The sequence below is a fragment of the Canis lupus genome, chromosome 23, assembly GCF_048164855.1.
Source record: "Canis lupus baileyi chromosome 23, mCanLup2.hap1, whole genome shotgun sequence".
In the NCBI taxonomy this organism is placed as follows: Eukaryota; Metazoa; Chordata; class Mammalia; order Carnivora; family Canidae; genus Canis; species Canis lupus.
Genome location: NC_132860.1, coordinates 45398169 through 45470257, shown reverse-complemented (window position 1 = coordinate 45470257; position 72089 = coordinate 45398169). Strand labels below are relative to the sequence as shown.

The following is a 72089-nucleotide window of genomic DNA, read 5'->3' as shown; positions in this document are numbered from 1 at the left end:
CCCTACAGATTCAGCTGAAAATCTACTAGGATTAATAAATGAATTCAGTAAGGTTACAGGATAGAAAATCAATGCACAGATATTCACTGCATTTCTATACATTAATGAAGCAGCAGAAAGAGAAGTTAAGAAGACAATCCCAGTTTCAATTGCATCAAAAAGAATAAAATACCTAGGAATAAACTTAACCGAGTAAGTAAAAGACCTGTACTTTGAAAGCTACAAAGCATTGATGAAAGAAATTGAAGGTGACACAAAGAAATGGAAAGATATTCCATGCTCATTGATTGGAAGAACAAATATTGTTAAAATGTCCATACTACCCAAAGCAATCTACAGATGTAATGTAATACCTATCAAATACTGATAGCATTTTCCCCAGAACTAGAACAAACAATCCTAAAATTTGTATACAACTGCAAAAGATCTCGAACAGCCAAAGCAATCTTGAAACAGAACAAAGCTGGAAGTATCACAATTCCATATTTCACTTTATATTACAAGCTGTAGTAATCAAAACAGTATGGCACTCGCCCAGAAAAAAAATATACCCATGGATCAATAGAACAGAATAGAAAGCCCAGAAACAAGCCCACTATTATATGGTCAATTAATCTTTGACAAAGGAGGCAAGAATATGCAATAGAATATGCAATGAGAAAAAGATAGCCTCTCCGACAAATGGTGCTGGCAAAACTGGACAGCCAGGCAAAAGAATGAAACTGGACCACTTTCTTACCCCATACACAAAAATAGACTCAAAATGGACTAAGGACCTAAATGTGAGACTTGGAAACTTAAGAATCCTAGGAGGGAGCACAGGCAGTAATTTCTATGACATAAGCTGATATAACAAGTGCTGCTGAGTTAGGTGGAAAGATTGAAACCCTTACAAAATAGTTCACTGCTATGAGAAACATTACAGAGGATCCTCATAAAATTAAAAATAGAACTATCACATGATCTATCGATCCCACCTGTGGGTATTTATCCAAAAGAATTGAAATCAGGGTTGGGGTGCCTGGGTGGGTCCGTTAGTCAAGCGACTGCTTTCAGCTCAGGCCATGATCCCAGGATCCTGGAATCGAGCCTCAAATTGGACTCTCCATTCAGTGGTGAGTCTGCTTCTCCCTCTCCCTCTCCCTCTGTGAGCTCTCTTGCTGTCTCTCAAATAACTAAATAAAATCTTAAAAAAAAAAAAAAAGAATTGAAATCAGGGTCTTGAAGAGATCATTAGCTCTCCTATGTTCAGTGCAACCCTATTTACTAATACAGTATAGAAAAAAATCTAAATGTCCATCAACAGGTGAATAGATTCCTTTTTTAATTTTATTTACTTATTTATTTATGATAGTCACACACACACAGAGAGAGAGAGAGAGAGAGAGAGAGAGGCAGAGACACAGGCAGAGGGAGAAGCAGGCTCCATGCACCGGGAGCCCGATGTGGGATTCGATCCCGGGTCTCCAGGATCGCGCCCTGGGCCAAAGGCAGGCGCCAAACCGCTGCGCCACCCAGAGATCCCAATAGGTGAATAGATTTTGTAAAATGTAATACACACACACACACAGTGGAATACTATTCAGTCCTCTTAAGAAAGAAAATTCGGCCACATAAGCCAATCGGGTGAACCTTGAGGAAATTATGTTATTTAAAATGATCACAGAAAGACAAATATAGCATGGTTTTGCTTGCATGAGGGATCAAAATAATCCCATTTACAGAGTCAAAGAATGGAATGGTGTTTGCTGGGCTTTGGTGGAAGGGATAAGGGGAGTTTCTAATCAATGGGTGTGAAGTTTCAATTAAGCAAGCTAGGGAGCTGCTGTACAACATTGCACCCATAGTAAAAAATAGTGCATTGTACACTTAAGGATTTGTTGCGAGCAGGGCTCATCTTAAGCATTCTTACCACAACAAAAGTAAAAGAAAATAAGTTTCTGCCTTAAAGTGCAAACGACCATCCTTCAGGGCAAAATGCTCTGCTGCCAGGCTGTACAGTTCTGGATGGCGGGGACAGCTCTGGTAACTCTGCACCTCCAGCATCTGGCTCCGTGGTGGACAGAACCAAGACGCTCGGTCATGTCTGTTGAACAAAACCTAACCGGGAGAGTAAATTGCTGGCTTATTGCAATATCTCTGTTACGTGTCGAGTTGATGATGATGGGGTAGGGCAAATGTCACCAGCTGTGTTTCTGAGAGAGGAAGGGACGCCGGCGTGGCACATCTGGGGGGGTGGTGAGGGGGGCTGGGGAGAGGGGATGAAGTTCACAGAAAACACAAGCATGGGGGTCTTTATTTTCACCAATGCTTAGCTTTTCGAGGCATCCCAATTTTTTGGGATGCTTTTCATGTCCTTAGGCTTCTTCCCTCTCAATGTCTTACCTCTTTATACTTCTTTTCTTTTTTTGTGTGTCGTTTTGAAAATGCAAAAATTGCAAAGAACTAGCCAACACTTTAAACCTTTTATCAAGAAGGGTCCTGATAGGAAATAGATAGCAAAGGAGTGAGCAAGGTGTGGGAAAACCACAGGCGATGGTGCTGTACCCCAAGTCTCAGGAGCCTTAGCATCTGTAGGGGGCAAGTGTTAGGAGCTGTCAAGAACTTGACAGGGTCAGGCTCACCTGAACGGAGCCTGCATTTCCACAGAGCCAGAGGGGGCTTGGGCAAATAAATACCCAGAGTCCGGCTCCTCTCTCCGTCCCGCCATCCCTGCCCAGTTCCCAACTGGGCGAACTCAGTGGGAGCAGCAGAGCAGGGGCAGCAGAGTAGAGAGACCAGCCTCCAAGGCCACAGTCAGTGCAGGGGAGGAAGTGTGCTTCTGGAAGGCAACAGAAAATGACCAGCATAACCCTTCCCAGGAGTTAAGACATGGTAAAATCTTGTTAGTGTTACTTCTCACTGCAAAATGAAGAAATAGAACTCTCCAGATAGTTAGAAGCCTCCTTGCTTCACTGAACATCCCACCCCCCTGCCCTCATCAGAGATAGCCAATGTCAAGAATTTGGTGGATGCCTCAGGTGTCCACATTTTGGTTTTGTTTATATATATATATATATATATATATATATATATATATATAGCCAGCTGGCATTCTTTTGGCATTTTAAGGTTTGTATAAATGCTTTCATGCTATGCATGTAATTCTGTGATTCACTTTTTTCTTTTTTTAAAGATGTTTTAAATTTATTTATTCATGAGAGACAGAGAGGCATAGACACAGGCAGAGGGAGAAGCAGGCTCCCCGCAGGGATCCTAATGTGGGACTCGATCCCAGGACCCCAGGATCATGCCCTGAGCCGAAGGCAGATGCCCAACCACTGAGTGGCCCAGGTGCCCTCACTTTTTTCATCCAATGGTGTGTTTTGAGGATATTTGCATGTAGTAAATGTCAATGTATTTCGTTCATCTTGGTTGCTGAATAGCGCCCCACTCTGTCTGTTGTCCTGCTGATGGATACTTACGTTCTTTTCCATACTCACGGTGCTGCCGTGAGCAACCATGCTCCCTGGCTCATAGGATTTGAACACTCTCACCTCTACTCAAATTGCCAAATTACTCTCCATGATGCTTGCACTAATTTATATTTCCTCCAGCAACATATAAGAGTTACTATTTCTCATCAACTCATCAACTCATCAACTCTGTGTTTCAGATTTTAATGTTTCCCACCAGAATGAGATTGAAACAGTCTGTTACTCTTGTTTTAGTTGGCATTTTCCGGAGCACTCTTGAAGGCAAGCATCTCTTCCAGACACTTACTGGCCATTTGGGTTTCCCCTTCTGTGAATTGCCTATCTATATCCTTTGCCTACATTGTGTTGAATTGTTTCTCTGTTCCTTTATGATGTGTGAGCCCGTATGTTTATTGTGAAGGCTGAATTTTTGCATAATGTGTGATTTGTATCCCAACTCTCCCAGCTCAGCATGGGCTTTTATAAATATCTGAATCAGCCTAACAGGTACAATCCTCCCCAAAGAAAATGAAAAGACCAACCAAAGGCAAGCCTGTATCTGCTCACTTAGGGGATTTTCCCCCCAAGTGCTGGAGATGAACAGGAGAGCGTATAAAACGCCAAGGGCTGCATTAAGTTAAGGCTTGTCTTTTCTTCTCCTTGGAGCTCCTGTCCCCCTGTCCCCTGGCTCCAGACAGATTGCGTCATGAGATGGAATCTCTGTTTTTGGCTTTGGCTGTTCTGACTTGACAGCACACTGCATGATGAATCGACGCTGTCAGGGAGGCAGATATGCAGAGCATTTTAAGCCACTGAAGTATGTGAACTAAATCCCCCAACTCAGCTCTCAGGAACTGCCTGAGGACAGGATTTTTTTCTGCAAACATAAGCTCTGATGACAACTTTTACTCAACAGAGTGCTGCTCCTTGTTTTAGAAAATGTTTTCACGGGCAGCATCACGTTTTGTGCAAGGACACGGCAACACAGGCTTTTATCTGGGGAGAGGGGTGGGAGGCCTCCTCCACCTGCCAGTTGTTCACCTGTGCAAACTGTCTGGTGTTCCTACCCTGTGGCCCAGTCACTCACTGACCGGGGCTGTGGGTACACCTCTATGGACTAGACAACTAACCTTCTAGCTCCTTCCAGACTGGGCTCTGGAATCATCCTGACCCCATTTCTCTGCACCTCCCCTGTCTCTTCCCTTTGCTCATTACTTGGCATTGTCTGCTCCCAGGTCTCTCCCCACCAATACCGCTTTAAGCTCCGCTTCAGCACCACTGACATTTTGCACCAGATGCATTTTTGATGGGAGAAGGACTGTCTTGCACGTCACAGGATGTCTAACAGCATCCCTGGCCTCTGTGGCCTACATGCTGTTATCTCTCACACACACATGCACACGTACATACAACATGCACCAGTTATGACACCCAAAAGTGTCTCTGGAAGTTGCCAGATGTCCCCTGGACAGCAAAAGTGCCCCAGTCGAGAAGCCTTGCTATAAAGTCTTCCAGGGCAGCACGGGTGTTTTCCTCATCTCTGAATTCCCAGTGCCAAGGACATGCCTGGCACTGTAAACCATGCAGAACTTTGCTTGGAGGGAGGAGGACAGGCCTCCTGTTTGGATTTTGAAGGCCAAAAAAGAATATTCTGTCAGCACTCTCCTCTAGAACTTCTGTGATGGTGGAAATGTTTTATGTCTCCCTTTGCAACATAGTAGCCACTGCCACACATGACATATGTGCCCGAGGAACTGGATTTTTAAATTCCATTTAGTTTTAAATTCTTTTACACTTAAATGTCAAAGGCTGTAGGGGCCGGAGGCTGCCATATTGAGTAGGATGGCTCTAAGCACTGACTAGCCCACCCATGGAAGCACTACTCCCCCCTGAAAGCCAGTGTGGGTTTGGATCATTTCCCAGATACGCAGAAACATATTTACACTTCCAGTTGATCTGACCATTAGCCAAGTCTGAAGCAGTATAGAATGGAATAAAAATGAGTATTACCGTGCCTCACTGTCCAGGATGATAGGAGAGGCTGGTCCCAGCCCTTGTAAAGCAACCAGGGATACCAGGGCCTAAAGGCAGGTGCTGGTGAAATTCTCAGACCTGCCCAATTTGAGAGCAGCCCATCCATCTACCTATCCTTCCATGTATTTCTCCAAAGAACACATACCAAGAGCCTACTGTGTACTCTCACTGAGATTAAAAAAAAAATACATGCAAAAGAGCCAGAGAGACCAATATGTAACCAACTAGCTGCAATACTTTGCAAGGAGAGCGAGGATGGAGTTCTGTGCGTGGTAGAACGAGGGCAGAGAGAGAAGAGCCTGCAAGAGCCTGAGATGGGTAAAGAAAGTTTGTCAGGGGAGCTGGTGTTGAGTCTTACAGTTTGAGAGAGAGTTAGCAGAGTCTGTTTCCTAAACTCATCCGAACAGCCACCACAAATGAAATCACCTGGAGGCTTGTTAAAAAATAAATTCTCAAGCTTCTTCCCCAGAAATTCCTGCAGAGAGCTTAGAGTTTGCACTTTTAGCAAGCACCTCAAGCAAATCTAGGGAACAGGTGTTAGGAAGATGGGTCCAGTAATTTCCCAGTGCGGATAGGAATGATGTCAGGCCTTGAGGATGTCCCTAATGTCTGACATGTAGCCATATATCATGACTGCAATATAGTAGATGGCAGGAATTTGAAAAAGGACATATATTTTTTTAACATCAGAACTAATTATAAAAGTGGGAAAGTAAAGAAAAATAAAAGAACAAAAGCAAAAGTGAAAGCCACCCACAGTCCCACCATCCAGACTTAATCATTATCTGCTATTTGTTACAGTTTTTGTGATATTTGATCCATTTTTGAAAAACAAAAGGAAGTTATTTAAGATTTTATTTATTTATTCATGAGAGACACACAGAGAAAGGCAGAGACACAGGCAGAGGGAGAAGCAGGCTCCCCGCGGGGAGCCCGATCCAAGACTTGATCCCAGGACCCCGGGATCGTGACCTGAGCCAAAGGCAGACCGTCAAACCCTGAGCCACCCAGGGTCCCCAAATGGAAGTTTAGATCCTTGTTATTGAGCATCTGTATCGATAGCCTCAACAACACTCCCAACCTCATAGATGCAACCGTCTTAAACTCTGCATGTAATGTTCCATCTCCACTTTCCCCTTTTACTCTGTGGGCATGCATCATGCTTGCACACAGGCAAATATATGCTATGTTATATGTATTTTAAAATGTGTCCATGAATGGCATTGCACACACCTCATTCGTGTTTCACTCAACATTATTTCTGAGAGCGATTCGTGGAGACCTGCAAGACCTACCTAGCAGCCCCCCATCTTTTACCTTGGTATTCTATAGTGTGACCACTGTATATTTTACTTGTTCCCTTCCTGTGCACACACACACCAGAGACTCTCCACAGTGCACACCTGGAGGACAACAGCTGATTTGTAGAGTATGAACCTTCCATTATGAGCGTACCAGTTCACACTCTAGCAACATTTACTTCCCCACATTCCCACCAACAGTTAAAGCAGACTTTCACTTTTTTTTTCCGAATGTACGAATGTAAAATTAAATCTCGTTTTAATTTCCCTGATTATCGGTGAACTTGAGCATCAGCTCATATATGCATTAGCATTTGGTTCCCCTGACTGTATTTGGATTGCCTGTTCCTTTTTTTGCCCACTTTACTATTGGGCCTCCTTTTCTTTTTTCTCTGGTTTTGTCTTGTTTTTTAATCAACCTGATAGCGTTTTTTGGGGTTTGTTATGTTTTGTTTTGTTTACATATTTTAGAGAATAATCTTTCCTATTTTCTATGTTACAAGTCCACTGTGCTAGCCTGCTGCTTCTTTTGTAGCATGACTATTCTCATTTGTCATTCAGAATATGACATTTTGACATAGTCAAAACGATCATTCTTTTCTTGTATAATTTATACTGTTTTGTATATTGCTTAAGAAGTTTTTCCTACCCTATTATCCTAAAAATATTCTTTGTATTTTCTTCTAGTTGTTATAAATTTTTATAGTTTTTAATGTGTAGGTCTTTAATCTACATGAAATTCCCCTCCACTTTTTTTCTGCATAAGATAGTTTTAATTTTCTCTGTGCAGGAAGTCCAGCTGCCCAAGACCTTTTATTGAAGTCATTCATCCTTTTATCTCTGATCTATAATGTCAGCTCCATTAAATGACAACATCTGTATATGCGATGACCTGTTTTGGAATTCCTAATCTGTTCAATTGATCTTTTATCTATGGATCAGCCAAAGCCACACTGTTGTACTTATTATTTCATAATAGAACTCTGATGCTGGGGATCCCTGGGTGGCTCAACGGTTTAGCGCCTGCCTTCGGCCCAGGGTGTGATCCTGGAGTCCCGGGATCAAGTCCCACATCAGGTTCCCTGCATGGAGCCTGCTTCTCCCTCTGCCTGTGTCTCTGCCTCTCTCTCTGTCTCTCATGAATAAATAAAAAAATCTTAAAAAAAAAAAAACAACAAAACTCTGATGCCTAGTAAGATAAGCATTCCCTGCTTGTTACCCTTTTTCAGAATTGCATTGGATATTTCTGCACTTTTTTCTGCCACGTGGATTTTAAAATAATTTTATAATAATTTATAGAAAACCATATTAGGGATTTTATTGGAATTGCACTAGCATTATAGATGTATCTGGGGGAAGATGACCACCTTTACCACACTGAATCTTCCTATTCATGAGACAGTTTTTTTTTAAGACCTTATGTATATCTTCAATATAGTTTTTGAAAATTTCTCAGCAAAAATTTTAATTTTTCTGTTATATTGACTCTTGGGCATCAAATTACTTCTATTGCTAGATTAAATTTGTTTCAATTTCTTTGTGTAAATATTATCTTGCAGGAATACTATTTGCTTTAGGGGGTTCCTGGGTGGCTTAGTTGGTTAAGCATCCAACTCTGGATTTTGACTCAGGTCATGATAGGAGCCATGTTGCACTTAGAGACTTCTTGTGATTCTCTCCCTCACCCTCCCTCTTTGCTTCTCCCTCTCCCACCTCACTTGCACTCACTCTCTCTCAAAATAATAATGATAATAATAATAATAATAATAATAATAATAATAATAAACAACTTCCCTGGTCAAAACAAAGAAAAATCTGTTTAAAAAAGGAACGCTATTTGTTTTTGAAGGCAGGTTTATATGATCTATCTTGTTGAATAATTTTATTAGTTCTGTAGGAGTTCTTCGATTTTCTAAATAAACAATCATACCATGAACAAATGATGATAATTTGTCTCTTTTTCTCTTTTTTCTCTTTTTAGATTTTATTTATTTATTCATGAGAGACACGGAGAGAGAAAGGCAGAGACACAGGCAGAAAGAGAAGCAGGCTCCATGGAGGGAGCTGGACGTGGGACTCGATCCCAGGACTCCAGGATCACACCCTGGGCTGAAGGGGGCGCTAAACTGATGAGCCTCCCAGGCTGCCCTTGTCTCTTCTTTTTTGATCCATGTTTCTCCACTGCATTATTCGTTAGAAATTCTACCACAGTATTGACAATAACTATTATCGGGGTGGTAGTGGCTATCTTTGTCTTGCTCTTGATTTTTATAGAAAAGCCTCTAACATTTATTTTGGGATCTTTGATAAAATGTATTATGATACAATAGAGATTTTTGTTAGCAGCTTTTTTTTTTAAGTCCAGTATGTTCAAGTTCCCTTCTATTTATACTTTAGGAATTGTCTTAGTAAATCACAGATGAGTTGTAAATTTTCCTGAGTGCTTGGTCTGAACCTATTACAGGGATCATGCGGATTGCCTTTTTAAATCTGCTCCTTGGTGAATGACATTGGTAAATTGTCTTGTGTTAAAGCTTCTATGCATTCCTTGGATAAACCTTGGTCTTATTTTGAAAACATATTCCTTTATGCTCCCAAACTAGATGTGTTAATCTTTTACTTGGAGATTTTACATCTATGTCTATAAGTGAGGTTGGCATGTAATTTTCTGTTTTATACTGTCTTTAACTAGTTTTGGAGTCAAATTACATTGTCTCCTAAAATAAATTGAATGGCGTTTTCTCTTTGTCTTCTCTCTGGAGCAGTTTGTATAAGATAGGAATTATTTTTTCCTTATGACTATAGTAATAGCTGTAAATCCTCTGGCTCTGTTTTCTTTTTAGGGAGGATATTTTTTACTACAGATGCAATCTTATAATTTTGTTATTCCCATATTAGCAGTAGGTAACACACAGTGCCAGGCCCCTGTTCTAATCTATGCATTTCAACAACTAATTTTTATTTAATCAACACAGCAGCCTTATAACCTAGGTGCAATTATTATTCCCGTTTTACTTATGAGCAAATTGAAGCAAAAAGGGATTAGGTAGCGTGCTCAAGCTGACATAGTAATGGCAGAGCCAAAATCAAACACAGGCAGTCTGGCTGTGGAATCTGTGCTCGTAACCACTACAGTAGAGTAAATTTCTCTGTTTCTTTTTTTGGGTAAATTGTGTTAACTTACATATTCCTAGAAAATTTTACCTGTCTTTCAAAATTTCATGATTACTGGTATAAGGGTGTTATAATATTCACACGATATTTTTAAATCTCTACTGTACTTTTTAAAAAGATTTACTTCCTTACTGAAAGAGAGAGTGTGCGCATGCATGCTCACCAGGGGGGAGGGGCAGAAGGAGAGGAAGAGCAATTCTCAAGCAGACCCCCAGCTGAGTACAGAGCCTGAGGAGGGGCTTGATGCCACCACGCTGAGATCATGACCTGAGCTGAAATCAAGTGTTGGCTGCTTAACCAACTGACCCACCTAAGCAGGCTTCTACTGTACATTTTTTATTCCTAATATTATTTTATTACACGGTCTCCAATAAGTGAAACTGTATCCTTACATATACTATATAAAGATTAATTGTATTTTTGAGTGTATATGTACCATTCTTAGCTGATGTTTCTGTTTACCCTGTTCTTTTTTTCTTTACTCTTCCTCTTCTCTTTACTTACCCTTTATTGAGTTGATAGTATCATTTATGCTCTTTTCTTCCCTTCTACCAATTCAGAGTAATGGAGTATTTATCCTTTGAGAAAATACTCACATACATTTTAACCTTATCTTGTAATGAAATGCAAAGTTACTATGTCTGACCTCCTCCCTAACAAGATAAGGAAGGACCTGTGCACATGTTAGCTTCCTCTAAAGGCTCTAATCCTGCTTGTTGTCTATGTTGACTTCCAACATTTTCTTAACAGGAGCAAGGAACATACTTTGTTAAAAGAGCCAATGCTAATTTAGATTTCCTACATATTTTGCTGATTTCTTTGGTCCTCTTTTCTTTGTTCAACAGGTTTGTTTTCTGTCTTACTGAAGCACAAGCACATTCTTTAGTAGTTCTTTCAGCAAGGGTCTGTGGGCAGTAAACACTATATTTGAATTTTTAAATTTATCACTCATAGAGGACAAAATAAAGATGAAATCAGAGATGGAGACAAACCATAAAAGACTTTCTTTTTTAAAGGATTTATTTATTTATTTATTTATGAGAGACACAGAGAGAGATTGAGGCAGAGACACAGGCAGAGGGAGAAGCAGGCTCCATGCAGGGAGCCTGATGTGGAACTCGATTCCTGGACCCCAGGATCACACCCTGAGCCAAAGGCAGATGCTCAACCACTGAGCCACTCAGGCATCCCTAGAGACTCTTAATCATAGGAAAAAAAAACAAGGTGGAGGCAGGGGAGGGGCATGGTGGGACAGCATAACTGGATGATGGACACTAAGGAGGGCACATGATGTATAAGATTGATGTATCACTGATCTCTACCTCTGAAACCAATAATATGTTATATATATGTTAATATATATGTTATATATAACATAATATATGTTAATATATATGTTAATTAATTGAATTTAAATACAATTTAAAAATGTTTTTAATTTATTGCTCATTCTCCAAAAACAAACCATTTAGCTGTGCAGAGTTCTAGCTGCATTATTCTTTTCTCTCAAAATGTTAAAGATATTCTATTTTTTCTCACCAATTCTTACAATAGGAAGCTTACAGGCAGTGTACTTATTTCTTTGCAGGCAGTCTGCAATTTCTTCCTTGATCTTTTAAGATTTTCCTTTTATTGTTGATATTCTGCAGTTTCATTACAACGTGTTAGGTATGAAATTTCTTATTCATCCTACCTGTGGTTTTTCATTTCACTGTAAGAATGTATGTTTCAATTTGGAGTACTCTTGGGGATTCGCTCTTTGAAAGTTGCCTCTACCTCCTGCTTCGTTCCCTGTATTGCCTGCGTCTGGACCTTCCACCAAATGTGTGGTGGGGTGTTTCATGGTACGTTGTCTCTACGTATTGCATTCTAAGTGATTCCCCCCCCCCAAAAAAGTGATTTCCCAAAGGCTGATGTCCAATTTCTAAATTCTGTGTTCATGTATTTTTAGTCTCGACAAATCTATTGAGATTTTTATTTCAATGATTCTATTTTTTTTTTTCATTTATAGGATTTCTACTTGGTTCTTTCTCAAATCCAACAATTATTTTCCAGAATTGTTTGGGAAAAAAAAGGGGGGTTAGTATTTACTTTACACTACAATAAAATCTGGATGGCTTTAGAGTTAAATGAAAGAAAATCAAAACAAAAAAAAATCCTCAAATCTCTAGATGGGGATAGATTCTCTAGGTTTCAAATCCCAGATCTGCTTTCATAATCTTAAAAAAAATAGTGATAATTTGAATATATAAACTTTAAGTATCTGTAGCTAAAGAAGCTGCATAAGCAAAATTTAAAATCAGATAGTAAATTGGGAACATAGCTACAAAGTATGGCAAAGTATTACTTACTACCTTTAGAAAATAAAATACGGGCAGCTCAGGTGGCTCAGCAGTTTAGCGCCATCTTCAGCCCAGGGCCTGATCCTGGAGTCCCCAGATTGAGTCTCACGTCAGGCTCCTTGCATGGAGCCTGCTTCTCCCTCTGCCTGTGTCTCTGCTTCTCTCTCTCTCTCTCTCTGTCTCTGTCTCTCTCTCTTTCATGAATAAATAAACAAAATCCTTAAAAAAAAAAGAAAAGAAAATACTCCTAGAAGTTGATAAGAAAAACATAAACAAAAATACAAATGGCAAAGAAACATTTTCAAATTGTCTTCTTTTATTAATAATTAATAAATAATAATAAAATAAATCCTCTGACATCTACTATATTTTTTTTAAGATTTCATTTATTTATTAATTTATTTATTTATTTATTTAAAAGAGAGAGAGGGAGGAGGAGCAGAAGGAGAGGGACAAGCAGACTCCATGCTGAGCACAGAGCCCAATGTGGGGATCCCAGGACCCTGAGATCATGAAATCAAAGTCGGCCGCTTAACCAACTGAACCACCCAGGCACTACTACCATATTAACTTTTTAAAGACTTATTTATTTATTTTAGAGGGAGAGAGAGAGAGCATCTCAAGCAGACTCTCCACTGAGCACACAGCCCAATGCAGGGCTTGATCTCAGGACCATGAGATCATGACCTGAGCTGAAATCAAGAGTCTGATGAATTTGATGCTCAACCAAATGAGCCACCCAGGCGCCCCTGACATCTACCATATTAAAATAGTTTTCTTTTAATAAGAATGTACAAAGCTTACTAACTAGGGTGCCGCTGTGAGAGCATAGAATTTGACAGTTTTGAAAAACATTTAATAAATATACTAAGCAACTTACAAGTATTCTCTCCTTTTTAAGTTTTCTAACTTTTTGAATTACTAATTTCACTTTAAGGAATCTAACTCAAGGCACCAATCCCAAATACTGGGGAGAAAAAACTTTATGCTGTCTTCTAAAAAAGAAATTAGAAACAACCTAGAGGTACAATAAGGAGGGAACCAAGTTAACTGTTACATCTGTACAAGAAAATCTGTTCAATCCTTAAGATTTACATTGTAGTAATCAGAACAGTATGGTATTGGCACAAAAATAGACATATAGGTCAGTGGAACAAAACAGAAAGCCCAGAAACAAACCCACAATTATATGTTTAAATAATCTTTGGTAAAGGAAGCAAGAATGTACACTGGGGAAAGGACAGTCTGTTCAAAAATTGTGCTGGCAAAACTGAACAGCTACATGCAAGAGAATGAAACTTGACCACTTTCTCCCACCATATATGAAATTAACTCAAATGGATAAAGGGCCTACATGTAAGATCTGGAACCATAAAAATCCTAGAACAGAGTACAGGCAGTAATGTCTCTCATATTGGCCATTGCAACATTTTTCTAGATATGTTTCTCAAGGCAAGGGAAACAAAAGCAAAAATAAACTCCTGGGACTACATCAAAATAAAAAGCTTCTGCACAGGGGCACCTGGGTGGCTCAGTGGTTGAGCTTCTGACTTTGGCTCAGCTAGTGATTCCCGGGTCCTGGGATCAAGTCCTGTATTGGGCTCTCTACAGGGAGCCTGCTTCTCCCTCTGCTTGTGTCTCTGCTCTCTCTCTGTGTCTCTCATATTTAAATAGATAAAAATCTTAAAAAAAAGAAAAAGCTTCTGCACAGCAAATAACAACAAAACTAAAAGACAATCTACAGAATAGGAGAAGATATTTGCAAATGATATATTCAATAAAGGGTTTGTATCCAAAATATATAAAGAACTCAACCTCCAAAAAACAAATAATCCAATTAAAATTTGGGCAAAAGACACAGCCAGACATTTCTGCAAAGAAGACATCCAGATGGCCAACAGACACATGAAAAGATGCTTAACATCGCTAAGTTTTGAAAATCAAAACCACATGAGATATTACCTCACATCTGTCAGAATGGCTAAAATCAAAAACTTAAGAAACAACAAGAACTGGCAAGGATGTGGAGAAAAAGGAACCCTTGTACATTGTTGGTAGGAATGCAAACCGGTGCAGCCACTGGGGAAGGCAATATGGAAGTTCCTCAAAAAATTAAAAATAGAACTAGCCTATGGTCCAGTAATTGCACTACTGGGTATTTACCCAAAGAATATGAAAACACTAATTCAAAATGATATATGCATTCCTATGTTCACTGCAGCATGAAGATAGCCAACCTGTGGAAGCAACCCAAGTGTCCATCAGTAGATGAATGAATAAAGAAGATGTGGTATATCTATACAACAGAATATTACTCAGCCATAAAAAGAATGAATGAAATCTTGCCACTTGCAGCGACATGGATGGATCTAGAGAGTATAATGCTAAGCAAAATAAGTCAGGTAGGAAAAGACAAATACCACATGATTTCACTCATATGTGAAATTTAAGAAATAAAACAACAAACAAAGGGTGGAAAAGTCAAACCAAGAAGTGGACTCTTGATTATAGACAACAGATGGTTTCCAGGGGAGAGATGGGCGGGGGGATGGGTGAAACAGGAGAAGGGGATTAAGAGTGCACTTCTTATGATGAGCACTGAGTAATGCATATAACTGTTGCATCACTATATTGTACACCTGAAATTAATATAACACTGTACGTTAACTATACTGGAATTAAAATTTTAAAAAAAGACTCGTGCTATGAAAATATTTTAATAAAATATGGAAATACTCATGCCATATCTTATGTGAAAAATGAAGCATAGAAAACTATGAATATAGTTAAGGTGCTAAATAAAAAGTACGTATCAGTGTTGACGATATATACTTCTGGGGGTAGTAGTTGCACTAATGTGGTTGTTTTTCCACTTCATTATACTTTTTTGTACCTTCCAAATATTCCAAAATGTACATCTACTATTTTTCTGATTTTCAAATCAAAGATTAAGAAAACTTTTTCAATAAAGTGGAAGGAACTTGACCCAGCTATAAGTTCTTCAATTGTGCTTGGTCTCTTGCCGTTTGAAGTAAGTCCTTACCTCATCTTTCTAGGAGGCGCTGTTAAATTATTCCTGGCCAGTGGACACTGGATCAAATTGAAAGTGAAGAGTATAGGTTAATCTGAGCAACAAAACTCAAACATTTGACAACAGTTCTCAAGAGCACTTGACATTTCATGTCTGGGACCTTTAAGTGTGTTACAAAGGTTTAAGACTAAGTTGTCCCATGGAAAATTGCCAACTCAAAGTCCAATGTGGAAAATTGCTAACTCAAAGTCCAATATGGAAAATTGCTAACTCAAAGTCCAATATTTAAAAGGATGGAAAAGCCTCAAACTATGGGGTGGTTCTCAGAAAGCCCTGGTTTGGTCTAAGAGGAATACTCTAGTGGAGACTGCCCAATAGTGGATTTTTATGCTGGGCCGAAGTGGTCCAAATCTAGAACCTCTGTTGAGTCGAGTCAGCAGCTAGGAGCAGCCCAGGAGATCATGCCTCAACATGAAAATTGTGGGGACGTCTGGATGGCTCAGTGTTTGAACGGCTGCTTTTGGCTTGAGGCATGGTCCCAGGGTCCTAGGATCGAGGTCTCCCATCAGTCTCCCCACGGGGAGCCTTCTTCTCCCTCTGTCTATGTCTCTGCCTCTCTCTGTGTGTCTCTCATGAATAAATAAAGAAAATCTTTAATTTAAAAAAACACACATGAAAATTGTGGTGGATCCTGTCAGCTAGCCTAGGAACATCTGAGTGGTTGCCTTGTAAATGGGTGCCTTGTAAATGTATTTAAAGTATACTCTCTTCAAAAGTCTCCTCACCTCCAAAATAAAAACAAAACCAAAGAACTTTCTCCATACAACAGCAAGTGGTAGACTTGCTTATATCTAGAAAAAATATTAGGCTTTTCCTTAAACAAGATTGTAGATGAATTCAGAACCTAGCAGTTACTAGCACATTATATGTGCCCCTTAGTATTTGTCGACTAAATTCTTACTTTTTTTTCAGTATAGTTGACATACAACGTTATGTCATTTCCAGGTGTCCAACATAGCAATTTGACAAGTTTATCCATTATGCTATGTTTACCGAAAGTGTAATTACCATGTCTGTCCTGTCATATCACTATCACGGTGTCACTGACTGCCTTCCTTTTGCTCTTTCCATTACTAGAGGACTGTATCTTCCTCTCCCCTTCACCCATTGTGCCCACACCCCCTCCTCCCCATCTTTTTATTCTCTGAATTTATAGTTCTGATTGTCTTTTTTCATTAATTCCTTTTTTAAAATTCCATTTGTATGTGGAATCATATGGTATTTGTCTTTCTCAGCCTGACTTATTTCACTTAGCATAATACCCTCTAGCTCCACCCACGTTGTCTCAAATGGCGCGATCTCATCCTTTTTTATAGCTGTGTGATATTCCATTGTGTATATATACCACATTTTCCTTATCCATTCATCTACTCATGGACACTTACGCTGTTTCCATGGCTATTGTAAATAATACTATAATAAACATAGCAGTGCAATAGTTTGCATTACTGTTTTCATTTTCCCTGGGTAGATATTCAACAGTCGAATTAGAAATGGCATTTCTAGGATTCTTTTCCTCTCATGAGGTATAATAATAAAGCTGTTCTTTATTGAAGCCAGATACTTTAGATTTGGTATTTATAATCCTTATAAAAACCCTGCAGTGTGGACATTGTTAGATGTCTTTACAAGTAGATACACTGAGGCCCAGAGAGGTTAAGTAACTTGACCAGGATCATACAGCTAGTAAGTGGTGGTTCTGGGATTCCAACCCAGTACTGCTCCAAACCAGGAGTCTTCAACCCTGGCTAACCAGCAGAATCACCAGCAGGAATTGAAAATAGATGACCCGGCTTCGTGTCAGACTGATTAAATCATTATTTCTGGAGGTGGATCTAGACATTTGTATTTTTTTTTAAAAAAGCTTTTAAATGTGGAAAGTTCGGCAACTTCCCTGACTCGGGCCACCTCTCTTGAGTCATGGAACCTTGCCCGGAAGCGCTCCCCATTAAAGCACTCTCGAACCTAAAAAATAAATAAATAAATGTGGAAAGTTCTATTGTTTCCAAGGTTGAGCACCACTGACCTATACCAACCCCTTCTCTTAGTACCTATTGGGTAACTGAGTTTCAGAGAGGGGAGATTATCACATTCCACAGCTAAAAATGTTGGAACCAGAGCACAAATGAAGATTTTCCTAATCCCACATTGTCCTCTGGGAGATTACTTGACTATCCCTCCAGGATCTCTTGCACCGTTGGGCAAGGGTGTGTGTGTGTGGGGGGGGGGGGGGGGGGCAGGGAACAGGCTCTGCCCATATGACAATTCTTGTGTGCCCCCTGGTGGGCTAAAGTGGTAAGGGGCCACGGTGTTGGGCAGTATGTCATAGGTAAGAGTAAGCAGCTCCGCAGGCCTCTATATTGCTAATCCAAGTGCTGCATGTTGATTTATACAAGGCAGCGGCTAGGTTGGTGGCACTCTACAGCATTATCGCACTTGGAAGGGAGAAAACAACATCAAGCACATAACCACTCTGGACTGGAACGCCTTGGTATAATGCCAACCTTAAGTCATATGAGACACTTCCTCACCTAAGAACTCAGGGAGAAATTTTGAAAATCTTACAGTACATGAAATTGAGGCAGTGTCTTATAGTTCATCTCGCAGATTTTGGAGTCAAACACACCTGAGGACAAATTCTAGCTCTACAATTTATTGACCTTATGAAAAACTTTGGTGAGCCACATGGCATCTTGAATCCTCAGTTTTATCGCCTGTAAAATGGTCATGATGGCACCTGATACAATTGTTGCGGAGATTAAGAGTCTACGTAAAGTGCTCGGCTCCGTGCCCACACTGTCCTAACCTCCAACCCTGAGCCCCACAAATGGTTATTATCATTATTCCTGAAACTGAACCGTTAGATGTCTTTTTATCAGGCCTGGGAAAAACTTGCAAAGAAACAGTGTTCTCAGGGCTACCTTATGGGACCTCACACCTCCAGAGAGCACCTGTGGCTCCCTGCGCCCCCCTTCATGTGGCCTTCCAGATGATCCTTCCCCTTCAAAGTATTTTTTACACAGAATCCTGTTCTTATTCCTAGGGGCATTCTTACATGAAAAGGACGAGAAGAGGAGAGGAAGCCAGCAAAGGAGACAGGGAATGAGGGACTGATACAGTTGAAGAGACAGTCTTTATCCTAGAGGCCACTCTAGTGTCTCGGATGGAGGAAATGGCCAACTGGGTCAAATGCTAGGATCCATCAGGAAGGCAAGGCCCAAGAACCCACAATCCAGTTTAGCAAAGCAGAGGTCATTGGTGACCTCAACAAAAGCAATTTTGATATAGTGGCTGGTGGCGAAATTCTGATTGGAGTAAGGAATTTGATAAATCAGGCATAAACTAGTTTTCTGAGTTTTTCTATAAAGAGGAGCAAAGAAATGGGGTGGTCACTGCAGGAGGAAGTAGTTCTGTTTTTAAGATGGGAGAACTAACAGGCTATGTGTCACGATGCTGGGAATGACCCGGTGTGAGGGAAGAAGGTATGCAGCCAGAGGGAGAGGAGAGAATGCACAGAGCAGCCCCCTTCCTGGGTCAGCGGGAATGGGACTTGGTACCCGAAGGAGCACAGACCCGGTCCCCGGGTGGGGAGAGGGGCAGGGGCCTGTGCACGCTCTCGCTCTCTTTTTGTGAAATCTCTTTTCTCAGTGCAGTGGGAAGCAAGGTCATTAATGAGAGCACTTGCTTTGAAGTGAAATAAAGTACCAACAAGAGAGCAAGTGGTATGTTCTGACTTAGAAATATCACTCAGAGTGGTGGTGGTGTGGGCAGCAGGGAAGTCTACTAAAAACCAAGCAGGAGGTTTGCATGTAACTTCGACCGAAATTCAAATAACGCTAAATGCAATATGCGATGCTCTGAATTTTCTTTATTTTCTAATAACTATTTAAACCACTCTACAAAACTTTCTATGACATTATTTAACAAAACTCTGCAAAATTTTGGGTGGGAATGAGACCCTATTTCCCTACATCAAAAACATCATGCAGACACTTACTTTCTTAGAGGATATTTAGCTTTGTGGAATTACTTACAGATGATGGTACCTTTTAATTCCATTTAACAGCATGAGAATTTACTCCCAGCATAGAACTCTTTAAAATATAACAATATACATTTCTTTTGAACCATTTCAGATGAAATTGTGCTGGGTGTTTTTCCAAAAGTTAAAACTAAGCTCCATCTCCATTCCCCAATCACAGACTTGCACACCTCTGGCAGGTTTGGACAAAATATACCAGCTACTCCTCAGACTGCTCATCTAGGGATGCCCATGGTTCACACCATCACAGGTAGAAGAGAGAGTTGGATAATTCCAAACTTGGTTCTTTGTGAATGCTCTGGGCCACCAGAAAGGTCAGCTTGTGCGCATACTGACAGGGGGCTGGGATACTGATTAGGCCCTGCAGAGAAAAAATATTGATAGCAGTTAAGAGATCAACTTGTGGGACACTTGCGTGGCTCAGTGGTTTAGCATGTGCCTTAGGCTCAGGGTGTGATGCTGGGGTCCTGGGACTGAGTTCCCACATCAGGCTCCCTCCAGGGAGCCTGCTTCTCCTTCTGCCTATATCTCTGCTTCTCTCTCTCTGTGTGTCATGCACGATTAAATAAACAAAATCTTTAAAAAAAAAAAAGGTTAACTTGTTCTTCAAAGCATTTTATGTTCCTTTATCCTCTGCTAATTCCATACACTGTAGAATGCATTTGTGAGTAAACAACAACTAAACTCACACAACAAAGGGCAACAGCACTCATGGGGAGCACAGACTCATGGAGCAAGCTAGGGTGGAGGGCCCTCTGGCTTTGTGGAGCTGGGAGCCCTCACACTTAGCCTTGATCTAAATTTCCTGTGACTTGGGGCTCCAAGGGGCTCAGGGCAAACCTTGGCCTTGGACCTTGAGAGCAGCCCTTGGCTTTGTGCACAGGAACACAGGACAGACATGTCTGGTTACATCCCTACCAGACACAGTGTCTGAGTTGGCGGCAACCTCCTCAACTGTAACTTGGAAATAACAATACCCTGATTTGCATAAGATAATGCACAGAATAAAGTCCTCTAGACACTATAAATATTGTTATAAATTAGTAATAATAATCATAATGTTAAGAGTCATTGCTACTTGGTTGCTATGGCATTCATTCATTCCTCCTTTGTGAAGTCAGGCATCATGCTGGGTGTAGGGATACAAAAGTGAATGGAGTGGCAGTCCCCGGGTGGTCACTCACCGGCCAGTTGTAGTACAGATGGCACAGTTTGAACGTAAGTCTCTGCATGTGATCGGGCTTCAAGCCATTGTCATCGTAGATGACATTATAGTGGGTGGGACTGACGGTTCCCCGGCAGGCAGCCCGACTGATCAAGTAGAAGTCGTACCTGAGCAGAAAAGCAGAATGAGTGTGGGCAAGAAGGCGAACGGAATGAGCCCTAACTTGAAGATCACAGAGCAACCGTTTCGATAGAAACTGGCTTTGGAACAGCACTTGCCACTCAGGACGAGTTGCTTCCGAGTCCACCACGGTGCCCAGGGGCGGGTTCTGCACGGATCGGTCGGTTTCTGTGAAGAATCGTGGCGTGCACTTCTTCCGGACCACAATCACGGACAGTTTGGGGCTTGGAACCAGAAAGGCAAAAAATAAGATGCAGAAAAACAAAACCAAGCTTGCAGCTTTCTACTCATCTTTTTTTTTTTTTTTTGGTAATTTCTAGGTAAACAAATCCATTCATTAAACAAACATTGCAAAAATGAAGAAAGTCAAAATTACCTCCAACCTCAACTCCCCTCTGAGATACAGTTTTCAAAACTAGAGACTGTCCTCACGTGTCACAAAAGTGCAGTATGCCCAGTCACTAGGCTGATTTGTATCATATGAAGGGGACAGGAGGGAACAGTTAGGAGGGCAGTGAGCTTCAATGAGCACCGCTAAAGGAACATTTTCCACGGAGACAAGCTTTCCTCTTTTTGTTAGCAATAGTCCCATTTCATTTCACCCTTCTTCTCAATTTCTGAATAGCAGAGACCCACCAGTCCCTCTTACTCCTCAAATCATCACTTCTGAATCCTGCAAGACACACACCCAGGAGGATGGATGGGTGGACAAATGTACACTTGAGCCAAATATTGAATGACTATGGATTAAGGTCAGGATTTGCTAAAGCCAAGGCCAAATCCAAACACTGGCCATCATTCCCAAAGGAACCTCTGGGATGCAAAGATTACTGTGGAATTTCACTTTGAACGTTTTATTTTAAAAAATGTATTCTTGTTTTCAATACTGAAACTTTTAAAAGTTGATGTACTGCAAGAGATGTCTTTAGCACCGTCAGCTGCTAAACGTGCTCCTGCTAGCCCAAAATCGCATACTTGTGATTCTGAACAGACAGTTACTGGAGGTCAGCAAGGAGGGAGAGCATTTGGCCAAGAGGGTCTGGATGCAGCTGCAGGCTATGCTGCCCCCAAGCCATTATGGGCTCCCTCCTCACTGCCAGTCCCTGGGGAGGTCAGAATTCAGCTCTTCTGTGGCTCATGGCTGTGACTTTGGTTGCTGGTGGTGATGGTGGTGTCACCCCACAGACGAATGAGGTGCTCTGCTTGGAGTGAGACGCTCTCTGAATATTTTAAGAAGCCAATTTGAGATTATCCACTTCCTCTGTCAGTTCTCATATATTTCTCAGACCTGCCACATGACATACTCACTGGAGAACATGTACTACACCACTGAATCTAGAAGCGTGGCAATGGAGCAAGGTGTTTAGGGTGGTCTGACTTCCATCTGCAGCACAGCCGGCCCTGCTCCCCACTCCTTTCAGCACCTCCCTCTGACCTTGGCCTTATCCCTGGGGGGTGATTTGGGTCTTGAATTTGAAACCACAGTTTATTTAGACCCAGGGCATATTAATATGTATGAAGCATCTTCACCCGCCAGCAGCCCTGCAGGCTTCCGGCTGAATCTCCTCTCTGAGCCAGCTGCTCTGGAGGACACCTGCCCTCCTCCAGGTGCCCTCCCCTAGCTCGCCCTGCCCCTACCCTCCCATCTAGGGGCAGTCTATCCATCTGGCTGCACTCACATGATGCAGACACAGAGCCCAACTTAACTGCATGACAAAAAAAAAGATGCTGGCATGTATTAATTTTAATAATTATAATCAATGTGCTATAATTGCAAGTGTGGGGGAAGAACACTAATTTAGTACCTGGTATTTGAACTTGCTTCTGTCACACTGCTCAGCAGCTGTGGAACTTCATATTCAATCAGTGTTTTTAGCTGACCGTCCCCTACCCCATCCCGGTACACAACTATCCGTGCTGGCAAACCATGGTTGTGCTTGTACCATTTGTTGAGTGCTCCTGCAGAATTTATTGTTGGTAAGAAAAGAATGACTTCTCCAATGCTATCCCCATTAGTGTTCAATGTTTTAAGTCAATTTTTTACAGATCACTGCAAAAGAGGGTAATTTCTAATTGGAGTTATAACTGCAATAATATAAAAATAGAAAACTTTGGGGATCCCTGGGTGGCTTAGTGGTTCAGTGCCTGCCTTCAGCCCAGGGCGTGATCCTAGAGTCCTGGGATCGAGTCCCACGTCGGGCTCCCTGCATGGAGCCTGCTTCTCCCTCTGCCTGTGTCTCTGCCTCTCTCTCTCTCTGTGCCTCTCATGAATAAATAAATAAAATCTTAAAAAAAAAAAAAAACTTCAGGGAACATTCCACATCTCTGCTATTTGAGGAATCATAGTGGTTTCTATGGCATAACATATTCTTAAACTTAGCATATATTTTTTAGTAAAACTTTAATATTTAAGCAATAAATTAAGTCATGCGATAGAAATACAAAGTCCCCAAGCCAAATTAATACTAATTTAGTTTTTTCAAGCCTTTAAATGCTATCAATAGATAAAGACTGGATAATTTCATGTCATTTTCTTCTCTAATGAGCATAAATATGAAAACATAAGGAAAGGACGTGGCTGCTGTTCTGAAAGCATCTCTTACCATGGACTCACCCAATTAGATTCTAAGTTGCACTGACAATATCAACTTTGAAAACATGTCCACCCACTACAACTAGAAATTGCCTTAAGAGCAGAGACCAGACAGTAACTCCTACTCAACAGAAACTTTTCATAACTACTTAAAATAAGGACCCAGCTTTGAAGTGAGGGCAAAGTTATATATATAATAATAATTATTTTCAGGTACATATTGGGCAATTTTTAGGAGAGTTTATTGTCCAGGAAATTCATTTTAGTTTAATAGAAGGATGATCATATACATAAGGGCATAATCAACACATATCACCAAATTCACTTTTTAAAGGAAATAATATTTATCCTCCTCCTCAAAGTTTATAGATGGGAAAATTTGGATCAGAAAAAGAAGTGAATTGTATAAACCACACTGCTAGGGAGTGGCAAGGCCAGATCCTGACCAGGGCTGGGGAGGAGATGGGAGCCCCAGACACTGTTGCCACTGCAACCCACTATGAAGAAGGCACCCTTCCTCCTCTACCTCCTTCTCCATCTCCTCCCGCTATGCCACACTTCACCTGCCAGCATTCCTCTCCCCTCCCCAAAGGCCTCCTTCTTATTCTAGACCTCACCCCACTCTGTCACAATCTTTGTTTCTCTAGGGTAGATTCCTTTGGCCTTTGCACTGCTTGCCAGAGTCATCAAAAGCTACAAAGCCTCCTCCTCTTGACTATCTGTTTATCACACAGAGATGACAAATGTAAATTCTACAGCATCTATGAGCATGGGTCAGGGCACAGTGTTGGGAACCTCCAACCAGGTGACAGTTGACTCAAGCAGATTTAGGGAGTCTGCTTCCACCACCTTGTCTACTATAGGCACATGCACTGAAAGAACAGTGCTTGGAGCCCATCCCCTCGCCCCACTGCTACACTTTTAGTACCAGTCATGAAAACTTTTAAGCAGTCTGCAACGTCAGTCGTGGTTCTCTGAAGAATACAGCGAGAAAACCACCTAAAGTGAGAAAAAAAACAAAATTAAAGTTCAAACTCACAATGTCTACTATAAACATGCATTAGGATTAAATGAAGAAACAGAAAACAACCATCGATGGGAGAATAGATAAAGATGCTGTGATAAGCACTGGCGAGTGTGTGCACACACATCTGGAATACTATTTAACCATACAAAAGAATAAAATTTTGCCATTTGTGACGACATGAATGGACATTGAGGACATTATGCCAAGCGAAATAAGTCAGAAAAACAAGTATTGTATGATCTCACTTAAATGTGAAATCAAGAAAAAAAATCTCATAGAAACAGAGAGCAGACCTGTGGTCACCAGAGGCAGGGGGTGGGAATGGGGTGCAGGGTGAAGGAGATAAAAGAAAAAAAACTTCCTGATACAAAATAAATAAGTCCTGGGGATGTAATGAATACCATGGTGAGTATAGTTAATAATGTTGTATTGTATATTTGAAAGGTGCTAACAGAGTAGATCTTGAAAGTCCTCATCACAAGAAAAATGGATTTTATAACTTTGTACGTGATGATATCAACTAGGCTTACTGTGGTGATCATTTTGCAATATGTACAAATACTGAATCATTATGTTGAACAATGAAACCGATATAATGTTGTATGTCATTATACCTCAATCAAAATAAAATGAAATAGACATTATGAGTAAAACTTAATGCTCATGATTTTGTATATGCTATATGAGCACAATTATATTAAAAGCCTCCCCTCCCCAAAAGCAATTTATTGGTAAGAGAAACTAAAGCCTACCACTACATCAGACATAGTTGGGTTCAAATCCTGGCTGATATACTCACCAGCCATGTGACTTTGCTATGTGAACCTATACGTCGGTTTCCTCGTCTGTACCAAGGAAATATGCAAGGTGGTAAAGTAGTTACTACCTCATAAGGTTGTAAAAATTAAATTAGATAAAATGTGTAAAGTACTTATTAGCACTGTACTTGGCACAAAATATGCAATAATAAATAGAAGCCACTATGTTATTATAAAGGAATTTATTAGCTTAGCAGATCTATTTTTCAAAACATTCAAAAATTTCTCAAGCATAAACTTCGACTCCTATCGATGAGCCTTTTGGACTTGAGATGTGAACATGATTAACTTATTTAAATTTCAGAAGTTCTCTTGCTGAAGTCATTAATCCAGTAAGAGCACTTGGAGAGTGAAAGTCATAACTTAATGGTCAGTACACACCAACATTCATTATTATATATGCCAGTAATGACACAATTAGGAGTGTGGTGAACAAACTGGAAGTCCTTTATCTGCCTGATTAACGGAGTGACACATTTAATGGGATCTCGCACAACATGGATGAAGCTACTTTCCCTGTTTCTCACCATCCTGAATGTATACCTGACCACAAATTTAATGGAGTGAATCAAACAGCTTACATCCAGGAATGAAATACATCACAAAGAGTTCCTACAGCCTCAAACACATTACTTAGTTGCAAATAGACAAACGAGTCTAAGAACCATAATTTAATAAGTGCTAGGAGTCAGTATTTAATGTTTAGTTATTCCTAAAACTGCTTGTTTTCAACAGCTGCATGAACAACTACATCAACCGTCTACAAGTGTCAATAACAACAAGCATGTACTGAGCAATTACTATGGGAGGCTGTGTTTTAAGCACTTTATCTTATGTAATTTCCAAACATGCCCTATGAAATAGGCATCATTGTCATCCCCATTTTACAGGTGACTACAAGTGAGGCACAGCAAACTTAAATAGCCAGATGTCAGACACAGAATAAGCAAGTGGCAGAATAGGATACAAATCCAAGCAATCTGATTCCAAGCTCAGCTGCTTGACGTGATGTATGTAAAGTTCCTGGTACAAGACCCAAAACAGTGCAGATGCACAGAAAGTAAATACATAAGAATTTCCATCATCTGTAGTTTGGGGAAAATTTGACAGATATACGAGTGATAGCTTGTCCTAAAGTCTGCATAAATACACTTTTTTCACCAGGCTACATATTATCTTAATATTATCAATCACATTTTTATCTGCAAGTATAATTTATGACTAAAGTGTTCATATTTTTAAAACAAGTGAAGAATACAAACTGTTTCCTGCTGTAGGGTTAAATCACAAACAATAATTAGAGGAGATGTTGGGGTAACTGTAAAAGTACCTGGTGATTCTGGGGTTAATACTGGCCACAAATCCAACCACCACCATATCCTTGCTGAAGTCATCTTTACAGACATCAATCCCGACCACCATCAGGGACTTTAACTGTAAAAGTAAATTTTTCATGATTTAATGGAATGGGGCCTCTTTTCCCCAAACGATGATTTAATATGAAGTTTTTAAAAAAAATTGTTCCTAGTTATTATTTAAGTTAAGCTATATGCCAGTGAGACCAGGGTCCAGATGAAGCAGACTATTAAAACAGAAACCAAAGAGATTCAAAGATGGAGGGATGAATATGGTACATATTTTGTTTAAGAGACTCAATGGAGGGACGCCTGGATGGCTCAGTGGTTGAGTATCTGCCTTTGGCTCAGGTCGTGATCACTGGGTCCTGGGATCAAGTCCCATATCAGGTTCCCCGCAGAGAGCCTGCTTCTCCCTCTGCTTGTGTTTCTGCCTTTCGCTGTGTGTCTCTCATGAATAAATAAATAAAATCTTTAAAAAAGAGAGAGAGACTCACGGTAGTGCAAAATAGCTACTACCATCCTTTATGGAGGTGGGTGCCATCAGTGGCTCAAGAGGTCTGGGAAAGTGGTCAGTCATTTATCCTGGGCCTTTGGGCTGGAGGGATCTGAAGACGTCCACTCCTCACTCTTCAGATGTCTAAGGGACCCTCATTGTTCGCTATCTATGCCCCTCCAAGGAGGCAACTGGGGCCTGCCACAAACTCCTGGTTACAGAAATGCAAGGGAATGGACAACATTCCCTCACCTCCCATCCCCTCACTCCCTTCCACAGTGGCCAATAGTTGAGGAATGAGAAGAGGATTTCTCAGTTCCCACCACAGTTCAAGATTAGAGCTCTGGGGAGGCCCTCTCTAAGATGCAGAGCTCCTCTGAGAGCCAGCCAGCAGCTGCTGAAAGCTGATAAAGCAGAGACCATGGAGCACAGATTTCCTATAGTGGCAGGGAGGCTCCAGATCAAGTCCCTCCAAGTCTGTGCCAACCTAGATTCTCTGTCATGATTTGTTCTGTTAACAGCTTGCCTGAAGCTCCCGGAGAACAGGAGCCACACCTCAACTTCTGCGTGGTGTCCTGCGTCCTGCCAGAACCCAGAGCAGACAGAGAAACAACAGACCCAACAAACAAAACAAATACTTGCAAGGTCATTTGAAAATATCACCCACTTTGATGTCATTTTTCAATTAATAAAAAGATTGATTGATTCCTAAAAGGAAAACCATAACAGAATGCTCACAGGGATCTCGACAGCCCACAGTTCGCCTCCGAGTTTACAGGCCATTTGCATGGCAATCCTGGTGGCGATGCTCATCATCATCTGCTGTTTATTCAAAGTCCGTGTAAGCGCACACTGGCTCGGCACTGGGCAGAAGGAGTTCAGATATTTTTTAATGGAATCATAGTAGCTCTTCTGATTAGAAGGCAGGATACACATTACCTAAAAGACAAAAAAAAAAAAAAAAAAAAAAGGAAGAAAAAAGTCAATTTACTTATGCTTAGAAGTAGCTTTACAAAAACTGAGGGGAACCCGGGTGGCTCAGCCAGTTAAGCATCTGACTCTTGATTTCAGCTCAGGTCACAATCTCACAGTTGTGAGAAGGAGCCCTGGGCTGGGCTCTGTGCTGGGCATGGAGTTTGCTTAAGATTCTCTCTCCCTCTCCACCACCTTTGCACATGGGGGTGCTCTCTCTCAAAAAAAAAAAAAAAATGAATACGTGGATTCTCCAAATATCTCTTGCCCTTAATTTCTGAAGAAGCAAATATTAACATGACTAAACTTGTCTTAAATGGCCCTTAGCCACTGACCATTGGCCAATACCATTTGAAATGCCTCTTTTCAGCCATCCACTCTGCAGTCCCACCTCAAAGCTACCCATCCCTCTTGGCTTTCCCTTTCTCTCATCTCTCTCTCTCTCTCTCTCTCTCTCCCTTTTTTAAGACTTTATTTATCCATGACAGACACACAGAGAGAGGCAGCCACATAGGCAGAGGGAGAAGCAGGCTCCCCGTGGGGAGGCCAATGCCAGACTCAATTCCAGCACCACGGAATCACGCCCTGAGCCAAATAATGCTCAACCACTGAGCCACCCAGGGGCTCCTTTGTCCCTATTTCTTGTTGGGTGTTTCTCTCCAAAAGGCCTCTCCTGACCTACCTGCATCTCTTCTCCATCTTTTACTCCTTACCTTCAAAACCACCAAATGATAGAAAAAATAGGCATGGTCATAATTAGCAGAAAACAAAGTGATTTTTCACCTATAGATTTGTTCAAAATACCATAATGTCAAGGGCTAAAATCATTTACCCTTAATCATATAAAATAGGGAAATATATTTGTCTGCAAAATCCTCTTAGGAGTATTCCTTCCTTCCATCCTAATGAATTTAGGATGGAAGGACCAGGCAAGGCAGGTGATGGTCCTGATGATGGACCAGGCAAGGCAGGTGACAGAACAAGGCAGTGGTCCAACGGGGACTAGGGTTAAAAGAAGGTCGGAGACAAGTGAGACTGGTTGCCTGTGAGGGGGATGGAGGTGTAAGTGATATGTGAATAACAGGAGCCATGCTTCCCCCAGTAGAGATGGGGGAACAATATGTACTAATATGGATACGGGAACACTTCCCTGTGGTGTTGGATTGGAACTGGAGTTGCAACACGTTTTTGTTTTGTTTTGTTTTTTAAAGATTTTATTTTATTCATGAGAGACACACACACAGAGACAGAGAGAGAGAGAGAGGCAGAGACACAGGCAGAGGGAGAAGCAGGCTCCATGCAGGGAGCCTGACGTGGGTCTCGATCCCAAGTCTCCAGGATCATGCCCCGGACTGAAGGTGGCGCTAAACCACTGAGCCACCGGGGCCGCCCATCAAACACGATTTTAACAAATACATAGACACACGTGGTAATAACATGGATGTAAGTGTATATGTACGAACAGTTGGCCCTTGAACAACACAGGTTTAAACTGTGCAAGTATGGGGATCCCTGGGTGGCTCAGCAGTTTAGTGCCTGCCTTTGGCCCAGGGCATGATCCTGGAGACCCGGGATCGAGTCCCACGTCAGGCTCCCTGCATGGAGCCTGCTTCTCCCTCTGCCTGTGTCTCTGCCTCTCTCTCCCTCTCTCTGTGTATCTCATGAATAAATAAATAAAATCTTTAAAAATAAATAAATAAACTGTGCAAGTTTATTTATATGCAGATTTTTTGGATAAATATAGTCCAGTACTGTAAACGTATCTCCTCTTCCTTACGGTTTTCTTAACATTTTCTTTTCTCTAGCCTACTTTATTGTAAGAATACAGTATATGGCATATATAAAGTACAAAATATGTGTTAATCAACTATGTTATAAGGCTTCCAGTCAACAGTTGGCTATAGAAATTAAATTTTGAAAAAAAAAAAAAAAAAAAAAAGAAATTAAATTTTGTAGGAGTCAAAAGTCATATGGAGATTTTTGGCTGTGCAAGGGCCTGTACCCCCTAACTAAACCCTATACTGTTCAAGGGTCAACTGTATATGAGTACGTATGTAGACATATGCTACACATATTCCTAGCTTTGCCCATTGAGAAAGCCTAGGAGCAGTGACAAGTAAGCACATTCAGTTGCCCAGATTTTGTTTTCTATCAAAAGGATCACAGTTCATTGGAGAAATATCTAATTCCAGAGCTGGGCAGTAAACAAGTAAGCACATTCAGTTGCCCAGATTTTGTTTTCTATCAAAAGGATCACAGTTCATTGGAGAAATATCTAATTCCAGAGCTGGGCAGTAAAACTTCAAGATTAAATTGGAATACCTTACTGTCCCAGACAGTAAAGAAATGTCCCCAGAAAAGATGGGGACATGTCAAAAAGACACAGAAGCCAACCTGAATGGGTGGGTCTCCCATTAACAAAATCAAGAACAATTGGACATCAAAATAAATAATAGTAGAAATAGATTAGAAGCTGGTAAAATAGAAAACCATGAATCTATACTGATATAAATAAAGAAATGGGGAGAAGAGAAAAGTCTTACTTATAACATAATGCTACCTACTTATTGTAGAAGGAAATACAATGCTACATACTAAATGTATGAAACTAGGAAGCCACCATTTGGCAATCACCATAGCAATAATGGGTTCAGGTAAGAATTATCAATGGATCCTAAAACTAGCAGGTAAAAGTTTGATGAGAAACAGGATATTTACAGTCTCAAGTATCTCCCTACAAAAAACAAAAACATCTGATTAATTGCAAAGAGAAGAGTAAATGTACAACGGAGAAACTTGGCAGATACCACCTTAATTAATTAATGGGGTGCCTCCTGGTAGGACACATTAAGAACACAGAATCATTACTGTGATACTCCTGCCAAAAGTGCATAACCTGAACTGAATTATAAGGAAACATCAGACAAACCCAGATTGAGGGACATTATATACAATAAGTGGTCTATACTCTTCAAAATTGGAAGGTCATTAAAAACTATAAAACTGTTCCAGATTGAAGGAGAGTCTAAAGAGACAGGACAACTAATTACAATGCATTAGATCTTTTTACTAGAGAGGACATTTTGAGGACAAATCGAGAAATGTGAATGGAGTCTGTGGATTAGCTGGTCTTACTGTTTCTGGATTTTGATGGTTGTCCTATGGTTCTGTAGGAGAGTGACCTTGTCTGTAGAGATTATGCACTAAAGTATTCAAGGGCAATGGGCATTTCTGTAGCCAGTCTCAAATGGCTCAAGAAAAAAGATGATAGATAGATAGATAGATAGATAGATAGATAGATAGATAGACAGATATAGGAAGGAAAGAAACAATAAAACAAATATAATAAAATGTCAACAATTGGAGAATCTGGATGAAGGATATATATCGTAAGATCGTAAGATTCTTACGATCTTTCTGTTAAGTTTATTTTTAAGAAAAAAAATGCTCTTAGGGTTAAAGTTCCTTTTGTTTAGTATAACATCCTTATGGGCCTTTCTTTGTGTCCAACTAAAAGAGATGGCTAAGCTGCTCTGCAGGACATGCAGAGAAGAATGCTGGGAGTCCAGATGCATGAGCTATGGAGGTAAGACACTACAGTGCAGTGAAAGGCTGGGGTCTGGGAGAAGAGGAAGCATTTCCAAGAAGGAGGAATGGCTGAGAGATTCTTAAGAACAAGGATGGTGATTTTAACTCCTCTAGAATGTTGGGGTGTGCCGTAATCATGCCTTGGCCCCAAACCTTCTGCAAAGTCAGCTACACTCGTGCACACACACAATTCTTTGTAATGAGGCAGCTGTGGAGCTGACGCAGTGCAGGGGAATGGCATTCATGAAAGAGAACGAGAATCCAGAGGAAGCAGCCACAGGTGACATGGAAAAACCCAAACCCTCCAAGAATCCACTGAAACACTGGGGGCCCCAGTATTTATGGGATACAGTGGGAGTCACTGTATCTTAAATCATGAATAAAAGATGACCCCTCAGCAAGTGAAAAATATGTAGACATCTAAGAGGATGCAACAGGGGCAAAAACAGGTATTTAAAAATTAATATTATAAATATGAAAATGAAACAAAATATTGACTAAAATACTAAGATTAATACTTTCTTGGGTTCTTGGGGAAATGCAGAGCAATTTGCAAACATATCATGGGACAATATGCTCACTTCCTTCTTCCAGGGAAAGAAGACTATGAGACATAGAGAAAAAGTAAAAATTATACATCAAAAAAAAATGATCTATACTTACCAACTGAACATCAGGATCAACATGTTTCTGTAGAGCGCTAAGGAATGCAGCTGGATTTTCTTGAACTTTTATGCTACATAAAAAGATTAGTTTTGAGAATATATAATTCTATAATTCCCTTTTTAGTAGCACATCATCATAGAATTAGAAATCATACAAACAGATTTTTATAATTCCCCTACAAGAAACACCAAAACATTTAATTATCATTTTTATTAGCTTAAAAATAGTTTGGTGGAAAATGTGATTTTTGCAATTATATATAATTCCTACAATTAATAATTCTGTTGTTCAAAATGAAGTTGCAAATGAGCTTTTAAAATCACTAGTCTCAATACCAAGTGTCTGAAACTGGTTCGAGTTAAATTGGGATTAGGATTTCTCTAATACTGAATCTCCATGAGAACTTCCAAAGTCTCAGAAATCATCAGACTAAAGGGACCAAGCTATTCAGTTAATCTGAATGGTTCAGACTAAAAGATTTTTTTTCCTTAGTGACCGCTTGTTTAGAGTGTGGGATATTTAGCCTGTATCAGTCAGCAAGTACTGTGCTTATTACATTATGTTAGGGGCCAGATGCTATAGAAATAATTCCCACAGAGGACTTAATAGGTACAGTTTCTTTATGTAGAATCAGCTTCTGATAGGTCTATAGGGTTGGATGGTCCTAACGCCCAGTGGCCTTTTCAAACTGGCCCAGCAGGTGGCAGGACCACTGTTTCCTGTTCACTGATTCTAAGCTCCAGGAATGGCCTGCAGCTCTGTTAAAACAACTAAACGTTTCTGACTTTGGCAATTCAACCCCTTGCAGGCTGACTCAACAGCCATCTTACAGTCCATTCTTTCCAAATTCATCAGGCAAATGTTTCAGATGGGAGGAACTTTGCACATCAATCTAAGAGGGAAAGGGCACCTGGGTGGCTCAGTCGGTTAAACACCTGGCTCTTGATTTTGGCTCATGTCATGATCTCAGGGTGATGAGATCAAGCCCCTCATTGGTCTCTGTGCTGAGCAAGGAGTCTGCTTAAGATTCTCTCATTCCAAAAAAAAAAAAAAAAAAAGATTCTCTCATTCCCTCTTTCTGGTGGCACCTGTGTGGCTCAGTTAAGCATCTCCCTTCGGCTCTGGTCATGATCCTGAGTCCCAGAATCGAGCCCTATGTTGGGCTCCCTGCTGAGTGGGGGGTCTGCTTCTCCCTCTGCCTCTGTGCCCCTCCCTCAGCTCGTGTTTTCTCTCTCTTGTTCACTCACTCACTCTCTCAAATAAATAAAATCTTTATAAAAAATTCTCTTTCTCCCTCTGCCCGTCCCCACCCAGCTCTCTCACTCTTCTCTCTGAAATAAATAAATAAAACTGGTAAATGGATACTTCATGGGAAAGAAAAAAGATGGAATAAAATATGGGCTTTTAAATAAAACAGGCTAAGAATAGAACATAGCATAGGGTTCATTCATGGAATTCATGTAAGAAAGAGCCTGTGCTGTTGTCCCAGGGTCTGTGACTCTAGGTTCTTCCATTAATCTTTTCCTGCTTTTTTTAGCTGCTGGGTTAAGAGAAATTAGAGCAGGTGAAACCGAAACCAGGCAATTTGTTAACAGATGTGATAAGAGGAGCATTCTAAACTACAGTGTAAAATGAGACTTTAGGGGGGATCTGTGGTTTTCAACAATGCTTGCACTGCTGATGTAATTAATTAGTAACCACATATTTAAAGAATAACGTCCCCCCTTGCCAATTAGGACATTTGCCCCTCCACTATAACAGCAACCAAAAGAAGTATGCATTCCTCCTTATTAAGCATATCAAGCTCAATAAGTTGAAGCATGACCAAACTTATTGCTATTCTAAAGCAAACAATATCCAACTTTGAGTGATTGTGTTCTAAACTGACAGAGATTTATTTCTCTTTCTCATCCCCAGCAAATGGCATAGTCTCTAGTATACAGTAGACACTCAATAAATGTTCAAAGACTAAATGCCCTTGCTTTTATCAGAAAACTATCTAAATAGTCTTATACTACAGTAAGAGAATCAGAAAAGCTTATTTCAGTCTATTTTTATGTTAAATTTTAAAGCATAAAATGTATCAAGTAAGTTAGGAAATGCAACTTTTATATTTTTCAATATCCTGTTTGCTGTTAAGTTTTATAAATAATTGATATGAAAGAAGTAAGGGGAAAAAGCTAATGAATGGATTCATTCAGGATTTATGCCCCAACTAGTACTGAAGAGATTAGGCTAATGAGACTATTGCCGAAAGAACTGTGAAAACAGTTTTACAAAGATCAACATAAAAAAAAAAAAAAAAAAAAAAAAAAAAAGATCAACATAAAATATATTTTAACTGTATAAAAATTTAGTCACTGCAAAATCTATCTACTTATAACTATTCTCTTTGTACTTTATATTAGGAAAGTTTACTGAGATAAAGCTTTTGTAGCTACATGAACCACCATTTCTGATCTTCTAACTAAACCAAATTAATATATGAAAATAGTTGGGATGATTTCCTGTGTATTCTCACTTTTTGGGGTAGTCCACATTAAATCCCATGGAACTTCCAGCTCTTCTCAGGCAGTGCAAAAAGTCCTCAGCCACATTTTTATCTCTGTTGCTACATATAATCAACCACTTATTCAAAGGCCGTGCACTTAAAATCTTGCAATTCCGCATGTCCTTGGACCACTCAGCAGCAGACACAGGTTGACACTGCGAAAAACAATGATTGTGAAAGGGTTGAAGACATTTATTCAGAGAGCAGTTAAATAAAGATAGCATGAAGATGGTGCACATTTGTCGTTAAGAGAACTACAAAGTACAGTTGGCTATTCACAGACTTAAAACACTGATCCAAGCACTGCACGTTTGGACAGAATCCATGGGCTTCCTGGATCTGAGCATGACCACAGGTCGGCCACTCCCTGGCTGCAGGTGGTTGGGCAGGTCTCTACCTCGTGGGCCTCCACAGTGTGCAAAGAAAGATGTCCGATTCAAAGACCTCTAGGTTCCCTTCCAGCTCTAAGATCGATGACCTTTAATAAGAATGTCTCAGGCAAGTGGCCTAATTCAGTCTCTTTAGGCATAAAGCTACCTCAAAGAGAAAGTGCTGACTGTTGATAATCTAGCTCATCAAACTACACTAACCAACGCTACAGGGCAGTTATGAACATACATTCTGCTAGGGGTAGCTATGTCTGGGAGCAAAGATGGGGCCAGGGCACAAGCTCCTTTCTCATTCTTGGATGGTCTCCCCTGCCCCCACCAGGGTGACCAGGAAAACTCAGTTCCCTGCACCGAAGAGGGGAGACTTTAGATGGGTTAGTACCCTTCTGCTTTTATCCACGGACCAGAATTGAATGGAAATGTCTTTGGTTTAGTGAGCCAGGAAGGGCCCCTGTTAGAATCTAAAAGGATCACAGTGTAACGGAATCCCTTGCTACTCAGCATGGCTATCTCCTGAGAGCTTGTTAGAAATGCAGAGTCCTGGGCCCCATTCCAGACCTACTGACTCAGAATCTACATGTTAACATGTTCCCATTCACTCATCAGCACATGAATGTAAGAAGTATTATAATCCGGTAGTTTTATAGACTCCAAAGCTATGGCTGAGAGAGATTATGTAGCCAGTTGGTGCCCAGTGATAGATTTAGATTGATCCTCCTGGGGTTGCCATCAGGGTACTTTCCACCAAGCACTCTGAAATCCAACCACAGGCACTCTCACTAGGTGGCCAGGCAGGGACTCAGGTCCAGGAGGCAAATGTAAAGAAGGAAGGGTCAGCCCTCCTTTGATGATTCTCTCTGGAGTCACGGTTCATTCTCATTCATTCTCACCGACACTCCTACTTGCTACGGGCTGGTGGGAGCCCCAGGACAACTGTTCAAGGCACTCTGAGGCCTGAGACCCTTTAATCTACTCAGTTCCTAGAATCCAATTTCAGAAAAGCAAACATCTCGAGACAGCTCTTGCCGGCCACGACCACCGCCAGGGTGCGAGTTCTCCCATTTTAGTGCTCCTTCTCCTAAGAACTGTTTCCATGCTCAAAGATACACCAAAGAAGCTCTGAGAAATAGGATTTTGCTTACAGAGATGATGAGACAAATTATATTAAATATTTATACCCCGCTTCATATGTAGAACTGAAACTGAGCTTCTCTTTATTGACTCCTGACCAAAATCTTTATTAAAAGGAGGCTTGTTTTTTGGTACTTTACAAACTTTGTTTCTGTTTTGTTTTTCAAAGTAGTTTTTCCTCAGCTTCTCCAATGAGGTTTTTGGCAACTTGGATAGAATATACAAAAGAAATGATGAAAAATTCCCATGCCACCAACACGAAACTTTCGTTGCTCAGTTACATTTGTTACACATGTCAGCTAATTATACCAGGTAAAGGTGAGAAGAGGGCCTTTAAAAATGAAATGATACATAATTGGCTTTTAAAATCAGCAAAACAGGGATACCTGGTTGGCTCAGTGGTTGAACATCTGCCTTTGGCTCAGGTCATGATCCCAGGGTCCTGGGATCAAGTCCTGCATCAGGATCCCTGCAAGGATCCTGCTTCTCCTTCTGCCTGTGTCTCTGCCTCTCCTCATGAATAAATAAACTCTTTTTTAAAAAATGGGCAAAACAAAGGGGAAAGTAGAAAGATAATGCACCATTTTTGTATAAAATACAAAATGGCTTCAACTGAAGCCTGAAAGAGATGTGTCTCTTCAGGCTGGCTCTCTCTCCCTAAATGCTATAGCTGGGGATGGGCTCTGCACACATTCATGTTTGATGCCAACCAAGCAGCATTTTACTTTAGGGGGAATTTGGGAGGAAAGAACCCTCCTATCAGGAAACCTAGTCTATTGGACTTAACCCTAACCAGTTAAAACATTTTCTCAGTTGCTACAAGTTTCCTTCCTTCCTTCCTTCCTTCCTTCCTTCCTTCCTTCCTTCCTTCCTTCCTTTTCTTTCTTTTTCTTTCTTTCTTTCTTTCTTTCTTTCTTTCTTTCTTTCTTTCTTTCTTTCTTTTCTTTTCTTTTCTTTCTTTCTTCTTCTTTTTTTTTCTTTTTTTTGTGACACAAGAGTACTACAACACCTAATAATATGTGAGCATGTTTTAATTGTCATAGCTTAAGGGCAGCCTGGGTGGCTCAGTGGTTTAGCATCTGCCTTCAGCCCAGGGCCTGAGCCTGGAGTCCTGGGATTGAGTCCCACATCAGGCTCCCTGCATGGAGCCTGCTTCTCCCTCTGCCTGTGTCTCTGACCACCACCCGCCCCCCCCGCCCCGTGTGTGTCTCTCATAAATAAATAAAATCTTGAAAAAAAAATTGTCATAGCTTGAAATACAATTTTTCTAATGCATCTTTAAATGAGAAACCACACCACACTGACCTAAATCATGTCCAATGGGTACTGCTAAGCCTTTGCAAATACACTCAGATTGAGAAGGAAAACAGAAGGGACCTCAAGGTTTTAGGACAAGGGGAGGACATGGACATGGCCATGGCCATGGAGAAACCAAATGAATATTACAAGCCCACTAGTCACTCATGCATATGATCAAACTTACACACACTCAAGCAAATACTTTTAAATGAAAATAGAATCACAGCACTTACTACATGGTCTTGCATTAATATTTTTTCTGAAGGCAAAACCCGCCCAGTCAGAGACATCTGGCATCCAAAATGCAGCCCCCAGGTCTCCAGCTCAAAACGAGCATACTTGTTTCTGTTGATAGAGTTGAGTTTTAAATCATTAAAGTGCTTATTTTCTAAAGAATTTTAATCATTAGAGATAGAATTATAACTTACTAAATTATTCGGAGACTATTTTTTTTTTAGTTCCTGACTTCTGTTTCTACTCACCATTTTTTTCTCTTGCTCAAAAGAATGATGGGACAACTGAACCCATTTGGGATTGTCAGTCATGAAGGAGGTTTCCAGTGTGACACACTGGTTAGCAAAAAGGGCCTGTAAGCCAGACCAAGGTTTAACTCCTAGTCTTGACATTTCATAATATGTGACCTTAAGACTCAAATCTTTTAAAGCTATGGTGTCCTTATTGGCAAAATATAGGGATAATAAGCCTACTTACTTCAGAGGATTGACCTAAGGATTAAGCTGACAACACATGCAAACTGCTACCACAGAGCCTGGCAATTCTAAATGCTCAATAAATGTGAGACATTTTTCCTGAAAATAAACTTGTTAATAAAGAGATATTATGGAGTTTCTGTCTGTGGAGAGGTCTTCTGGGAATATCTGAATTAGTTGGCTTAGGAGTGGATGAAAGATGACAAAGGAAGGGAATATACTGACTTAGGCTTCAGAAGGTTGGTAGGATAGACAGGGCACCAGAAAGATCATGAGAATGTTAGTATGAGCAATAATAACTGCTTTAGGGCAGCCCGGGTGGCTCAGTGGTTTAGCGCCGCCTTCAGCCCAGGGCGTGATCCTGGAGACCTGGGATCGAGCCCCATGTCAGGCTCCCTCCATAGAGCCTGCTCCTCCCTCTGCCTGTGTCTCTGCCTCTCTCTCTCTCTCTCTCTGTCTCTCATTAATAAATAAATAAAATCTTTAAAAAAAATAACTGCTTTATATTTGTATAGCCCTTTGAGTTTATAACATAGTAAACCTTAATCATAGTTGAGTATAATCTCATTAGATTATGATATATTTTCATTTTTGTTAAGCTATAAATTCCTTCAGGAGAGCAACCATACAGATTTTGCCTCCTGGCCTCCATCATGGAAGCCGGCACTCACTAAAAAGACTGATGAGACTCATGCTTTACCTACTAAAGCCTCCCCTCTCTTTTTAGGGGAGCTCAAATCTCTTCACATGGAATTTCTGCAACAGCTCATTATTTCCACCTATTAATGCTAAGTCTGGACTGGTCACACTAATACTTTGAATTAATTATTTTGCTTCAGATACTATCTGCCCAAGAGGAAATGGGTGAAGTGATCACCGGTCAAGAAACTGGGTTGAAATAAATGGGATTCCTGAAAGGTGGCAAGGAGTGATTTCAGGAAGAGTAATCCACAGCCTGGAATAAGGGGAGAGAACCAGGAAATGTCTCAAGTAGGTGTAAGTCTGGGGGATGTCCAGGAAAAATGATATAAAGTGTAGCCATAACATAGAAAACTATAAGACCTCAAGGATAACAGAGATGCACATTTACCATATGGAAAAGTTCAAGAAAAAGCAACTTACAAAACATGATGGACAGTATTATGCCATTTTCCTAAAAAGAATATGACTATATGCATTTGAAAACATCTGAGACAATATATACCATTCAATAATGATTCATTCATGCATTAAACAAATATTTACTGAGTGTACATACACACATTTCTGTTTACAAAATTTCCAGTTCATCCTCCAAATTTTTTATCTTTCAAGAAAAAAAGACCATTCTACACTGTTATCCAGCAGAAATATAAAGCAACCCACATATGCAATTTTAAATTTTCTAATGCCTGCCCTAAAAAACTAAAAAATGTCCAGTAAAATTATTTTTTAAATATGTGTCATGGTTGAACCCAATAAATTCAAAATGTGATCATTTCAAGATGTGGTACTAGCCAATTTCAAGTGCCCTATGGTTACATGAGAACTGCACAGTGAAGTATTAGTAGGTCAGAAGGGAAAGCTGGGAGCAGTTTAATATTGGCCTCTCAGGTGACAGCAACCTGTCAGAATGAGGACAAGAATGTAGTATGAGGGTAGATGGGCTAAACCAAAGGGCTCAAAGGTATTCTTAAGTTTAAAACTACACAGCAGAGCACCTGGGTGGCTCAGTGGTTGAGCCTCTGCCTTTAGCTCAGGGTAGGATCCCAGGGTCCTGGCCTGAGTCCTGCATTGGGCTCCCACAGGGAGCCTGCTTCTCCCTCTGCCTGTATCTCTGCCTCTCTGTGTGTCTATCATGAATAAATAAATAAAATCTTAAAAAAATAAAATAAAATAAAGACAACACAGGAGAATTTTTCTAATGATCAGTGTGCTGTGACCACTATATTAAGATCTGAATGTCCTCAACCCTGAATATTGGGGGCCTAGTATGGTGCTGTTTTTTTTTTTTTTTTTTTTAATTACAACCTTTTCCTTCATTCAAATTTTTATCCAAAACCTCCATGTATTTATTAAACAGATGATAGGATAGTCATCTAGTTGAAGCTGGGTGGTACTTCTGCCAGTGTGGACTCTAACCACCTTCCCCCAGTCTGTAGTCCTGAGGCAATGGGGATGAACCTATGGCTCTGGACAACACAACTCAAAAGCACTTTGCTCTAAGTCAACAGGAGAGAGATAATCCATCAAGGAATAAAACATTTTGTAGACCATCCAACTCCATCAATTAGGCCTTAGGCAGGATACACTCTGGTCCCAGCAGAGCAACCCAGTACCTCTGAATGTCATCAGCAAGCCTGGCCAGGCACTGCTGCCTTCCCAAAGGGCTGAGACGAGTTTTTTCAGCCACGACCTTCATCAGCTGGAAATCAGTGGTTGCCTGGCGGGTCAGCCCTATTAATGTAAATGAAAACAAAGGGAAAAAACGAACAGCATGCAATGTAAACCAGCCCAGCTTAGGCAGAATTTAAGCTTTTCACTTAAATTGACCCAGATCTAGCCTATGGACAGCACCCTGGCCCAAAAATGTAAGCCACTCATGTCATTCTAAATTTTCTAGCAACCACATTTTAAAAAGCCAAAAAGAGTGGCGCCTGGGTGACTCTGTCAGTTAAGCATCCAACTTTTTTTTTTTAAGTTTTTATTTATTTATGATAGTCACACACACAGAGAGAGAGAGAGGCAGAGACATAGGCAGAGGGAGAAGCAGGCCCCATGTACCGGGAGCCCGACGTGGGATTCAATCCTGGGTCTCCAGGATCGTGCTCTGGGCCAAAGGCAGGCGCTAAACCGCTGCACCACCCAGGGATCCTGCATCCAACTTTTGATTGTGACTCAGGTCATGATCTCAGGGTCGTGAGATTGAGCCCCACATCAGGCTCCCTTCAGAGTATGCCTGAGATTCTCTCCCTCTCCTTTTGCCTCTCCCTCTCCCTCCCCCTTCTCATGTTCTCTCTCTCTAAAATAAATACATATATTTTAAAAAGCCAAAACACATGAGGTTACTTGAATAATATGTACTACTTAATTCAATATGTCCAAAATGTTAACATTTTAGCATGTAATCAATATAAAAAAATCAATGAGTTATTTTTGTTGTTTTTTCATACTAAGTCTTAGAAATCCAGTCTGTATTTTACACTCACAGCTGGTCTCCAGCTGGTCCCTCAGTTGTGCTAGCCACATTTTGAGGGTTCAATAAATGCATATGGCCAGTGGCTACCATATGGGATTGCGCAGATCTAGATTATCAGAAGATCATTAAGAATGAGCATCCCTCCCTTCAAGAATTATATCTTATTGACTTTTCTAATTGTGAAATAAATATATACACATTGTAACTGACAACAAAATGTAAAAGGTAGAAAGTCTTCCTTGTTTAGTCCCACTCTATTAATCAAATGAATATGAAAAAAAGTGCTGGAGACAGTTACTCAGAATCTACTTTGTAGTGAGAATTACCTTATAGAACTCACATAAAAAAGAAAACAAAGGTCATTTTGTCACTATACAATGTATCTGAAGAAAATCAAAGTCACATTGATTCCTATACTAGGAAGTTCAAAAATGCTGGGGAAAAGCTTGGTTTTATATGATCCAGTAAATTCAGTACTAGGTATTTACCCAAAGAAAATGAAAACACTAGTTCAAAAATATACATGCACCTTTTGTTTACTGAAGCATTCTTTACAACAGCCAACATATGGAAGCAACTCAGTGTCCATTAATAAATGAAAGGATAAAGAGGATATGGTATGTGTATATGTATGTACATGCATGCATATATATACACAATGGAATATTATTCAGCCATAAAAAGAATGAAATATTTCCACCTATAACAACATGGATGGATCTAGACAATGTAATGTCAAGTGAATTAAGTCAGACTGAGAAAAACAAATACCATATGATTTCACTCATATGTAGAATTTTAGAAACAAAAAAAAAAAAATGAAGAAAGAAAAAAAGAAACTAACAAAGGATAGACTCCAAAATATAAAGAGCAAACTGGTGGTTGCAAGAGGGGAGGTAGGTGGAGGAATGGGTGAAATAGGTGAAGGGGATTAAGAGTACACTAATCTTGCTGAGCACTGAGTAATGTACAGAATTGTGGAATCATTACATTGTGCACCTGAAACTAATATAACATTGTATGTTAATTATACTGGAATTAAAACGATAAATAAATCTTAAAAAGTAATATTGACACACAGGGAATAGCTAATGCAAAGGCCTGAGGTAACAGTACACATGGTGTTACCATTTATAAGCTATTCCTGGATTAGAAAAGCTTAACTTTGAGAACTTATCTCTTATTAAATTACTAGTACCTCCAGAGTCTTTCCCTAATAAAGTAACTCAAACTGGTTCTTTGGCTATCCCCTGTTAGCTCACTCTCTAGTTAGATAATACCACTGGTAAGGTTTCTGGTTCCAAGCTTAACTGACTCCCTAGAATCCCCTCTCTTATACTGGGATGAGAGGTACTATAAAAAAGAAATTAAGATCTGATTTTGGACAGGTAAAAATTTAAATCCTAAACTCTGGGATACTTGGGTGGCTCAGTCAGGCAAGCCTCTGCCCTTCAGCTCAGGTCAAGATTCTGGAGTTCCAGGATCCAGCCCCACATCAGGCTCCCTGCTCCACAGGGAGTCTGCTTCTCCCTCTCCTTTTGCCCCTCCCCATTTCATTGCTCTCTCTCTCACTCACTCTTTCAAATGAATAAATAAAATCTTTTTAAAAATCCTAGATTCTGTCTATTAAAAGGCATAGGACTTACAGCAACCTACTAACTTCGGTTCCCTCAACTATAAAATGGAGAGAATAATAATTATACCTAAATCATAGGGACTTTCAAAGATTACATAGAAGTTAAATAAAATAGTGCATGCAAAATAATAGTAGTAATAATTGGGGAAGTAAGAAATTTTGGGAAGTGAAGGATAGGTCTAAGACCTTGATGGTGATGATGGTTTTCAAAATATACACTTAATACCTCAAACTCATCCAGTTGTATTCATTAAATATGTACAGATTTTATTAGATTATTATTATTTTTTTTACTAAGTAGGCTCCACACTCAGCATGGAGCCCAACACGGGGCTCCAACTCACAACTCTGAGATCTTGACCTGACCCGATACCAAGAGTTGGATCCCTAACCAAGTGAGCCACCAGGTGCCCTTAAATATGTACAGCTTTTGACATGTCAATCATTACTTCAATTTAGTGGTTTGAAATACATAAATAAAAAAGTGAATTGTGCACATAAAAAAGAAGCTTGGTTTTAGGCAAATATCTGGGGGCCTATTTTATGTCGAAGTAACAATGGGATACATGAGATAAAGAAAACACATAACTTACTATGCCAAGCAATTCCCAAAGGGCATTCTATCCTCCCACTTTCTCTGTCAACACATCACTTAACGGGCGCACCCTCCATGGGTTAAATGAATGCTCTGGCACTCGGTGAGCTGCAGGTTCTGCCCACTGCAGGAGCCTGGGGTCTGACGGAGTAGAAAGCATAAACATTACCTGTTATAAAGCAGAGCTCGGGTATCAGGTGGGCCATCCGAGCCTCAGTATTGTCATTTCTCTTACTCTTCAGCAGACTAACAAGCACTGGCTGGTTTAGGTCAGATAAAGTAATATCATATTGCTAGAGAATGCAAGATTAATGAGGGAAAAGTTAATATGGAAACACTGTAAAATGAGCATCCTTGTTTATAGGCCACAAGCTAGTCCCAAAATGAATAGAAAAACAATTCTTCCTAATAAAGAACAAAAATCCCTACCAATCCCTATGGTTACCCACTCATTTCCACTTCCTTCCCGGGCTCATCTTTCATTTCTCATGGTCAGTTTTTAATTACTGATTTTCATTATTAGCCTTTACAATGTAACACTGTTTAAAAAGGGAAAAAAAATATTATTTCCTTGCTTTATCCAGAGTCCAAATAGCCTCCAGCTGGCTTTGTACACAATGCAATGGCCCCACTGGAACTGACTTCGTGCCAGCTATTCGTGCCACTACTGATGACCAAAGGCCAACTGTTCCATGTATAACTAACTGATGGCTCTGAGCATCTATACCCATTCTGAAAATATCTATGCAAGAGTTATACCGAGTCAACTCCAGATTTCCCAAAAAACCATGACCGTCCCTAATTTCCAGGATAGCATGATGTTATAGGGAAGCAGCTTTGAAATCTGACAAATGTAAATCCGATCCTTGACTCTTCTACTTAATTGGACTCTGACACTGGGGAAAAGTGAAATGAGGTGAACAGTCGCTCAGAGGTATTGGACATAAACCACTAGCAAGGCATCTTGTCCTCCACATCTATTCATTTCTATCCCACCCCTTGTCCCCTTCCTAAACTTGAATTTCAACATTCTCACCTTGCCAAAAGTCCATTTACTTTCCAACAGCAAAGATTCCAATTAACACTCATTTCCAGTATAATTTACTCAATGCTAATGGCAGAACAACTGGAATTAAAATTTACAAAATGTCTGAGCACTGTGTGATGCTGACATCAATAATTATAATTAAGGAAGTGAGAAGCGAGAGTTTCTCTATTCAATAAGGACTTCAAGTCATTAAAATAAAAAAACAACTCAGGAAATTGCAATTTGAAGTGCTGGTTGCAACTAATACTCCAGGTTGGGGAAGCCTTCATAGATGGAGAGTTTTTATATATGATTCATTAATTCAGTACACAATTAATTGAGTACAGCAATTCGTGCTTGTTATGTTTCCGAAACTGCAGTGGATGCAAAGATGGAAGGCACTGTCCCTACCTTACGTGTAACTACACTACTACAAAGCAAAGTAGATAAGAAGCACCAATAATGATATGCTAAGCACTGGTATTTTTCCTCATTTAATCTTGACAACAAACCTATGGGACAGATACTATCATCATCCCCTCCACAGATGAGGAAACCCACGAGGAACTAAACGACTTTCCCAAGGTCCCATAAATGAAGATCAGCACAGCCAGGATTTATCCTTTGAGACTTGGGAACCTCTGCTTGTTACACCATTTAGTACTGTATGGACGAGAGGGAGGAGGGGGGTGGTATGGTGGTGGCAGTGAAACAATTTATGGCTGGTAAATCAGGGAAGGCTTCATGAAGGAGGCAGAGTCCAAGACAGCAACCTTGAAGAAAATACAGGAGTATAAAGAGTCCCAGGTAGCAAAGCTGGGGCACATTCCAGGAAGAGGGAATTGTATTTACCTGGGACATGGCCAAGAATTCTGCCCCCTAAGCTGTGTCATAAGGCAAACTTTACTCTCTCCCTTGTGCTAATTTTCTTAGTATTTGAAAATGTTTTTCATAAGATAAAATAGGGACATACAGGGACACCTGGATGGCTCAGTGGTTGAACATCCACCTTTGGCTCTGGGCGTGATCCTGGGATCCTGGGATCAAGTCCCACATCAGGCTCTCTGCAGGGAGCCTGCTTCTCCCTCTGCCTGTGTGTCTCTGCCTCTCTCTGTGTCTCTCATGAATAAATAAATAAAATTTAAGAAATAGGGACATATAAAGGTCAATATCAAGATGTTCACTGTGAGAGTGGACAACATAGAAATTTCACATTCCTTCCCTGGGACAGAGAGGAAGCCATTCTAGAATTGGCACAATTTCTTTTTCTCCCTAATTACAATAAATATGCAGTGAACTTCAATTCATTACAAAGAAAGTGAATGGGATTTTACCACGCTTCCCCTTTTAGAATGTCACAGGTCATAAAAATACCTCTGTTCAAAGAACACATTTACTCACGCAGGAAAGAAATCCAAATATTCAACAAACTTGGTGTTTAATAAACAAACATGTATGGAGCACATTGTGCATAAGATGCCTTGGTGGGCACTATTCATCACGGGTTAACCAAATACCATCCTTATTCTACAAGGAAGACATTCTAGAAGCAATATGTGATGTGTAGAACAGGAACTCAGAGAATAGAACAGCCAGCTCTTCTGTGCATGTGACATGAAGCAAGGTCAGAGAGGATTTCACAAGTAAGGTGACATTTGACTTTGGAGCTGGGGATATAGCTGGTGGTGAAGGGAAAAGATGCAGTGTGGATTTGTGCAGATGTCTAGCAAACGTGAACAAAGGCTGAGAAACGTTTGGTGACAGTGAGTGGATGGGGTGACAGTAGCATGGGCCACCTGGCAGCAAGGTGGTGACAGATGAAGCTAAAAGATGAGATGGGGTCAGTGTGTGATGCTAGAGATGAGGAAGAGGAGGTGGGGAAAGAAGGGCAGGGTCTCCACCATCTATTTATCCAGTGCTCGCATGTGCAGGTACCGGGCTAAGCTCTGTGGGCATGGTTACATCATCCAATGCTTGCGCCGCACCGGAATGGCAGATCAGCGACTCCCCTCTACACAGGACACTCCAAGTGTAGTGACTTGCTACAATTCAAGGTCACACAACCAGTGCCAGGACTACCATATTCCATAGCTAATGCCCTTAACCATCTTTCTGGGCAGCATTTCAGGAAGATCTCGCTGGTGGCAGTGAGGGTGACAGGTCATACTGAAGACAGCTGAGGCAAGGACACCATAACGAGGTAACCAAAATCCCCCAGACGGGAATCCGTGAAGTGCCCTGCATTAATGCAGCTGTAATAGGGCTGGGTTCCAGGGAGAGGCCAAGGATAAAGGAGGCAGGACTCCTGTTGGCCACAATTGAATGAGCAGGTGAGGGTAAAGAAGAGGACGGAAGCAAGGGGCTAAATTCCCAAGGAGAAAGGGGAGTGGGAAAGACAATGAATTCACTAGGAAGGATGTTAATCTGAGATGCCTGCTGGTCATTTATGCAAATGTGGTCTGAAAACAGATGAGTATGTAACTCAGGAATGAAGGCAAGGCCAAAAAATTCCATTTGCAAGGTCTCGAGGTAAGAAGATAAGATCCTAGCCAGGGGAATCATGGTGAAATGCATTTAACATCTGCGGGGGGGGGGGGGGGGGGGGAGGGGGGGGAAAGAAGGGGTAAACATCTAGGTAGGCTGAGACCTGGCAGAGGGCCCCCGGGGATGTGCCCCCCTTCCACCGCGGAGTCTAGGAAGAGAGCCACTCCAGCCAGGGGGCAGTGATCCCTTGTGTCCAGTGCCAACAAAAGCCCATCAGGATAAGGATGGTAGCTGAATTGGACCTCTATTTTAAAAAAATATATATTTTATTTATTTATTCATGAGAGACACACAGAGAAAGGCAGAGACACAGGCAGACGGAGAAGCAGGCTCCCTGCAGGGAGCGCGATATGGGACTGGATCCCAGGACCCCAGGATCACGCCCTGAGCCAAAGGCAGATGCTCAACCACTGAGCTACCCAGGTGCCCCTGAATTTGACCTTTAGAGAGCTATTTCCATAGTAGCAGACCAGGTGCCAGACTAGGGAGGAAGAAGAGGTGCTTGGAGCCAATGAAGATAAGCCTCCAGAGAAATCAGCTAAGGAGGAAAAAGAAAAAAAAAAAGCTTTTCTTGAAGGGGTAGAAAGGAAGAGTTTTTGCTATGTGTTTGTTTTTGGTTTTGAAAACATCTGTGAGATTTGGAGGACTGAAATATGATTGTACATCAAAGAGAAGGAGTCTCTGGAAGGAAGGTGGAGGCAGAGCTAATGGTGATAATGGTGAATGAACCCAGCTCCTGGGGGCAGCAGGAGATTCCATCAGCAAGTGTCTAAGTACCTGCTGCGTGCAGGGTGCTGCGCTAGCCCTGGGTATCCAGAGATGAAGAGCTCCAGGTCCTGGAGGGAGATCAGACCATTCACATCCTGTCCAGGATGTGATGGTGCTGAATGCAGGAAGGGGCCCCTGGGGAGAAAGCCAAGGGGTGCCCCTAAGAGTTGACAGCTAAGCTGAGGATTTAAGGGTGGTCTGTGATGGGCTGGCTATGATGGGGTTTCTAGGAAGAGGCAGTAGCACGCAGGAGAACACACAGGGGAGTAACTCACTGAAGGAACCACAAACAGAGAGCACAGCAGAGCAGACAAAGAAAACCAAAGTGGTGAGAGAGGAGGCTCAAGAGGGAGGGAGTGGCCAGATCATAAAAGGGCTCTGCCCAAGAGCTCAGGGAGCTCAGATTTGGCTTCGAAAGCGTCCCTGAAATACTTTAAGCAGGGAAGTGACGATATCGAGCATGCTTGGAAGGGAAATGCCTCAGACGACAGGAAGGACCACAGGAGACAGGATGAGGGTCTGAACCAAGCCCAGGAAGGTGGGAGGAGAAGGGACAAGTCCAAGAATTATGTCAGAAACAGACTCCGCCTGACAACTTGGGGACTCGTTAGATTTGGAAAGGAACAGAGAGACCTCTCTAAGCTAAGAGGTAGGGAGATGAGAGTAAAGGAAAAAAGTCCAACCTGTTTATAGTAATCCACGTAGGTGATCTCAGTACCATCCTGCTTCTGAAAGGTGTGCGTGGGCTTCACCGACCAGTCAATGTCATCGATACGATAGGTTTTATTATTGTATCTGGGAAATGCAAGGGATCTTTAAACTCTTCTTCCAAATCATACAAGACAAAGTGGCTATTTCACTATAGTTATAATTCAAAGTATTAGACTCTAGAATTTCAGCAATGACAACAGTGATACAAGAGTAGTCTTTTTTTTTAAAAAATGACCAGCTTTCATCTGAGAAGAACATTCAGTACACAGGAAAACCTCCATATTCCAACAAAACCAGTGAGAAAGTCATTAGACCATAATCTTTTCTCACTGAGGGACACTCTAACTTCAGGTAAATTATTCTTACATGTTTAAAGCCTGAAGCACTGCTCAAAACTTTCCCATGAGCTTCTGGTGTCATTCAGAGTTTTTGAGCTCCCAGATAGTTTTTCTGATAAAAAGCACCCCAAAGAAGGGGCGCCTGTGTGGTTCAGTCAGTTAAATGTCCAACTCTGATATCGCTCAGGTCATGATCTCAGGGGCCTGGGATAGAGCCCCACCCCAGGCTCTGCACTCACTGGGGAGTCAAGTCGGCTTGGAGATTCTCTCTCTCCATGTGCCTCTGCTCCTCCCCAGCTCTCTCACTTTCTCTCTCAAACAAATCTTTAAAAAAAAAAAAGTAAGAAAGCATCCAAAGAAGGCTGATCAGCCATGCAATCTGAGTACCCCACATAATCTCCCATCCATCTTGGGCTGGCCCTTAGTGAAACAGCAAAGTAGGCTGGGTAAAATCATTCTAAGCTCTGTTTCCCCTGAGCACTGTGTGACCTGCAATATCCTCCCTTGCAGTCCCAGCCTCAGGACAGAAACCTCCTTGTCATATTGCTCCTGGGCTCATGGTGCTTTGCAAGGTTACTCTGGAAGAACGGGATAAGCTAATTCAAGACAATCAGGACAGGAGGATCAGAGGGTGACCTTCTCATCTCGGGTAGTACGGAATTTGCAAGTCCCACCTCCTTGCTGTATAACCCAGAGAAACAACTTTAAGTGGAAATTTCAAAACAGAATAGCAGAAGGCTAGCATGTCCCCTCAAGGAACTGTCTGTGGACTAGCAGCAGTACCTGGTGAGCTTTTTGGTACTCAGGAAGTAACGTAATCTGTGTTTAATTCAGTTCAATGTGCAATGAAGGCAAATTGTACCTAGACAAACCCAGGGACTGGAAGGTCTCAGTCTTAAAGACCTCATATTCTTACAGATAAGAGGAGCCATGGACCTAATATTTTCTCCTGTGATGTAAAAAAATGAAATAAAATGTCTATAAAGAGGCGGCTATGAGCAATGTGCTACCGGAACAGCACAGGGGAGGTAACTGAGTTAATTCTGACTGAGTGGACAGGTGAAGGCTTCAGAAAAGCAGTAAGATTTGAGCTGGACTTCATGGAAGTAGAAATTGAAAAGTCAAAATTTGAAGTGGAAAATCCAGGCAGAAACACTGAAGCTGACTATTGGGCATGGGGGGTAGGGCAGCAAGAGATAATGCAGGACCATGTCAGATGGTGGAGGGTATTCCCCCCTTCCTGCACCCCCTCTCCGCACCCCCCTGCCTCCGCAATGCCTCTCTAGGAAGCCTGAACCCCAGTCAATTGAGAAGGGCCAGGTCTAAACTAAACAGGTGAGTAAACTGATCTGAACCATGCTCAGGACAACACTCTGATGCTATTCTTGGTCCCAGAGAGCATGAAGAATTCATTCCCTAGGGAAAAGTTTTTGTTTTTTTTTTAAAGATTTTATTTATTCATTCATGAGAGACACGGAGAGAGAGGCAGAGACATAGGCAGGGGGAGAGCAGGCTCCTTGCCTGATGTGGGACTCGATCCTGAACCCGTGATCACACCCTGAGCCAAAGGCAGACGCTCAACTGCTGAACCACCCAGGAGTCCCTGGGAAAAGTATTTTAAATGCAGGCCTTTACCTTGTAAGGACAATAAGCCCAAGCAGCTGTTTTTCACACATCTGGGCAAAGCAGGACATGCCAGTTTGCTGGCAGATACCAGTCATGAATTCTAGAACCGTCTCATTCCGGAGTACTTTATAACTCACATCAGCAGTAAACTGGAGCCTGCTTTCAAACTGTGACACAGAAATAGCAAAACCAGGCCAAAGGGACAACCTAAAATAAATAAATATTTAATAGTAAATATTTTGAATGTCATATCATAAAATAATAATCATTGTTAAGTGCTGATTCTACATTCCAATTTTCTAGATTTTATGAAACAATTTTTCTTTACTCTGATTTCTTCCAGTTGCTGATTAAAACATTACTTATTTCTAGCTGGAGTGTCTTTAAACATATATTTATGATAAATATATTCCCACAGAGCAGCATTTCTCCACCTTGGCACTACGGACATTCTGGACCAGATCATTTTTTGTTAGGGGCTATCCTGTGCCTGGTAGGATGCTTGGCAACACTCCTGGCTTCTACCTGCTAGATGCCAGTAGCAGTCTCCAAGCTGAGATAACCAAAAGCCACATGCCCTGGAGGAGGGCAAAACTGCCCTTGGTTGAGAGTCACAGCTGTAGGATTGACAGGTTTATAGAGTGATCTCTCCCAGCATGAAAACCTCCAGGTTCAGAAAAGCACACACTCGATGGTTCAGACAGTGTATAGACTTCCTAAGAGTAAGACATAATCTAAATGATATTGTGTGCAAACACACAAGGGAAACTGCAGCAGAGGCTACAGTCCCTTTCCACATTTAGGAATACCATGGACTAAAGTCTTGAATAAGAAAAACTTATGGAAAGGACATGAAAGAAAGGGCAAATTTTTCTTTTTATTATTTCAGTTTATTTTGTGGACTTCATTCACGGTGATGCTAAGCTAGCCTTTAGGGTGAGCATACACACTGGTGTCAACCAGCTCAGCACAACATTGGACCTGTAAGAACTTCTCATCCAGGTCAGGAGGTTAGTGACAAGGATGGATGGATGCTTTATATGCACCACTGTGACCCAATGACTTAACATATGGAAACCCCATCATTTCCCCCCTACCTGGCAGGAGGCTAAACAGCCTGCCCCCTGATTTTCTATTTTTTATGCACTCCTTCCTTTGTTTACATATCTGTCTTTGGAGTGCCAATTGCCTCTCTGTCTTTGGCTTGACCATGTATTATGGAGAACAAACAACCCATTTTGACACCACTGATCACTTTTCCTGAAGCATCTACTTCCCAGTTTAGAGTAGAAATTCTTCCCAGTTTAGTTTAGCTGACTTGTTTGGCCCTTACTTACCCAATATCATGGCTGTGCTAACTCCCTGTCAGCAGGAAAACAGAGTTTCAACTCTGTGGTATAACATAATGCCGCTTATTCTTCCATTGTTACTCGTCATACACAGAAAACTCAGTTTCAGAATTCCTTCTAGGATTTATGATAATGATCTAGCACACTAATATAAGAAAACAGGCTGCTAGCTTCACACTGACATTCACCATTCTATAAAAAACTTGAAAATTTAAAAAATCCATTACTTTTCATAACATAGTCTCTCGTAGGAGGCATAATGGTATAATATTGCATCATAAATTATGTTCTTCACATTATAATAATTTCAGGGTAACAGAAAATATAAAGAAACCTACTTGTGCTGGGGAATTTCCACGGGCTCAGAAGGCTTATAGAAGTTCCGTCCAATTTGGTACATGGCCAACTTTTTAAAGATCCTACAAATAAATATATTTTTAAATCTTTGATCAACATCAGTTAATAACAGTATAATTCTAAATTTTTACCCATGTTGAACATATTACAAAAATACGTAAAACTATATGGGGAGTTGTAGATTGACATGGGGAGGCTGTTTCTAATGAGGCTACTCAAGCTCCCCACGTAGCCTGGCTGCCTCTTCAGCAACTAACCCTGGTCACCTCTGGAACTGCACACATCACTGCTCTGAGTCTGCCCATTGCATGGGGGAAGTGTTGTAAGTCAAGAAATACAGGTTACAACTGCATGATTTTGGCTACCAAATGTCACTGAGCCTCCATATCTGATCATGTCGAATACATGATCTCAATCTACTTAGCAAGACATCTGACTGGAATTAAAGAACTTATCTGTGGGGGAGAGGAGATTCCTTGTATATGCCCTACCCAGCAAACCCAACCTCCTCTGTCCTCCTCCTGTCCAGAGGCTGTTAATCAGCAAAGGGTTGGTGTCAAAGGTTTTTGAACATATCATCTTGCTGGTCCACATCAGTGGTGTGGAAAATACAGGTTTACAAGCCTTTGTATTCCCACCTGTCACCTGGGAAGAGAGCTAAAAAAATGTGAATTACAGGCACCACTCTTCAATTCTCTTTACTAGGTCCACGGAGAAGCTAGGAAATCTGTATTTTATGGAGTTCTACCCAACAGCCCCTGAGCTGACACCGAGGCAAGTGATCCCCACGTTAGTCTGAAGGATTCTGAAAAGTGTGATCACCACTTTTACCAGGGGTTCTGGTAAAAACCAGAACTTTACTTCTGGTTTTTACCAGAAGTTACTTACTTACTACCCAGGGGTTCATGCGGTGGGGTACGGAGAGTGGGGCCAGAGCAGAGAACAGCTGATGATGCCAGGAGAATATCAAATCTTTCGGCTTACTAACCCGGACATACCTGATTTTTCAGTCTGGGTGGAATGGTGGGAGAGGGTACAGAAAAAGAAGAGCGGGAAAAGACAGACCCGGCCCCTCACCTAACTCCAACCCCCGTCCCCCAACTCCTGCTATTGCTGAGACATTACAAATCTTGAGTTCTTTGTCCCAACCCAAAGAGCACTGGATGATGAGTCGGGAGCCAGTGAGAGGCTCTGTGGGACTGCATCACCGCACAACCACGTGAAAGCTGGCACGTGGCCCACAGGATGGTTGACAGTGGTCATACCCAGGCCTTGTACTGAAAGGCATCACTTGCCCCAATTAACACAACAGGGAAGGCACCTCACTTTTTGAAGATGATATTGAGGACCTGGATGCATATGGGGGAACTTGCTGGCAGCTCCATTATCAGAGTGATGGTCATCTTTACAGTCTCACCTTTTGAAGTTTCACTTGACAATTCTGTGACCTGGAAGGAGATGTACTTAATGTGCACTCTAGATTATCCTCGAATGTGAAGAATTAGATATGATACAGCCATCACAATTTAATATGCATTCACCAAACAAAACTGCAGGTGTTAGTATGTACGGATCTAATCACACGACACTCAGAGGGTTTTCCTGTCTTGCTAATCCAAGAAAAGCAACATCTCTCTCTCTTCTCTGACTTTGTAACAGAACATCAAAATCAGACTTGGAGTACAGAGACTTGATCCAAAAAAGAAAGGGTTTCTTGACCTTTTTAGCTGAGGTGCGGGGGACAGGTCACAAATTGCTTTGAGAGTCGGATCAAAGTTATAGGCATTGTCCCAAGAAAACTTCACATACATACATACCACAATGACGTGCCCATTTTCAGGGTGTTCACAGACACCCAGAAGCCTATTAATGAACTGTCCAGCTCATCCTGGGTTCATGGATTCTGGAGGACAGCCTCTCAAAAGTTTATTCATAAAACAGAAAAGCAGGGGGATCCCTGGGTGGCGCAGCAGTTTGGCGCCTGCCTTTGGCCCAGGGCGCGATCCTGGAGACCCGGGATCGAATCCCACGTCGGGCTCCCGGTGCATGGAGCCTGCTTCTCCCTCTGCCTGTGTCCCTGCCTCTCTCTCTCTCTCTCTCTGTGGGACTATCATAAATAAATAAAAATTAAAAAAAAAAAAAAAAACCAGAAAAGCAGAGGATGTTTAGCTCTGTTGGTTAAGCATCTGACTCTTTGATTTCAACTCAGTTCAAGATCCCAGGGTCCTGGGATGGGGCCCTGGGTCAGACTCCGTGCCCAGCGGGGTGCTGCTTGAGGATTCTCTCCCTCCTCTTCTGCCCCTCCCCCACTCACAGGCAGGGCAGGCTTGCTTTCTCTCAAATAAATAGATAAATCTTTTAAAAAACAGAAAAGGAGGGGACCCTGGGTGGCTCAGTGGTTTAGCGCCTGCCTTCGGCCCGGGGCATGATCCTGGAGTCTCGGGATCGAGTCCCACATCAGGCTCCCTGCATGGAGGCTGCTTCTCTCTGCCTGTGTCTCTGCCTCTCTCTTTCTCATGAATAAATAAAATCTTTAAAAAAATTTTTTTTAATTAAAGTAAAACCAGAAAAGGAGAGAAGAAGGAAGAAGGAAAGATAAGGAGACTTGCGAGAGGGGAAGTAAACATGGTGAAAGTGGGGAGAAATCAGTAGACATTAAAACAGGGAATCTGCTTTTATCAATTTTTGAAAGGTCTAGAGAAATTCGTATGTTTCTTATAACCTGGAACAATGTTCTAACAAGAGAATGAATGCATGAATAGGTTTCTATGCCAGCTGCCCAACAAAATTTGAAGCTTCTTAGACCAGATAGGACTTGGTACAGGCTTTTGGGATAAAAGAGTGATCCAATCAGACAATAAAAAATCAATGACCAAGAATTTTTCAAAATGGTAAAGAATCAGAAGAGGTCAGTTCGTTAGTAACTATTTATGTATTTTATTCCTCCTTTCTGTAAAGTGTAATTTTAGTCACTTTCAGGTTGAACTAAAAATGTAGGGCAGGAATGGCTCATTGCATGGAAAAAGAAACAGGTCCTTCCACAGGGGATGAAATATTTCACCAAGGTGACTTCTTATTCAAATTGTGAGATAGGAGAGTTGGATAGCTGTAGGAAAAGCTCATCAACACCCAGGAGAAGTCTAGCAGGCAAAAGAGGTGAGATGCTTTTACACTATTGTAGGTATTCAGGACAAAGGCTTAAGACAACAAAGGACATTGGGCTGAAGGGTTGGCATGAAGGTGGCAGCAGGTGATCCCCCCTCAGAATGCCATCCAGGAACTGCATTCCTAAGAGCCATCTAAGCCAAGTCACCTCCCTGCACCTCCCTCACCAAAGGGCCAACTCCTCTTGGGTTCTTGTGTCTGTTGCCCATCCCCCCCCATACACACCTCCTGGCCTTGGCTGCTAGCATCAGAGGGCACTTTAATTTCTCAGTCCGTCAGCTAATCATTTGGTCGGCAAGTCTTAGCACTCCTACGCCATCAATACCTTTAATCTATTTCAGCTGTTCCAGTTATTTACCACAGAGCCTACGAGGATATGACTGAGAATTGGACAAATCCTGGCGCTCTGCCTCTTGCAGCTTATGTGATACAGAGCAAGCCACTTCAATGCCTTAAGAACTTTCCCCACCTCTAAAATGGGAGCAAGTCTCAGATCAGTCGCAGTGTTGTGAAGATTAAATGGGGTAATTCACTGATCTTATCCTTATCCATAGCACATGCACCCAGGAAGGTTAAATAAATAGCACTTTGTTCCTTGGTCCAAGCCCTTTTGACATCCTGCCCAGATGATTCCAGTGGCGCTTTATTAATCTTCTCACTGTCTCCTGTCAACCATTCAACAGGATGTGATCAGAGTAACTGTAATCTAACACAACTCTCATGGAAACACTCTCTCGAGGCTTCACTGGCCTGTGGAAGACAGTCCCTATTCCTTGGCAGGACATTTAAGATTCTTCCTACCTTTGGAGACACAAGTTCCATTCTTTCCTGGCTAAATATGAATAATCAGAAGTTTCTAAAATATGCCCTTCGCCTTCTATCACTGTGCCTTTGCTTCTTCCCATCCTCCCATCTAGGAATCTCCTTTACCCCCAACATCCCCTCATTGACCCAAACCCTACCCACAGGACCAGTATTGCTCACACTGAAGTATCCTGCCAGGCAAGATCTTTCCTTTCATCAAACTCTGTATGAAGACCGTGGACATTTAAGTCTCCAGAGGTGATGAGAGGATTAAGTGAGATCATACACGCAAAGAGCCTGGCAGATTACTCGAGAAATGTAATCTTGTACTGTATTTATTTATAAAGAAACTTGCACCATATTTAGTTGTAAATAACTTTGGTACTAACGTTGAAATGTTTTGCCAGGAACCTTGTTTTATCTGTCCTTATTACCTCTATGATGGTAGCACCCTGGCAGTCACAGACTAGGCTCTTTACAAGTGCAGAATGAATGTGTAAGAGTGGCAACTAGATGTGACCAGTGAGAGCAGGTTGTGGCCATAGATACACAGACAGGGTGAACTGCACTATGCAGGAGTGCAATGAATGCATTAGTGGAGAGGCTTTCTCAACAAAAATAAGTATCCTACAAAGTGTGTAGAGGATGGATGGGAATGCAGAATTAAGCCTGAGTCAATATTAAGACCAGAATAAAAAGATGAGCATAGTAACACGTTTGATAGGACACTATTTCTTTTTACTATTCCTATTTCACTGTCACTAGGCCATATGTCAACGAAGTATAAGGACAATATTCTTTTGTCAAAACCTAGTATCACCTGGGAAATAAAGTCAACAGGACTGATTTGTCTCACTAGGTGTTTACAATCTCTTTACTCACCTGCCTCTTCATTAGATTACATCTCTAAGGTGCATACTACATGCTCATTTTGAATGAGAAACAAGTAATATTAACTTATTCTGAGCATCTGTAGAGTAAAATTTCTCCATTTTGGTTAGGTACAATTGAAGTAAGCTGGACCACTCAAAGGGGGTATATAATATTAACATATTTAATTTACTGTTACTGCAAATTTGTCTACAAAAACAAGATGACCTTTAACGATAGCAATACATCTGAAATGTATCATTTAAGTGTGAGAGGCACGATATTAACATGTTATCGATGTTTGGTCATAGGACACTACTGAAGGATCAATAAGGAATCATGATGAATTAATTAAAATTCTAAATTTACAGATCCAGATTTTCAAAGCCCCTAAATTTAAGTCTATGGTATAATTTTTAAATTCCATATCCAGAGAAACTAATCACTCAAGCAGCTCCAATAAATCTCAGGCTCTCATAAAAAGATAAAGGTCCCAAGAGTGCTCAGAAATTCATTTCTTGAGGAAATTCACAGAGATTTATATGGAGTTTGAAATTTAAATTTATGCCTTGGTATCACCCTGTCCAAAATGTTGAACTAAAGGATTAAGCTTTCTTGGGGATAGAAGCATGAAGTTTAATTCAACGTTCTATTTTAATTTTTTATAAAGAAACTGGTTCTTTTTTCCCTGTAGGAATTTTAATACTGCCTTAGAACAAAGCATATGATAAAAACATCAATAACAGTATCTTTATTTTAGGACTGAAAATGTTGAAGATACAAAAACATGGATAAAAAGAAGATGAATCATGCCACTGCCATATTCAATGATCATGCCATTAAAAAATATCCTTAAAATTGATATTAATAATTCGTATTTAATATGATGAAAGAAGTGACAGGTTTTGTTTTGTTTTTTTTAAAGTGACAGGTTTTGAATCAGAGATTGATATAAAGTTATTTGGACAGACAGGTGCTACTGTGCAGGAGTAAAAAAAAAAAAAATGTAGAGCAAATTTAAAGCTCTGAAGCCTTAGGCTAAATGGTGTTTCTTAAAGTCTTGCCTATTTTCAGAAAAGTTTAAAAAAGATGTCTAATTCAAGGACACTTTGCCTAAAAAAAAGTAGTAGTTGAAAAAAAAGCAGTGTTTGTATTACAGTTCTTATTTTTAAAATGTCACATCATCAGCTTTTTAATTAAGAAATCAATTGCTAATGAAGTCTTAATTAGGAAGTCTTTTTGCTCTCAGGCATGGGAACAGGAAAGAGTACAGGCATGAGTGAGACACTCATTCCAATTGTTATGACAATCACCTAACCTCTTAAATATACATGGATGAGTATAAGCATATGCATGTGTGTGCAGGTATAAAAATTAGCCATACTGTACCTTGTCTTCCAGTTTTTGTGAGAGAAAAAGGATGGTGCCATCAAATGCTTTTGCTTTGTTGGAAAACTCTGCATGACTATACAGCAAAGCAATTCTTAGCCTTCTAGATTCTAATTCTGGTACATATGCCACATGATATTGGTATAGCTGCCAGTTCTGGGGCAAATCTAAACTAAACAGATTTGTGACCAGTTTCACAGGCACTCCACTGGAACCTGAAGAAGACAAATAAAAAAACACTTTTTAACCAAAATAAAATCACCCCATTTTAATATTAATCATATCATTTAAAATTTTTATTTGCCTATGCATAGTTGTTGCTGTAAAGCAAGGAGTCTTGTTTAGTGACACAAAACAAGCTCTAATAACCTATAGCCTGATAACCTTATGGAGTCCTACAAACATACATTTAGGAATTAAAAAGGGATCATGTGTCAAGCAGGCCTCATAAGAACATAAGAGAAGGGATGCCTGGGCAGCTCAGAGGTTGAGCGTCTGCCTTCAGCACAGGGCGGGATACTGGGATCCTGGGATGGAGTCCTGCATTGGGCTCCCTGAGAGGAGCCTGCTTCTCCCTCTGCCTATGTCCCTGTGTCTCTCCTGAATAATAATAATAATAATAATAATAAAGAACATAAGAGAAGACACTGACATTCTTGTCCTTCGGAGAAGAGAAGCATCAGAATTCAACTACCATAGGACTCTTTCCAGAGCCTGCCTTTCAGTTCTGAGTGGCACCGGGGTGGCTCAGTTGGTTAAGCACCTACCTTCAGCTCAAGTCATGATCCCAGAATCCTGGGATTGAGTCATGCTTCAGGCTGCCTGCTCAGTGGGGAGCCTGCTTCTCCCTCTCACTCTGCCCCTGCTCCTGTGCTTGCTCATTCTCTCTCAAATAAATAAATAAAATCTTAAAATTTAAAAAAAATCGGCTCAATTAATATTTTCACATGCTGCTCTGAAATTATGCTGCTCTTAGATTACAAAAACCCTGTCCAGTTCTTACTATGAGCACCAGCCCCCAGCCCCTTGGAAATCCAGATAATCTAAAGTTAACCATACATCTGAAAATTCTGAAAAGTTCAATCAGGGAACAAGGAAAGCCCTCAGAGATTGACAGGAGAACAGGGAGAGAGAAAGAAATTATATGCCTTTCATGTATGAAAACACAAAATCTCTGGGCTTCTGTGTTCTACAGATAATAGGGAGGCCCTGTATGCTTCCAGAAACTCCATCCTCTACAGAATTTTTTATTCACCTCTTCAAAGCAGACAAATTCAGAGATGGCCTTAATATAGTTATTCAGTCCTCAAGATGGCATAAGCTCCCTCCAGGACAGAATCTAGGAGAGCACAAAGGAGCTACTTCTGACTTCCTCTTGTAGGGAATCATCCAGTGTTTGTCTTATAAAAAAGAATTCTATTAAATGGGCACTATTTTGCTTCCTTTCATGGAGGAAGTGGAAACATGATCCTCTAAGGTGGTCAAAAGAAAAAGAGCATCGTGTGTGTCAGTACTTCTTCTGCTCCTACGTGTGGTAGACATCTGTTAGGACTAAGGAATTCCTGTGCTATTTTAATTCAAGGAAAGCTTTCTTTTGTTCTCCTGTATACTGGGAAATGGCAACACATTTCAGCTGCTCATATTCATGGATAAAGAGGAGTCAACCTAGAATGTCAGAGCTGGCAAGACCCTTGGAAATCATCTACACCAGTGTTTGTAAACTGTAATCATGACCTATTAGTGCGGAAGATATGAAAATATATGAGACGACCCAACATGTTTTATGAAATGACTAGAATGAAACAGAATGGACCAAAGAGCCTGGCACATAGTAAGGGCAAGCACTGTTCCATGAAACTTTATTTCAATTTTTTGTTAATGCGTGTATGGTAGATAACAACGCATCTGGGTTTTTTTGTTTGTTTGTTTGGTTTGGTTTTTGTTTGTTTTGCAGTGTTGTAAAAAGTTTGAAGAAAACTGATCTGCATCAGGGAGTCTTTCTTGACTTTTGGGAGGGTGTCACAAAGCCTTTCAAGAATCTAATGAAAATGCATATGCCTGTAATTCTGGGTGCAATTTCAGGGGTGACTCGGGAAACCATGTTAAAAATTCCAAAAACAGATTACATCTTCCTTTTTATAGCTTAAGTCCAGAGACATTATTATTTCCCATATAGGAAAAGTGTTAGAAAAGAGAGCATCTCTTTTAACCCCTACCCCCAAGGATAAGGAGAAAATCTTTTCAACAAGTGAAATGTCTGGGGGAAATATTATTTCTACTAATAAAAGAGAGAGTTAAGGCTAAAACAACTGGTGTCTAGATAGTGCCCTGAACATAACAGATGCTCAATAAATATCTTTTAAGTCAATAAATAAACTTGTTTATTTTAGATCTAGAAATTAGAATTCCTTAAGCACGATTTGTCAACACTAAAAAAGTAAGTAATATGAAAACGAGGTACCTCTTTTGCAATCTCTCACATGGGCCAATTTCTCTCTGGTACAGATATCCAGATCCATGACGTCTCGTCTGATTTTCCCACCTCTTTCAATGAAAGTACATCCAGCATCACCAGAAGATATACCATCTTCACCTAAAATACGAAGAGAATCCCATAATATCTCATATTTCATTCTAGTGATACTGTTTACAACTACTATATCAAAACTGCATCTAAAACCAAGGCTCAGATTTAAAAAAAAAAAAAAGATTTATTATTTATCCATGAGAAACACACAGAGAGGCAGAAACATAGACAGAGTGGGAAGCTCTCCCTGCAGAGAGCCTGATGTGGGTGGGACTCCATCCCGGGACCCCAGGATCACGACCTGAGCTGGAGGCAGATGCTCAACCACTAAGCCACCCAGGTGCTCCCAAAGCTCAGATTTTTGTGGGTTTAATTAAAACTGGCCCCCAATGCTGAAAACAATCGTGACTATACAGAAGTCTTCAGCCTAACAACTGAAAATTGTAAAGGAAGCACCGTATGTTTTGTTAGAAATAACAAACCATGAGTTAATTAAACCTCATACTATTTAGGTCTAGTCTGATTCTCCTCTTGGCTAAGGAGAAAAAGCCCCACTCCACACTCATTTATGGAGGGTAGCTCTCCCTCTATCAGCTCTGGCATAACACCCTAAAGACTCACAAACTAAGACTGTCCACATCAACTTCTTCACAGATTGGGGCTGAACCTCTTACCTCTCTCAATCATAAGAAGAAAAACAGGGATCCCTGGGTGGTGCAGCGGTTTAGCGCCTGCCTTTGGCCCAGGGTGTGATCCTGGAGACCCTGGATCGAGTCCCACATTGGGCTCCTGGTGCATGGAGCCTGCTTCTCCCTCTGCCTGTGTCTCTGCCTCTCTCTCTCTCTGTGACTATCATAAATAAAAATTAAAAAAAAAAAAAAAAGAAGAAGAAGAAAAACACCCAAAACACTGCTATCAGTTTTTTACTAGATCATTTCTTTGACAATGAAAGATAGCATTTCACCTTGGGGCATGTTATTTATTGTTAGGTTCTGGCAAATATGAAATTAAAATATATTTCCAAATGAACATTTTCTGCTTAAACAAGCATAGAGATGTTGGATTTCTGGATACAACTTTGGCACTTCGAAGATAATGTGAAAATAAATAAATAAAAGTAAAGAATATTACTGCAAAGCAAGTGTAGTAGTAATATTATTACGAGTAATCGTATGACCAATCTCTAGGACTCTGACTTGACCTCTGTCTTTTGAAACAACCACTGCAATTCCCTCAAATGACACCATCACTTGTTCAAAACTGCTGCTCATACCCTTTATGTGGAGTCTGAGTCTTCCAGGAAAATCACATTTAATTTTTTAAATGTTTAAAAATTATTCTTACTAGATTATCCATATCATTCACTGCTCTTGGTTTCAAAAGATGTTAGGTAGTTTCTAAAAAATCAATCTTCCATAAGATGGTAGTTCCGAGGGGTGCCTGGGTGGCTCAGTTGGTTAAGGGTCTGCTTTTAACTCAGGTCATGATCTCTTGGTCCTGGGATAGAGCCCTGTGTCAGGCCCCAGGTTGGGCTCCCCGATCAGCAGGGAATCTGCTTCTTCCTCTCCTTCTGCCCTTTCCCCCTGCTTGTGTGCGTGCATGCTCTCTCTCTCTCTCTCACTGGCTCTCTCTCAAATACAATCTTTAAAAAAGAAAAAAAAATGTTTAAAAAAGATGGTAACTGCCAAGGGTTAGAGGGAAGAGGAAATGGGGAGTTACTGTCTAGTGAGTATAGGGTTTCAGTTTTGTAAGACAAAAAAAGTCCTAGACATGATGGTAGTGATGGTTGAACAACAATGTGAATGTCCTTAATGCCAGTAGAGTGTACAATCGAAAATGGTTAAGATGGTAAATTTTACATTATGTATATTTTACTATAATTAAAAAAAAATCAATCCCCAACCATTACTAGTTATAAGAATGTGCAGCAGACGTAGAAAAAAAGTCCTAAGAGAAGCTGGAACAGGATTTGAATGGTAGCAGTAGTGCTGGACCTGATGCATGGCCCCTAAGAACAGGTCTTCTGAAGGACCACATATACTCCTGTGAGCTCAGATCACAGAGGGTACTTGAGTAGAGCTAAAAGAACCCCAGTGGAGAATAAGAGCCAAGCAGTTGATGGTGGAGAAAGTGATGATCCACAGAGTCTGGGAGAACCTAAGTGCTTAGAGGTTATATGTTTATTAGCAATCAATCATTTAACATCATAGCGCAAGGGAGATGCCTAACAGGTTTCAGCAGTGGTTATGGGGTAAACTCTACATTGAAGATCTAACCCCTGATATCTCAGAATATAACTACTTGGAGATGAGATCTTTAATAAGGTAACTAAGCTAGAATGATATGACTATTTGGAGATGAGATCTTTAATAAGGTAACTAAGCTAAAATGATGTCATTTGCATGAGCCCCTAATCCAATATGACTGTGTCCTTATAAGAAGAGATGACGTCACAAGTACGGAGGGAAGACCATGGGAAGACACGGAAAGAAGGCAGTGATCTACAAGCCATGGAGAGAGGCCTCAGAAGAAACCAACTCTTGACACCTTGATCTTGGACCTCCAGCCTTCAGGATCATGAAACACCACATTTCTATTGTTTACGCCACCTAGTCTATGATACTTTGTCATGGCAGCCTAGCAAACTAGGGTACGGGGCATGCCAACCCACACCATGATAGCAGCTACTTGCAGTAGCATGTTGATAAATATCCTGAGTCCAAATGTGGACTTGCAGTGAAAAGAGCTACCACCAGAAGGTGATGTCTGCCATGGGTGGGGAAAAAGAAGAGAGCAGTGGGAGCTGGTGTGTACCAGGTTCCTACCATCCCTGCAGGGCAGTGGCATTGACACTCCTATGTCATAAAGAATTTTTTAATATTTTTCAAAATTATTCAGTGAACAGAAAAAATCAGAAGACTGTAATCCTATTGCCTGTAGCCCAACTGCCAGGCAGTAGCAGGAAATTCAGTGGCAGACTGTGTTTGGGAATCCCAAAGAAACAACAAACACAGGTGATCCTCTGAGAAAAGGTATATGGGATGCTCTAGAAGTGACTCTGTTGCTATAAAGCAGCTGCTGTGAAGCTTAGCAGTCACTCCTGCACCGTTCAGATAGGACAGAAGTGAATGGAGCAGACCGACTTGCACTTACATTGCTGGGAAACCCTGCTTGTTCCCACGAAGCCACTGGAAGAGGATGCTTCCTTGTCACCAGTATCAACAGATGTAGGCTAAAAGGGGGAGAAAAACACCTTGGTCAGATTTAAGATGTTAAATCATAAGCCAAAAGGATAATACAAAATAAAAACTGTGTCATGTCCTAAGTCATCAGATTACCATGAGCTAACAATGTTAACAGACAAAATGCTTTAAGAGATGATGAGAAGAGATTGCCCATTCTAGAAAAAAAGGATATGGACCTGCTATAGTTTTTCCCCCTTCTCAAACTTTAATGCTGACCATGAACCAGATACAGTTATTACACCTGGAGGCGTAAAGAGGTAGAGCTGTGAGTCTCACATCCAGAGAGCTCAGAGGAAGGCAGTAGCCGTACACATGAACACAGACTTCATACTCCCACCGCCTCCAGACGGGGGCCTCCAGTGTGAACACATCTGTAGCAAGAAAATGCATTGAGCGCAGAGGACCTGGGTCACCAGCTCAGGTAATAACTCTCCTGAATAAATGAGTCCAAAAATTAGTTCACAAAATAGGCCAAATGAACCATTAATATTTTGTTTTCACAGTATCTAGCTCTTGTTCAGGAAGTAGTTTATATTGGCCTGCTAAAAAATGCATGAGGTCAAGAGAAAACCATGGCATGAAATTAAAGGCACAATGACAACAGCCTCTTCACTTGAGAACTTTTGGTCTAAGCTCCAAACGCTGATAGGTAGGAGTAGCATCGCTCAAACGCTGCAGATTTGCCAGCCAGTTTAATCTAGTTGCCTAAGTCTAGCCAGGGGCCCTGCCCACGGTGGTGGGTCCAGAAACAGCGGCGGGGAGCGCCGGGGCGGCTCAGCGGCGTCCGCCTTCTGCTCGGGTGTGATCCGGGATCTCGGACCGAGTCCACGAGTCCACGAGTCCACGAGTCCACGAGTCCACGCCGGGCTCCCTCGGCCTGCGTCTCGGCCTCTCTCTCTCTCTGTGTCTCTCATGAATAAATAAATAAAATCTTTAAAAAAAAAAAAAAGGCAAAAGAAATAGCAGGGGAATCGAAACCACCTGCGTGTGAGATTACTTATTTCCTGTATAAATCAGTGCGACAAACCGCATTAAGCCACGTGCCCTGCGACGGTCCCACTGAAGGTACAGGGGTCCTGAGCAGGAGACCTGCCCCGGGCCGGAGCGACGCCCCCGCCTCCCCGCGCTCGGAGAAGCCCCCACGGGGAGAGCCCCGGAGTGGAGCGGGAAGACCGGCGGGGACGGCGGGGGCAGACGGAGACGTGAGTCCTACACACCGAGGGCGCGGCCGAGGGGCGCCCCACCTCCGTGGCGCCGGGGCCCGGGGCCCTGCCTCTCGCCCTGGCGCGGGCGCGGCCGCTCATGTTCCCCGCGGGCCACGGCAGAGGCGGCGCGGGTGTCGGCGCCCCCAGACCCTGGGTCCACGCGGCTGGGGGGGGCGCGCACCGCCACCGACCCGCCCCCACCCCGCGGCGGCCGGTGGCACGTGACCGGGGCGGGGCCCAGGCTCCCCCGAGCTCCGCCCCTTCGGCGTCCTCGGCCTCTGGCTCCCGCCCGTCTTCGGTGCGAAGGTGGCGTCGCTGGAGGGCCCGGGCGCCCGCCCCATGCCCGAGCCCTTGCGCTCTGCGAATTGTCTGTTCCCATCCGCTGCCGGCTTATCAGGAGCTTCGTGCTGCTGCTGCTGGTCTTCGGATCACACATTTAGGAGGAAGAACGGAGACCAGGTGCCACGGGGCTGTGCATCAGCCTCACACGGAGGGCTTTTTTTTTTTTTAAAGATTTATTTTTATTTATTTATGATAGAGAGAGAGAGAGAGAGAGAGAGAGGCAGAGACACAGGAGGAGGGAGAAGCAGGCTCCATGCAGGGAGCCCGACACGGGACTCGATCCCGGGACCCCAGGATCACGCCCTGGGCTGAAGGCAGTCGCGAAACCGCTGCGCCACCAGGGATCCCCCTCACACGGAGGGCTTGATGAATAAGTGATCCCTGAGCTCTGTTCCCAACGTTCTAAGACAGCAGATTTGGGAAGAGACCTGAGTATTTTGTAATGAACTCACAAGCATGAGGCCCCTGGGTGGCTCAGCAGGTTAACCACCCGCCTTCAGCTCAGGTCTTGATCTGGGGGGCCTGGGATCAAGCCCTGCCCTGAGCTCCCTGCTCAGTAGGGAGTCTGCTTCTCCCTCACTCTCTGCCGCTCCCCCTGCTTGTGCTCTCTCGCTCTCTCAAATAAATAAACAAAATCTTAAAAAACAACAACAACAACAAAAAACCACAAGCAATTTTGGCACTCAACCAGATCAGGAACCATTAAAGTCAGTGATCAGAGAACCCTCAGGGTGGGGAAGGGACTTAAGTCCACATTTAAATTTTTTTTTTTTTTTTTCTTCCTGGGAAGGAAAAGTCAAGACATATGCTACGGGACATGCACGTTTTCTCTATTGTGTAGGAGAGCCAGGTAGAAGATTTAGGAAGTAATTATCAGCTCAACTTAAAATCTGAGTTGCTAAGAGAGTGGATCTTAAATGTACTCGCCACAAAAAAAGAAATGGTAATTACGTAACTTGCAGGTGTGAGCTAACACTGGATTGGTAATCATTTTGCAATATATAAGTATCAAATCAATAGGTTGTACATCTTAAACTTGTACAATGTTATATGTCAACTATATCTCAATAAAGCTGAAAAAAAAAATCTCTGAATCCTGGCTGAGACTATTCTCGTACATGAATTTCTTTTCACTTCTTGGTGTGAACAATCAATTCCAAATTGTTCCAATTGAAACACATAGGTAGATAGATACAGAGATATTTATTTATATTTATTACATGTATACATACATACACATGCCTTGTTTTATTTCAGGGAACACTATAGAAGAGACTTGCAGCCACACAACCAGGAACAGAATCCAAAATCCCACCCTGTGTGGTCCCACATAGAAACCACTGCCCCTGCTGCTGAGCAGCTGAGCACAAATGCCATTGTCCACAACACTCACCCCAGTGACGCAGGACACTGGATCTTGGGGTGCAGATTGCTGTCTCTGCTGCTCCTGGCAACTGAATGACACTTTGCAATTCATACCATCTGTGCCAAATGCATTCTGCACTGTCCCAGCCAGTCACCACGTCCTGAGTTAGAGGCTGGCATGTGGTCACCTGAGTGCTGGAACCTCATGCTCTGTCAGATTGCAGGAATGTTTGGCAAAGTGAGTTTTCTTCTCTTACAGAGGGGAATGGGGTCTGCCTCCTACCAAGACTCTGTAAGTGTGAAATTCTAATGTGGGAACATTGTACAGGTGGAGCTTGGAGCAAAGGATAGAAAAAAAAAAAAAAGAATGGTAAATTTTAATTTTTGGAGCAATGATCTGAGATCTTGAACTTGATCTGGTACATTGTAGACACTTGGGTTTGGTTGGATGAATGAGTGACTAATAAATGACATCTTTCAACTTATTCCTTTGATAGTCTATTATGGGGTCCCCCTTTTGTCTACTCACGTTTATACTCAAAAATAAGTGGAGTGGCAAATAAGTTGAACGATGAAATGATTATTCAGCATCTCCTTGCCATTGTTTGTTCCTAGGATTAAAAAAAAAAAAAAAAAACAAGATCTATAAGATTTCAGAGGATCTATCTATACACTGATATTTTACATTAACTTTTATATTTCTGTTTATGTGCACATATTTCTGGGGAGAGTATCCATAACATTCATGAGTTTTTATGTGGCCCAGCCAAAGTCTAAAAAACCGTCCTAATTTAGAGACTGTACTACTCAATCTCTGGTCCATGAAGATCCACTGACATAATAAAAATTCTCATCTTTTTTTACTAGTTACTTTTTTTACTAGTTACTAGTTACTAGACTAATTACTAGTCTGGGACAAGATAAGGTAGAGGTTTAGTCATTTACACTCAGTTTCAATTCCTGTCTATATCTTGAAAACAAATAGTTGACAAACCAGCACTGGCTTACAGAAGATACAAAGTAACACCAATTTAGGTGGACTTCTATTCCAGGACCTGTCCTGGTGCCAAAGAGCAGGAGTGGAAAAAATAGTTAATGGGATTCCATGTTCAGTAACATAGTAGACCAGATTTTTAAGTTGCCTCTTCCACTAAAAACAATTGATAAGATATTAAAAAAAAATCTAAAAGTATAGTACAACAATCAAGAGAATAATCATTTAGTCCAAAAATATAAATGTGGACAATAATCAAGAGAGATAATTTGGTTTTATCCTTAGGACATTTGCCAAATCTGTAAAAATCTTAGCTTTCGTTTTCTCAGGCTCATGAGTTGTAAGAGACAGGAAATGATGACTAGAGCCTCATGTGGGAAGCATATGAGATATCTTCTCCCTGAAAATCTGAGAAAGCAAGATTCATCCCCAGAGTAAGGGTGAAACAAAACAAAATCTGCTCTATCCTCTAATACAAGAGTTTTCTAAGGAAATTTGCATTTGGGATAGCAGTAAAAGGAGCAAACAACTCTTTGGGGGAATTTACAATCATGAGATAACCCTTCTGTGATTTGTAGTCTAAATTTGCTTCACCATTTGGCCCAAAATAACCTCAAGCCATGATTTCATTTTATAGTGGGCCTGGATTTTTGATGACCCAAAAATTGGAAGAAAGAAACAAAAATCTCTAGAGAAATCTATTTCACCTAGGTGTTAAAGAATGTACACAAATAATTTCATAAGAGAAAAGAGCAACTTATAGCAAGAGATGAATAAGTACAAATGGGAAAAAAAAGCTATGAGAATCAGTAGAAAGAATACATAGTAAAAAGTTAACAAAAATTCAGTATTAAAGTCATGAGACACAGAGAATAGCACCACAATAAAAAATTTATATAGATACATAATATAAATATATATTATATATGATAAAAGGAAAAAAATTTAAAATTACAAATGCCCTGCAGAAAAATGACAAAAGAACTACTTAGAGGGCAGCCCAGGTGGCTCAGCGCTTAGCGCCGCCTTCAGCCCAGGGTGTGATCCTGGAGATGCGGGATGGGGTCCCATGTCGGGCTCCCTGCATGGAGCCTGCTTCTCCCTCTGCCTGTGTCTCTGTCTCTCTCTCTGTGTCTCTCATGAATTAAAACAAAACAAAACAAAACAAAAAAACTACTTAGAAAATAACTCAGAAACATAGTGAAAAATCATTTAATAACTTAAAAATTAGAGTAGAAAACACCCATTTGGGGATCCCTGGGTGCCTCAGTGGTGTAGTGCTGCCTTCGGTCCAGGGCATGATCCTGGAGTCCCGGGATGGAGTCCCATGTCGGGCTCCCTGCATGGAGCCTGCTTCTCTCTCTGCCTGTGTCTCTGCTTCTCTCTCCCTCTCTCTGTGTATAAGTAAATAAAAAATCTTAAAAAAAAACAAAAAACACCCACTTAATGAAAAGGAGTCAGTAAAAGAGGAAGGACAGTACATGAGAAACAAAGAAAACGGCTTCATAAATCCAACTGTATCAGTATTCACATTAAATGTAGATGGATTAAACAAGTCAATCAAAGTACAGATTGTTAGACTGAAAACCGTACAAGACAAGATCCAACTATGCTATCTATAGCAGACACACTTGAGATTTAATTAAAAATAGATTAAAATTAAAAGGATGAGATATATATACCAGGCAAACAGCAACTGTAAGAAAGCTGGAGTGGACCAAGGAGACTTTTTAAAAAATATGTGTAGAGATAACAGGGATATTCTATAATGATAAAAGGGCGAATCCATCAGAAAAATAAAACAATTATTTTTTTTTTTTTTTTTTTTCAGAAAAATAAAACAATTATAAACATATATACACCTAATAACAAGTACCAAATACATGACAACAAAACTGACAGAAATAGAGAAATAGACAGTACAATAATGATGGTTGGAGACTTCAGTATATCACTTTCAATAATGGATAAGACAACTATGCAGAAGATCAACAATAACAAAAGAGAAGACTTGAACAATGCTATGAACCAACAGAATAAACTTACAGACATTTACAGAACACTTCATCCAAGAATATACATTCTTCTCAAATGCATATGGAACATTCTTCAGGATAAACCACTGCTAGGCCACAGACCTCTATAAATTTAAAAAGATAGAATAATACAAAATATGAATTAGAAAGTGGCGCTGAATTAGAAATTTATCAATAATTGAAAGAAATTTTAGAAACTCACAAATGTGCAGAAATTAAACAATGCACTTCTATATAATCGGGATCAAAGAAGATACCAAAAGGAAATAGAAAATACTTTGAGATTAATGAAAATGAAAACACAACATGTCAAAATTTATGGGATGTTATTAAAGCTGTTGTGAGAAGGAAATTTATAATTGTTATGTATACATTAAAAAAAAGAAGCGTCTCAAAACAATTACCTAAACTTCCACCTTATGTCAAAGAAATAAATAGAAGAAACTACACCTCAAGTAAGCAGAAAGAAGGAAAAAGTAAAGATTAGAGAGGAAATAAAGATAATATACAAGCAATACCTGAAATTAACTAAATCAAATTCAGTCCTTTGAAAGAGCAACAAAACTAACAAATCTTCACCTAGACTCACACACACAAAAAAAAGAAAAGAAAAAAGAAAGAAAAGAAAAGAAAAGAAAAAGAAAAAAGAAAGAAAGAAAAGGGAAGGAAAGAAAAAGAAAGAATCAGTAATAAAAGAGGACGTTATGACTGACCATACAGAAATAAAGAGACTTATAAAAGAGTACTATGAACAATTATATGCAAAGAAATTAGATCACTTAGATAAAATAGACAAATTCATAGAAAGATGAAGCACTAAAGCTGATTCAAGGAGAAATAGGCAATATGAATATATCTGTAAAATTTAAAAGATTGAATCAATCAGTAATCAAAAGCTACCCTCCCCTTCTCCCCCCAAAAACCTAGAACCAAATGGTTTCACTGGTAAATTCTACCAAATATTTAAAGAAGAATTAATAATGATTATTTACAAACACTTCCATAAAGAAGAGGAAGGAACATTGCCCAACTCATTCTATGAGGTTAGCATTAATCAGACACGAAAACCAGACAAAGATCACAAGTATGGAAAAGCCAATATCTGACCATAGACACAGAAATCCTCAACAAAGAACGCCTGGGTGGCTCTGCAGTTGAGCATCTGCCTTCAGCTCAGGGTGTGATCCCGGGGTCTGGGGACTGAGTCCTGCATCAGGCTCTCCGTGAGGAGCCTGCTTCTCCCTCTGCCTGTGTCTCTGCTTCTCTCTGTGTGTGTCTCATGAGTAAATAAAATCTTAAAAAAAAAAGGAATAAATCTTCAACAAAATATAGCAAATTACATCCAGCAACATATGAAAAGAAATATACACATGACTAAGTAGAATTTATTCCAGGAATGTAAAGTTGGTTTAACATCCCCTCAAAATCAATTAATGTAATACACCATATTAATAAAAAAGAAAAACCCATGTCTACCTCAACAGATGGAAAAAATAGCATTTATTAAAATCTGACATCCCGGGCAACTGGGTGGTCAAAAGCCTCTGCCTTTGGCTCAGGTCACAATCCCAGGGTCCTGGGACTGAGTCTCAAGTCATCCAGCTCCCTGCTTGGTGGTAAGCCTACTTCTCCCTCTCCC

At 41.0% G+C, this 72089-nt stretch overlaps 1 protein-coding gene across 2 annotated transcripts; it reads right to left on the bottom strand.

Annotated features, from left to right (window-relative positions):
- Nucleotides 1–19245: 19245 nt before the first annotated feature.
- Nucleotides 19246–71676, bottom strand: PIWIL4 (piwi like RNA-mediated gene silencing 4). 2 transcript variants are annotated; one of them, XM_072795031.1, is made up of 22 exons: nucleotides 71558–71676; nucleotides 70461–70554; nucleotides 67950–68031; nucleotides 64417–64495; nucleotides 61198–61329; nucleotides 58737–58951; nucleotides 53835–53956; nucleotides 52490–52570; nucleotides 50812–51009; nucleotides 48811–48922; nucleotides 43958–44081; nucleotides 40698–40815; nucleotides 37903–38014; nucleotides 34821–35005; nucleotides 32297–32369; nucleotides 27812–28012; nucleotides 26553–26656; nucleotides 24306–24376; nucleotides 22590–22743; nucleotides 20883–21008; nucleotides 20624–20771; nucleotides 19246–19800 (listed from the first exon to the last, which is right to left on the bottom strand). In XM_072795031.1, exons 5-22 carry the CDS (start codon nucleotides 61253–61255, stop codon nucleotides 19684–19686), a joined length of 2319 nt encoding a protein of 772 aa, XP_072651132.1. In that variant the 5' UTR covers nucleotides 61256–61329; nucleotides 64417–64495; nucleotides 67950–68031; nucleotides 70461–70554; nucleotides 71558–71676; the 3' UTR covers nucleotides 19246–19683. The 2 variants fall into 2 exon arrangements, with proteins under 2 accessions (XP_072651132.1, XP_072651131.1); XM_072795030.1 differs by lacking the exons at nucleotides 67950–68031; nucleotides 70461–70554; nucleotides 71558–71676 and adding an exon at nucleotides 65726–65860.
- Nucleotides 71677–72089: the final 413 nt, after the last annotated feature.

Bases quoted from the DNA above. Each gene is read 5' to 3' on its own strand.
- PIWIL4 (XM_072795030.1), bottom strand. From the start codon at position 65,812: ATGAGCGGCCGCGCCCGCGCCAGGGCGAGAGGCAGGGCCCCGGGCCCC. The intron at 64,496-65,725 runs GTGTGTAGGACT...TCCCCCTTTTAG, and splicing joins GCCCCTCGGCCGCGCCCTCG to CCTACATCTGTTGATACTGG. The intron at 26,657-27,811 runs GTGAGCATTCTG...TTACTTTTACAG, and splicing joins TGTGGGCTGTCGAGATCCCT to TTAAAGTCCCTGATGGTGGT.